This window comes from Zosterops lateralis (genome assembly GCF_965231275.1).
Source record: "Zosterops lateralis genome assembly, chromosome: 10".
Lineage (NCBI taxonomy): Eukaryota > Metazoa > Chordata > Aves > Passeriformes > Zosteropidae > Zosterops > Zosterops lateralis.
In genome coordinates, this window is record NC_139770.1 from 10198253 (window position 1) to 10269024 (window position 70772).

At 48.6% G+C, this 70772-nt stretch overlaps 2 protein-coding genes across 2 annotated transcripts; both read right to left on the minus strand.

The window, feature by feature from the left end:
- Positions 1 to 14674: 14674 nt before the first annotated feature.
- On the minus strand, positions 14675 to 16076 carry SST (somatostatin; the record flags this gene model as incomplete). Its single annotated transcript, XM_083868250.1, has 2 exons — positions 14675 to 15076; positions 15939 to 16076. 2 exons carry the CDS (start codon positions 16074 to 16076, stop codon positions 14864 to 14866), a joined length of 351 nt encoding a protein of 116 aa, XP_083724376.1. The 3' UTR covers positions 14675 to 14863.
- Positions 16077 to 24854: 8778 nt separating this feature from the next.
- BCL6 (BCL6 transcription repressor) lies at positions 24855 to 43223 on the minus strand. The gene is made up of 10 exons (XM_083868384.1): positions 43131 to 43223; positions 34449 to 34487; positions 33275 to 33442; positions 31955 to 32176; positions 30833 to 31816; positions 30072 to 30253; positions 28819 to 28986; positions 27623 to 27753; positions 27070 to 27207; positions 24855 to 26181 (listed from the first exon to the last, which is right to left on the minus strand). Exons 3-10 carry the CDS (start codon positions 33433 to 33435, stop codon positions 26038 to 26040), a joined length of 2130 nt encoding a protein of 709 aa, XP_083724510.1. The 5' UTR covers positions 33436 to 33442; positions 34449 to 34487; positions 43131 to 43223; the 3' UTR covers positions 24855 to 26037.
- Between the last annotated feature and the right edge of the window lie 27549 nt (positions 43224 to 70772).

Consider the following 70772-nt stretch of genomic DNA (forward strand, 5'->3'; position numbering starts at 1 on the left):
CTTATTTAATGCATTTTCTTCTCTGAGTCTGCGTCTCAGAGGCTTTCATGTGGCTTTTCCAATACAGCCTGTGGGACATTCTGTGTATGCCAAAGTGCCCTGGCTGAGGGGATTGAGGTCTCCCTATAGGCTGTTCTGAATTGTAGCTGAAATTGCAGCAGCACCAGGACATTTCAGGTTTGCAGGTATTCAACAGCCTGAACACTGATGGGAAACCTTCCTGAAAATATATGGTCCATTTAATCAGGAGTGCTCATTGGATATCTGGGTGGAGCTTTCTAAACTCTGTAGTCCACAATGTCAACAGAAAGGGTCAGATTATTATTTTTAAACTTAAGATTTTACTAAAATCCACTGCTTCTCTGTTGTTTGGCTTTCCCTAACCACAGACCAACAGGCAACCAGATTTTCTACTACCTTTAATCTTCCTGGAACTCAAAGAAATAGAATCCCAGGGGCTGACTTTCACCTTTTCCTTAGTAAATACTCAAGCCACCATTTTTCTTGGGATCTGTGAGGATGCTTACTCTGGTAACAGGTTTCCAGCCTGGGCCAGATAGGAAAATGAATAACCAAAAGGAGGTAAATGACACCCAATGAAATATACTGCTAGCCTTTACCTTTCCAATGAAACAGACAATTCTGTGCCTGGTGACAGGCGACCCCCAGCCAGTTTCCCTGTGTGATGGGCTCAGGGGTCTGGAGAGGGGGTATTCCTCAGATGTGTGATCACAGTCAGGACACCCCTCGTGTGCCCGGTTTGCAGTTCTGTTTTCATCACTGCTGAGTGCTGGCAGAGTGGCAGCAACACTGAGGGGAGTGTCTGGGGATTCCTGTCCTCAGTCATCAGCACTTGGCATTGTCCTGCAGAGTGGCCTCTCAGCGTGAGGCACGTACCTGTGGCTGAAGCATTTTGAAGCAAGCTGAGGTTCTCATTATTTTCTGAGTCTGGCCACAACTCTGTTGCTTCATATGAGACTGTTTCTTCTGCTTCTGAGGAGCTGGCAGGAGCCCACTCATTCCCAGCTGGCAGGGACAGCTTCTGAATAAGCACCCTGAAGTTGTGTCAGTGCTCAGGGCCCAGCCTTGCAGACCGGGACTGTGCTCACACCACTAACAGGCAGCCAGGTAAGGAGAATCGGAAGAATATCCTGTATATCCTGGCTAGATCTGTGCCAAAAACAAGCTCACAGCCCACAGCCCACAGCAGCATCTCTGTCCCAGGCAGCCTTTTCTAAATGGATACTGGGAGGCAAATAGAGATGGCAGAGAGTGCTCTCAGATCTGCGCACTGAAGTTTCCCAGAGATGAATTACCACGTTGGAAGCATGGAGAGATCTCAGCTATAAGAGCAGAGCTGTCTTGGTAATTCTTTTAGATATGGAAATTGTAATTAAACTTTTCTATTTGTCCCTTAGTGGGTTTTGATTCAAGCCCTGCAGGTCACTGATGAAGAGCCAGTGAATTATAGACACTCAGAAAGCAACAGATACACAGACCTCAGAGAGTAAATGGTGTCTCTGATGGGCTATTTGCTGTGGTGGTGTTTAGCCACATTTCTCTCACTGTCAGAGCCAACAGGGAACCCATTGTGAAGAACATCACCACACAAATCCTGTAAACCCCACTGGTTCCAGCAATGGGGCTTGCAGGGATGAGGCTGTGTTATGGGAAGGCAGAGTTTGAGGAAGGTTCTGGAAGCCAGGCTGCAGGCTGTTGGTGTCCTGAAGTCCCAGTACTGAAACTTTTGCCTGAGTTTCTTGGGCATAATGGCACATTTCCCAGTCATGATCCCTTTTTTTCATGGGCTCCCAGAGTTTTGAGCCATGCCAGATATGTCAAATGCTCTCAGATCTGCGCGCTGAAGTTTCCCAGAGATGAATTACCACGTGTAATTGCTGTGATGGATAACACAGCAATGTATTGAACGGGGCCCTGGAGTCATTCAGGACCTACATTTGCCCCTTTTGTTCAGATGGAAAATTAAATGATTCTTAAAATAATAAATGTGCACCCTGGAGAGAAATACTCAGCTGCTCCCTCAAGAGGTGCTGTGCTGTTGTGTTGAGCAAGGCATAACGAAGGTAATTGAAAAGTTATTACTTTGGGGGCAAATTTGTCTTGGCTTGTACTGCCTTGCAAATAGATTTAGTTGTGAAGCAACCCATGCACTGCAATGGGGGCACAGATGTGCTTCAGGAAACCAGGCCACCAGATCTGGGGCCAGATTCTGCACCTCCCTCTTCTTTGTGTGGTCTTGCTTCCTCTTGCTGGAACCAGCCTTTCTGTGTCTTCCATGTAGTTTTGTCTTCTCTGTGGCTGTAGTCAAACGGTGACTGTGAGAATCTCTGTCTTTAGAGATATTAAAAACTCAGCATAAAGAGACCAGAGCAACACAATCTAACTTTAAAGCTGGACCCTTTGTTCAGGAGGGAGGACCAGAGACCTCCAGAGGTCTCGTCCTCCTCAGTTGTGCTGCTGCTTTGGTGCTGGTTTGAAAAGAGGAATTAAACCTTGCTAATTCTGCAGAGGCAAGGGAGCTGTGGGAGATGCACTCTGCCTCACCAGGGAGTTGTGTCCCAGACTAAGGTACAGCTGATAAATACCTGGTTGGTTGTGCTAAATGTCTTGAAGGGTTTTTTTCTGTCTCTTAGATGAGGCAATGACAGTGACTTTGTCCCCTGCAGCTCAGAGAGGGGTGGGACAATGCATCTTCACCTGCAAGAAGGTACATAGATTCCTTGAGATGTTTTCAGTGATTCTGCAGGACTGGTTGTGTGAGGACCCAGGGTGCAACTGGTCATCCCTGTCCTGCACACTCTGAAGAGAGAAAAGCTAGAGAAAAACAAAAGGGAAAACTTGCTCCTCAGTGTCAGCCTGGGACTTGACCTGGCTGCAGGGAATTGAAAAGAAACATTTTAAAAAACAGGTTGTGGAGGTTTTTTTTATTTGTTTGGTTTTTACAGCTTCCTTTTAAAAATTAATTCAAGTGAAATTACTGTTTTCACATGTCAGTTTTCTGTTTTTAAAAAAGCTCTCAAATAATTAGAGTACTCAAAGTAAACAGTCTGTTATGCTTTATTACCTGATGTGTGCTATGATTCCATTAAAGCCCTGTTGCAATTCTGCCATTTTTCTGTATTTCAAAATGCTTTAAAGATGGGACTCAAATCATCAACATTAATTGCCAACCAAACAGAAATGAACCTTTTAAAAGGGAAATAATTTTATAGCTCTAATTTGATTAAGTAGCAAAGCATGTTGTTTCCATTTTAGGTGGACAGTATAAACACAAGTAAAGTTAATATTTATTAATCTTAATGTACATGCCAGGTAATTGCAGTGCCTGCCACAGCAGTGAGGGCTGTGTGACTCTTGCTCTCTCGCTGTGTGTTTGCACACCCTTCGGGTAAACAGGAAGGAGAGGAAGATTTGGTGCTAATGAGATGAAATTCTCTTTCCAAAGGGCTCCTGATTTTAATCATGTGCTCAGGAGTAGGGGTGCAGGTAGGTAATGGTGTTTGGTGACCATGGCCAGAATCCAGGAGTGGGTGAGCAGCTCTGGGAGAAGCTGTGACTTACACATGCAGAGATGGAGGATGACAAGTGTCATCCACACACACAGAGTGACACATCTGCTCTCCTGCATGGTAGTCATTTCCCACTCAGAAAATACTTTCCATAGTTCCAAAATTGCTTATTTCAAACTCTTGTCCCTTTTCTTGCAGTCTTGAAGCAAATACAACTGAGGTATGAAACATCTATGAGCAGGATCAGCAGTGTGCTGTCACCAAGATGAGTTGTGGGACATTGCTGGAAGCTGAGTCTTGAGTTCAGGAACTTTTGGGTCAGTTTCTGGCTTGCTGTGACTCCTCCTGTGCAGAGGATGACAGAGGGACAGGATGAAGGCAGGGTCATGGCAGAGCTGCACTTGCTGGCTGGCAGCAGCAGGGGTTGCAGATCAGCAGAGCTTTAGCAGGCACTGGAGAATTATCTCAGGACAGCCATGTCTGAAAGGATTTTCCTCCAACAGTTTTACTTGTCATGTGTCTGTAATTCTGCTCACTTCCACCACTGCAGTGAGTTCCTCAGCATCTTGTCTGGTAGACACAGGGCTTTCTGTAGGAAAGGTGCATTAACAGGGGTGGTGCAGATCCAAGTGTGGGAGAAAGGCCATGACACTTGCCCAGGCAGATCAGACCCATTATGTTCCTAAGTCAGAACCACACCAGGGGCAGAATTTTTCTGTCTCTGACTTTCCTGTGCCTGAGTCGAGCCCACTGTAACCACATGGGCTTCACATGGCAAGCTGAGTGTTGCCTTCATCACACCTTGGCTGTTTGAATCCCTAGCCTGGCTGGGACCTGCCAGGCCAAGGCAAGGTTGGCCCCACAGACCTGCAGATGGGGCCAGTTGGTGTGAAACCTGTGGCCTCTGGATCGACTCAGATTAACACAAGCTATTTCCAAAACCATTTGTGCTGGGCAGGAGCAGATGTAGAAATTTTCTAACCTCCTCTCAAATGACTTGGTTGAGAAGAAAAGAGCACCAGAGCATCAGAGGTCCAACATTTGATTTCCCCATCAGGCCTGCTCAGCATCTTGCAGGATTTGCCCTCCTGCATCCTGCCTTTTAATTGCTGACTGATTGTAATATAGGATTTTATTTTCCCTATAATGACTCTTGGGGCCCCCAGATGTTCTCCTCAAGTGTGGTTGCGTCAGCACTAGAGATTGAATGACTGATACCAGCAATTTTTACAGCTTGAAAGAAGAGAAATATGTGAAGGGGATTTAATTTAGCTCCAATATTGTGTCTTCATCTTCAAGACTCTACAAGAAAATGACACCAAAAGGTTATTTTACAATGAGAGGAGGGAGAATTAGCCCGAGAGAGGGAGAGATCACCAGGCTGGCTTTCTAATATCAGTTCATTACAGAGAACACATTTGCACAGCCGCTTCACTGCTGCTGTTAATTTAAACCTGGATGATTAAAAGCTGTAATTGCACCATTTAAAATAAATGTCCACTATCTGGATTATTATATTTTTAATTAGTGTGTCTCTGTCGAATGTTTTTATCCCTCTGATTGATTTGTTTATGCTGTATTTATTTGTAATTCCTTGATCTCCCCGACCCTGCCACCTCCTGAGAACACAGTTTGATTGTGATTCCAGCAAATGGAAGAAGACTGAACCAGGAAAGAGCAAAAGGTACCAGGTCAGCTTTCCCTTATGAGATCTTTGCAGCTCTCCTTCTTTGTCTCATGACCCAGGTGCTCCTCTGCTCTTTTTTCTTCCCTAGGGCTGTGGGGGAAGATCAACAGCCTGGAGGACTGTCTGGCTGGGAGGCAGGAGAGAGGAAAATTGCTGCCTGTGGAGCTGGCAAGAGCATCATCCTGTGTGTAAGGACCCATTCCCTAACCATTGTTTCACAGGCAGGAACTTGCTCCTCTGGTGCAAGATCCAAAATAAGCACTTAGACCCACGATATCCCATTGCATGTTGTTGTGTGCCAGGGGCAAGGAGCTGCAGGCAAGGATGACCTGTAGAGATCATGATGTGGATGCTCAGGGCACTTCTGAGTGCAACTCTGGGGTTGTGCTGTGGGGCACCTGAGAGAACACACTGAGAATATTCCAGAGGCTGCTTGCTTGCTCCTGTAGGATTCAGGGCATCTCTGCTGATGCATTTATCTCCTATCACATGCAAGATGCATTTATCTCCTATCACATGCAATGTCTGCAGGACAAGGACTGTCACTTGCTCTGAGTTTGTTCTGCACCCACTACAGGAGATTTCTTATGGCTGGCAAAGACTCTGAGGCACTCTGATAGCATGAATGTATAGTTTGCCTGCCAGACAAATATTGCAAAGCTCCCAAACACTTGACTCTCCCTACAATCTCTGGAACCCTTAAGGAATGGATCAGGCCTCCAGCATAATAGAAAAGGAGTCTGCATGTGTCCCCTGGCTACAATATAGTGTGTGGCCTCACTGTAACAGCTCTGTCAGCTTTTAAATGGCTTTTCCTCTAGCAATGAGCCAGATGCAGCACTGCAGCTGCTGTGTGGAGCAGGAGGAAGTCTGGTGAAAGCCCATGCCCAGGGAGGCTTTTCCAAAGGGAATATTCTTACTGGGCAAATTTCAGTGCGGCCTGAGTGACACTGGATGTCACTCAGTGGATGGACAGACTTATCAGGCAACTATACTGGAATGGTGTCCAGGCATCTGTAAAGAGCATTTCCAGGAATGGCTGCTCATGGGGCACTTGCTACTAGGAAAAAGGGAGCACGGCACTGAAGGAAGCCTCCTGGAACAGCACATCCAGTTACCTGACCCCAGAGTTCAACGCGGATATGAATTTGCTCTTAGAAGGTCACATACAGGGCAGCCAATTATGTTGCATGCAAGTGACACAGCTCCACTCCAGGTATGTCTTTCAGCACAAAAAACAGAGGGTGTCACAAGGACAGAGCAGGAAGGAATGGAAAAACAGAACCTCTGCAGGCATCAGCCATGTTCTCATTGTGAATCCTCCAGCTACACAGCCACAAAATTAGGCAGAAACCACACATGAGCACCAGAACACGATTTCATGAGCACTTGAGCAGCCCCTGGGCAGGTACAGCACTGGATGAATGGGATAGGTAAGAGGGTGGCCATGATTTTGTAGCAGCATTAGAGAGAATTATAGTCTGTAGCAAACCAGTCATTTTGGTCATTCAGAAAGGGTAATTACACTTTGAGATCTCTGGGAGGTAATTTTCTTGTTGGCTGGTAATCAGCCTGTGTGTCCCTTTCTTCCTATTTTAATTAAAAATATTGGTTTGCCATGTTCACCAGGCACCTAGCTCACTCTGCCTGAGCACAAATGCTTAATAGCATTTTGTAATTGACTGAATTGTGTATTAGTAAAAAAGCCTTGTAATTTAGGGAGCATCATTGAAGTCTTTACTGTTTTACCTGACACAAAGATAAGGACTCCCACCTTAAGAACTTAGAGACAAGAGGGGTGTTAAAGACAAATTAAGGCGATTTTACATGAGAATAGCAGCGCGCTAGGAAAAGTGGAGCTGATGGATGGGCCAGGGTGAGGCATTGGCATTCTGCAGTCGTCCATAGCAACTCTGCTCTCTCAAACTCTTTCAGTCTGATAAGTGAAAGTAGGATCGAAAATCTATGTATTGATTTTACCTAAGAGAAACCCGCAACTTTTACAAATCTCTTTCTCCTGTGAATTTCCTCTAGCAACCTTTATCTTTGGCAGGCTCCCTGGGCGACTGGTGGTGAACGTTCAGGCAGGTAGAGATGCTGTTTTTCTGCCCTGATATCTCTCTGCCGGGAACCAGGGCACGGTTGGTCTGATAGTTTGCTAGCTATGGATGTTAGAATGCTGGAAATTCCCATGGCAGGACTCCTGTGAAGGCAGTCCAGAAAGGGTCAGCACACAGCTGGTTCTCTGCCCTGGCCAGATCTGTGTCTCTGTGCTCAGTTTTGACCCAAGGCATTGGTGTTACCCACCTTACCTTTTTTTAAAGGGCAAAAAGAGATAACTCATATAGTGATTCATGCTGGAGTTTATTCTTTATTGGTTTGTGGTTCTCACCATCTGCCTGCTGATGTGTGTGTGGAGGAGACCTGGATAATTGTGAAGACCCAGTACTTTTTCTGCTGGTGGTTCTTCCTGCCCACAGGGACATCACCCCAGGGAGAAACATGATATTGGCATCCTTTGAGGGGACCTGCCTGGCAGGGAATCTGTTGTGAGCTGTTCAGCTTGCAAGGTTTTGTTGCTTCTGCAGGGTAATGGCTGTTGCTGGAGTCTTCCAGGTGGCAGAATGGCATCAACTCCTTTCCCTTCATGGACCTTCCTGTGATCTCTATGGATCTAAGAGATGTTTCCACCTCAGGGTATTCCCCAAGGGAGGAGGAGGAGGAGGAAGGAGCTTCTCTGATGTCCTGTTCTGTCTGGATGATGGCCAGGCTTTGCTTCACACAGCTCTGCAAGAAGAGGGAGAGGTTTTCTATGAAAAACTCCAACTTTCCCCAGGCCATTTTTTCCTATATTCATGTATACAACTCCTTCAACCTCTATGTGAAGAAAAAAATCTAGAAAATGATTTCTAAAGTATCAGCTGCTCTGTGCTTTGCAATCCTGTGAGCTGTCCTGGGCACCTCCCATCCTGCTCCTAAAGTTGTTTCACTTGCCCTGTGCTTGGCGGTAGGACTGACTGTCTTATGGAGGGAAGCTCCCAGCTCAGAGCCAGTTGCATTCTGAATCAGGATAAAGTGGTCCAGCAAGCTCACTTTTTTTAGCTTGCACAAGTTACGCAACAGTTTTCAGGGTCTGCAGTGGGAGTTTGTTTGCGTGCCTCAGTGTTTCCTTTGGAAAGTCTTCATGAGTGTGTGGGCATCCAGCAGGGCTGCATCCAGGTTGCTGCTGATGGTGCCTGGCAGAAGCCGTGTGATCCTTCACAGGCACTTGGCCAGCAGCTTGGAAAACTTATCTGGCTTGCCCTCAGCAGTCAGACTGCCTTGGAGCACAAACAATCAGCATGTGGTCAGATTTTTCTGACACCCTCTTCGTGAGGACATTAATGGCTGTACAAGTTTCTGATTTTCCTCTATGTCTCCATTCAGGAATTCTAGCATCAAGGTAAAGAGATTGTTCATTACATCCTTAAGCATTTCCAGTGAGGCCTCCTGAGCCAGTTTCTTCTTCTGGAAGAGAGGGTTGCAGAATGACACAATTACATCACAGAATGATTTGTTCCTTCCCTCATTTCTTATCTTCTTCCTGCCGCTGGTTGATAAACTTGATTGATTGAAAGCTGGCTACAAGGAACTCATTAAAGTGCCCAGACATGGCTTCTACTTTGTTCCTCTGTCTCAGGATCTTCTCAATTTCTTTCTTTGCCTTGTTGCTGGTGTCAGTATCACCACTGCTAAGGTGACAAATAAGGGAATTGATGGCGGAGGTGATGTTATGACATGTGTCATCACTGTCTGAAGAGATAAGCAGGGTTTGGAATTCAGAGTTCATATCTAACTGGATTATATCTTTCAGTCTAAAGAGATTGTGTTTTCTGCAGACCAGCCTGCTCACTTGCTTATTTGCATGTGGAGGCAGTGTCTGGAGAGCAATATCCATCACTGAAATTTCCTCCTTGAGAGCAGGTGGGCTCTCCCTTCAAGGGTTCATCTCTGCATGAAGACAAGAGACTTCACATCTTGTGTTTGAACCATGCTGAGGTTTCTCATTGAAACACATTGTTGAGGAAACTCTTGACCTGCCAGGTTCCTGTTTTGCAGTATGACCCAGCATCCTCATATGTTCTTCAGGAAGATCCCCAACTGTTTTGAACAGGCCAATTCCTTCCTCTGCCCCTGCCACTGCTGCTTAGACTGCGAAGTTTTAGAAGATCTGAGTGAATAAGGAAAGGATGAAAAACAAATGCCAAGGGAAGAAGATTTACATGGAAGCAGTTTCTTGAAAGCTGCCATTAGGACAAAGCCCACTGCATTTTACCCCAGGTAGAACACTTAACTTATTATCATGTTATTTAACTTTATTCTGACGTTAAAAACTGGCAACTGTGACATGAGAAATGCCCTGCAGAAATGAGAAGCAGGCACTTAGTTTGGAAAAAAAAAAAAAAAAATCCTTGTCAGTGCAACAGCAGTCTGCATCCTGACACAGCTCTGCCCGCCAAAACTGCTGCCTCCTCTTTGAAGGGCCTCTGACTGCAGCCCATCTCCCTGTGGTGAGGTCGTAGCCAGAGGTGGAGCAGCTCCTGGCTCAGAAGACCCCCATCCTCAGCGTCTGCTCGGGTACACAGGGAGCTGGAGCGGGGCTCTCTGTGCTCTTTGGCTCTCTCTGCTGGCTGCAGAGCACCCCAACCCTGGGCTTGTGCTCGGCACTGTCCCCCCACCCTCTGGGGAACACGCTGCTGCGGGGGACAGACACACACAGGGTGAGGAATATTGTGTTTGAGACTCTAGGAGGAATCACAGACCCTGACAGGAGCAAGAAGTAAAGCAGGAGAAAAGAGCTGCAAGAAAAGATTTACAAAAGAGCTTTGCAAATGTGACAGCCAATTTCCAGAGGGATCCTTTTTCTTCCTAAGCCTCAGTCATGAGCAAAAGGAGAGATTTTCCTTGAAGGCAGAGTGCAGAGCTCTGTGTAAGGGAGCAAATGATCTACCTTGGGGCAGAGCAGCACCGGGCTTGTTGCCGGGCTGGGAGGGAATCACTGACTTTGGCTCTGTGCCTGGGATGTCTCCTAACAGCGGCTGTGGGATGAGTATGGAGGGCCCAGAGCATCTCCCAGTTCATCTCCTGGGAATGCTTTTCCAGGGCTGGAGGCCAGAAGCGCTTCATCCTTCTGCACCACAGAGCACAGCAGGCTGCTGTCTGCAAGAGCCAGCTGCAAGGGAGGAGGAGGAGGCAAGCGGTGGAGAGCATCAGGAGGGATGCTCTGTTGCTGTATGTGAGAGCAAGTCACTCTGTCTTGTCCAGCAGCCAGTCTAGGTGATAAACAAAGCCTGGGTTTGCATTATTTAATGTTTTCTCAGGGAATATCTTTGTAGAAAATAATAAGGACCTTTGTTAAAATAATTTGTTAATTGAAGGACCAGGTGTGTTTCTTTATCAGGTGATGCTGGAAGTAATAGTTCATGGCTCAAACTGGTATTTTTGCTATACATATGAAGAAAATTGAGCTTTTTTTTTTTTTTTTTTTTTTTTTTTTTTTTTTTTTTTTTGTGACTTTATTAATTTTTTCTTGTGTTCTACAAGTTGTTTATGGGATAAGTTTCCTAAGAGTAGGATACAAAAAGTTTTCTGAATTACCCACAGTATCTGGCCAAACAGCTGTTCTCAAAAGTGGAACTGAGTGTTGGGAAAAGATAACAAGTAATTCCCTAATAAAAATGAAGACAAAGGTGAAGAAAAAAAAAAGGAATAAAAGTGTTTTTAATTGCCTTATTCTGGTGAGAAGCTGACAAAGAAACAGAAGCTGTTCAGTGAGCAAAGAGTACAGTCTGTTCCTTTATCATAATAACTTTTATTGCTTAGGTGTATCTTCTCCTACCCTGCTCAATAAACATCCTGCTGCTTTGCTTGCTGAGAATTAGGACTCTGTTGCAGCAGTGAATGCTTCTCTTCAAGCAGATCTGGTGCTCCCCAGAGATGCTGGGCATTGGGTGGGATGGAAGGGAACTTTCCTGTGGTGCAAGCAGAGGTCTGGGACCCAGAGATGCTTCTGGTGGCTGCAATCAGCTGGTGCTTGTGAGGAGCCCCAGGGGCAGAGTAAAGGCAAAGACACCACAGGGCATCTTATGGGCTCTTCTAGGGGGAGGTAACTTGTGCCCTTGGGCCCAGGTTCAGGTTCTTGGTCTTTTCTGCAGAGTCAAAAGGAGTTAGATGGTGCCAGAGTAGACTCAGGATATGAAATCTGGGTTCCACAGGTACTTCCAGCACAGCTGGGATCACTTCAAGCTATTTGTCCCCAACAAGCCTTCTGGACCAAGGAAGACTTCCCTTTTTTACCAATTAGAACTGCAACTAAAATATTCTTGGCCTGCTTGCAGGGTCAAGATACACCCCCTGGCATCATTGGAGACTTTGCCTTTGGGGATGGCTGAGAAGCTCCTCACTGACTTCCCATAGGGGATGTGTGTTTTATACAACTTCTTCTGGTTTCCCTTAAGGGAAACTCTTCAGATAGCAGCTTCAAGCCCTTTTATGTGTTCCTCATGGACATTTCCCTGCATTGCCTCAGATGAATCACTTGCTGATGAAGGCACCTGCTGCAAGGGGATTACTCGGGTCTGCTCGTGGCACCCAGTGCAAGAGGGAAGATGAATCATATGAGTGTGGATCATCACAGCCCCTAACCTCCCCCAGACCCATGCTGAGGCTGTCCCTCCACAAAGCCTCCTCTCTGACCTGCAGAGAATGTGGCTTTAGAACCTCTCCCAGAAACTGCTCTGCCCTTGGGCAGCTCTGGCCTGTGTGCTGTGCCTGTGTGCTCATCCAGGCTCAGCCTTGCCCAGCAGGAGGGTTCCCAGCCTGGAATACTGTTCCATGACTCTGTGTCCAAGGATTGAATATAGATATTTAATCTCTTTAGCCCATAACTTTCATATATCAAAGGGAAAAAAGACATCTTTCTTTCTCTTTCTAGTCTTTTTAGCTTGGCATGGCAAGACAGTCTCCTGCATCGTGTTTGTACAGCTCCCAGCAGCTGGGATTGCTGGTGCTGCCACAGGCAATTACATGTGGTGATACACCATTTAATGCCTTGGAAGCCAGCTCCCCAGACTCCAGGAGCTCCTGAGCTGACACAAGGAGCAGTTTGTCTTTCTGTCTCTGAATGATGACGTCTTCACCAGTACATCTTCATTAGGTTTCCCAGAAGCTGCCATAACGAGCCACCAGCTGTACTGAAACAGGCTGGTGTAGCTTGTGAATCACTGTCTTTAATTCCTGCTTGTGACTGAGGATCATCCTCATCCCTATTTGGGGTGAGTTTCACTCCAGCAATTGGCAGGATTAAACTCCCTTCAGAAGTGCGGGTTGAGCATTATGAACAAGGGGAAAAGCCTCAGGCGAGTAGTGGTCTATTTATATCCCATGAAAGATGGGCTCTGCACATAAGAATATTCAAACCCCTGGCCCCTCCACCCCCCTCCTGTTCCTCTAGCTGCTCTCTTGAGGCTGTCTCAGCACTGAAAAATTAGCTTCTTTTTGAAAGCTAAAAGGAACCTCAGTCAACATAAGAGTGAGCAGCCAGGGATGGGGAGGTCTCTGCTTTACTGAATCCCCTAAAATCTGCTCTGTTGATGCTACACAGCAGTGAAGGAATCAGATGTGAGCTGGGACAATTACTCTCTCCTCACAGGGTCTGTCTCCACATTTTTAAACAATCCTATTCTTACCCTGCCTGTTTTTTGAGTCTTATTACTGATCTGTATTACCTGCACTTTTTAAATATCTTTTTGGAGGCTTTTCCCTGCAGTGCAGCCCTGACCATTCCCCAACAGTGAGTTAATCCTGCACCCTCCACAGCTGCACCAGCCACAGAAATCCAGGGGTCAAAGAGGGTAAGGCTCTCCCCCTGTCCCCACAAAGTGCTATGAGGACCACTGAGTCCTGCCCAGTATGCACTGCACCCAGCTGTGGTAAAGAGGACAGAGCCCCTAACCCCAAGGCACTGCATGTGGAGCAGGCATTTCCCCAGGCCACACCACAAAACCTATCCCAGTTCCAAGGAAGGAGGAGAGGAAGCTCCCAGGAGCTTTGGAGACACAGGATCATGTCACAGCAAGGCTTCTCCCACAGGTGCAGGATCCAACTGGCCCAGCAGCAGTCCTTAGCAGCACAACTAAGCCACGACTGCCCTGCTCAGAGAGGGAGGACAGAATCCAGCCCTGCCTCTGGCCCCCTCGGAGGGGCTGATACCAGCAGCTCCCCTCCCTGGGCATGTCCCTGCTGCCTTTGCCTGTTGCCAAGTGGCTGTGGAAGAGTCCAGTGAGCCCTGCAGCAGGGCTGGGATTTCACACTGGCATGATGAGGGATTCACCTTCCCCCGAGCTGTTTCCAACAGCCCCCTGCCTACAGAGAAAGGAGGTTGCAGACCAAGAATGAAAACAATGGTCCATGAGCCACCAAGATTGACTCCCCACAGAGAGCTACATTCAGCACAGACCAGAGGCCACTTACCAAGCCTTCAGCTGGGGAATCCACCTCCACTGGAGTCATGCTGAGCCCTCCACCCATGAACATCTCTAAATTCCCCCATTTATCACCCTTCTTTCACACGTCATGGCTAAAATAATTGTTTTTCTATATTTATATATTTGTGAGTGCGTGGCACAAACCAGCACAGCCAGAAAGCTGAGACTCTGCAAAAGCATGAAAAATTTGTCTTCCATTGAGAAAAGAATGTTTTTCTCACAGTGCTATCTCCTACCCTGCTGAACCCTTCAATATTGCCTTTCAAGAGGTGGGTAGAAAAACTGCTGTGACTATTTCATTAGATGGAGAGGTGCTGGTGTCGTGGGGTTAACATCTCAGCTTTACAGGGATGCGAAAGCCTCCCCTGCACAGCAGAACAAAGGAAAACTTTCTGAAGGAATCCCAGAAACAGTGTTTATTAGGAATGCTGCAAGGAGTGAAACATGCCAGGTAAGAAAACCTTTTAGTGCTTGTGGCTGAAGAGACATGTGGTGTAAACTTGTACCATGAACTACTTTTATTATCTCCATCACTTTGAAATACACAGCTGAGATTTTTACTGATCCCTCTGGTGATGGGTGTAAATCCTTGAAGTGCCAGGCACTGTGGATTTGATTCAGCCACAACTGCAGGGATTTGATATCTAAAATATCACTGTGGCTCTAGTTCTTTAGTAAGACCACAGGAAAAAATATCATATTATGGTACAATGTGTGTTCATACGTGTGGATGTGGATGGTGTTTGATGCCCTGAGACAGGCAGCGTTCCGAAGATGAGCAGCCTGAGAGGAAACTTCAGTTTTCTCATTGACCACCAAGCCTCAGCATCACCGTTTGAAACATAAATTTTATTGCAACAGAGAATTAAAAATAGTACATTTGAAAGAGTTGCAGAGTGCATGTCATCAAAGAACTAGTCAGAAATCACAACTCAAGCAAATCATGTACAATTGGAACAGAAAGTTTTATTAAAACGAGTGGAAATCAAACTCAAATTTTCCTTGTTTGTTTAATTTCACCATAACTGTGGATTGTGTATTTACAGTCTTCGCCTCTTGTGGTGAAGGTTCTGCTCAGGGCAGGGCAGGGATGGATGGGGAGGAGAGGTGGGTTTCAAAAGCTAACAGGATGTGAAAGTTTTCCAGAAGAAGTTCTTGCAGCCTGCTTTGCGTTCCCGGGGTGCCAGAGCGGGGTTTGAGTTGGCCGAGCGCTCCAGCTCCAGTCTCACTTCGTCCTGCTCAGCCCCTCGGGACAAGTCCTCAGACTCCAGGGCTTCATTTTCTGTCTGACTTGGCTCTGAAAGCAGTTCTGCCAAAAAGTACTTGGCCAGTTCCTTGGGGACAAGAGACAGAAAGGGAGAAAGAGATAGAGAGATCACAATTACTCCATGATTTTTGGTGGCTCACCATTCTGTTCTTCTAAGACGCCTCCGTGGCCAGATTAGAGATATTCAGGATGCAGGAGGAGAAGAGGAGCCCTGGCTTTCCAAAGAGCCCAGCCTGACAGCTGCTATGCAGCAGTTGTGTCTATGGCATCTACCTGGTGTGGGGAACAGAGCCCTGTCCTGCCTGTGACAGGGAATGAACTCGTCTTTACCTTCTCTTCCCACGGCTCCAGCACTCACCACCATCCTCAGCAAGGATGGCAGAGCCTGCTGCTGAAGTGACACGGGAAAGGTCTTTGGGGGAGCTGGCAGGGGAGGTTTAATTGGTCACCATCTCACTGGGACGTATTTTCCTTCTAGTCCCTCCAAGCCTCGGCTGTCACATAGCACGTATAAGGCCATTGTTCCACGCTCTGGGGAAGCTGCCTTCGTTCTGTGACCCGGAGAAACCCTTGGGAGCCTCACCAGGGGCTCTGCCCTGTGCCCCAGCAGCGCCTGCTCCTCACCGATCACCAACACCCAGCTGGACTGTCTCACCTCCCAGCACCAGCTGCCCAACCTGCCGATGGCTCAGCCCGGCGGGGAACCAGGGGGTCTGCGGGGGAAGGGGCTCTGCAGCAAGGAACCGGGCTGGGACAGGGACATCGGGGCAGCCTGGAGGGCTCTGCAGCAGGGGCCAGGGGCTCTGTCAGGGAGCGGAGGTTCTGCAGAGGGGAAGGGGGTCTCGGTAGAAGCGGGAGCCCGCAGCGCGGCCGCCGGGACGCCCTCGGGGTCCCCGCCGTGCCCGCCCCGTCGCGGGGCTCTCTCTCACCTGCTTCCCGGCGGCGGCGGCCAGGGACTTCTGCAGGAACTGCCGGAGCCGCGGGTCCGAGGGGGCGGCCGAGACGGTGCCGACGGCCAGGGCGATGGAGAGCAGGGCCAGGGCGCACTGGAGGCGGCACGACAGCATCTCGCCGGCGGGTCGGGCGCGGCAGGCGGCGGCGGGAGGCGCTGGCGGCTCCGCTGCGGCTCGGCTCCGGCGTTGGGGATCTCCTCGCCGCCCGCCGCCTTTATAAACCCTTCTCCTGACGTCAAGGCGGGGGCGCCCCCCTCGCCCCACGCCGCCGGGGGTGGGTCTCTGGGACGGGGGGGGGAACGGGACCGGGGATGCTCCGCTCTGCCCGGCGCCGGCCGAGCCTCCGCCGTTCCCCCCTCTCCCCTCCCCGCCGGCCGCCCCCAACCCCCGTCCCCAAATCACGGCCCTTCCAGAGCTCCCGCCGCTCTGCCAAAGCCCCTCGCCCTGGAACACGGTCCTGCCCCGTCGGGTGAGAAACGGCTCCAGAATCCGGGGAGCGACAAAGGGTCCCCTTAAGGGCGATTGCCTCCGGCTCCTGCAGGGGGTGGGGGGTGCTGAGGTGTCCCTGGGGTTCCTTTTTGCCTCTCCTGCCCCCGTGGGTCCCTCCGGCACCGGTCCCTTCCCAGACCCCTCCCGCGGGCAGCTCCGGGGCAGCGGGAGCATCCCGGGAGAGCAGCCCGGCTCCTGCCTGACTCTGGAGCTCCGGGGAGCAATGATAGATTGCTGCTCGGGTCGGAGCGTGCTGGTCCCTGCCTGAGCCTGCGGGGACCATTGGCTCCATCCCAGGGTCGCTGGATGTGCACCTGTCCCACTGGGATGGGCAGGCTCCCCCATCCCTCCAGCCTCTGGCTGGTACCTACAAAGAGAAAGGCTGCTTCAAACCCCCCGAAGGCTCAGCCTCCTCAGCTGTCTCCCAGCCGGCAGGAGCAGAGCAGGATGTGTCAGAAAGGGCCTCTGTTGTCAAAAAAGGAGTATCAGAATCTCTCCCATCTCAATTTCCACCTGGGGAAAGTCAAAGACTTGAGAGGGCAAGAATTCGAGTACTGTGAAAAGGTCTCCAGAAACCTTCAAAATGACATTTAGTTTTGTGATGAATTGATCTGCCCCACTTTCAACCCTGGTGCTGCTGGCTGGGTTTGCTGTGGCTGACCTGGGAGTATGAAGCCCGAAACAAAGTGTTCCTGCTCTGTTTCACAGTCCCACAAGATGAATTGGTGCTGGTTGCTGGTTCCAGACCAGGCAGAACTTTGGGCTGCACTGTGACTGCCCTCCCTGGACGGTGCCTCCCTTCCTTTGTGCAGCGTGGCTCTGCAGCCTTGCATAGCTTTCGTCCTCTTCATCCTTCCCAAACTGTGGAGCAAAATTAATGAAAATCATGAGAGAATAAGCCTTCATTTGTAGCCCATGGGATCCTGAGGGCTGGGTTTACTTGTGCTGCATTTATAGCCAGTTTTTCCCCATCTGCCTGACGTGATCAAGGCCAAGCTCTCTGCTCCTGGGGCCCTGTCTGTCTTCTAGCACTGATCTCGCTCTGGGGAAACCGATGGAGAAGAATCAGCCCCTGCTCTGGTTTAGACAATTTCCCTTGCTTTGGGCACAGGACACAGCCCCCTATCAAGGCTAAAGGAAGTGATTGGACCCAAAAAAGCAGATTGTCTCTAAGGGCCATGACTGTCAGAGCTTTTCTCTCCACCAAGACCCTGTGTTAGCAGCTGGACCAGCATCTCTCTCCTCCTGTGGGCAAAGAAGCAGAGCCAGTCTAGGCATGGCAAAAGGCCAAGGCAGCAGATGCCAGGGCTTCATACCTATCCTGGACCTCTTGCCTGCCTTCAAGAGAGATTTCCTAGGAAAGGATTCTCTCAGCAACAATAATTTCACCACTTTTCTAGATGTGCCAGTAGCAGCAAGCTAGGCTCTCCCCTTCTATTTGCACTGAGAATAGACTTGTTTTACAGCCCCTAGGCTCTCCTACTTGGCACAGTCCAGCCCAGCTGTGCCATGCTGCAGTGCAAGCCTGGGCCAGCTTTGCAGAAGGCTCCAACTCCTCACCAGTTCATCCCACAGCCCAGGGCAGTGCAGCCTGCTTGGGTTCCACACTGGAGAGCAGCAGAGATGGAAATGGGAGACAGCACTGTTTTATTTCAGACTCCCCTGTGGCTTACTGGAAGCTGTTACCTAACATCCCCTGCCACTGTGTGCACACAGCAGGCAACTCTCCAGCTGGCACCCCTTCTGTCACTCAGTGTGTCACCCCAAGGGGATGGGACACTGATGGGGACACTCCAGAGCTACCATCCTCCTTTGGCTTCCACAGAGATGGCTCTGCCCTGAAGTGCCAGAGGGATCAGTTCAGCACCTGTATTTCTTTGAGCATGGCAATGAGCTGGAGTGCAGCCTTGGACTGCTGCATAGGATGGAGAGCTGTGCTGCATTTTATCACCCTTGGGACCCACCTGGACACCAGCATAGAGATGAGAGCTGTAGGAGCTGGCACAGTGCAGGAACAACCTCCTTGATGAGTTCCCCTCTTTCTCGTTTCCTGGTAAATTCCTGTGGGACCAGAAGGACTTAGACACGCCTAATGGGATTTTGCAGACTTTCATGGCTCAGTCAGAGATGGATGGGTTCCAGGTGGGCTGGCAGGGATGATTTTAGGAAGTTGGTATGGCCATACTGCCATCAAATGGAGGAAGATACCTACCAAGATACCAGACTTGATTCCTAAGGGGTTTTGAGAGGCCATTCTTGATGTCCTGCCCAAATCCAGGCTACTCAGTACCTTATTTTCCCCAGCTACCCACAGCACCTCTGTGTGCATGAGCCCAGCTCTATTAAAGATGAAGGATAAGGACCAGAACTGTTCCTTCCTAGCCTCTGTCTCCACTCACACTTTGTTTTTCATTTTTGCATCTACCCAGCCCAGCCCAGCCCTGCCCAGCCAACCCTTCCTGGCCACCTGGCAGTGCAGGGCATTCAGCCACAGGGCAGTAATGCCCAATGAGACTTTGGGTTAGAAGAAATGTTCTTGGAATTGTTGTGCTCCCTACAGTCCAGTTCCAGGCAAGCAGACCCTCAGACACATTGGGAATTCCTGGATATGATGTTCACTGGCTGCTATGGCTTTTCCAGGCACATGGGGACAAGGCTTGGAAGACCAGCTTGGCTCTGACTCCCTCTCTCAGTGCAGCACTGGAGCTGGGTGGCTGTCCCTCTGTTCCTCCCTCTCCCTCAGGGAGGCTGGAGGAATTACATCAGTGTCCCCCAGCAACAGGGGAACTGTGACTGCATGGAAATGTTTTGGATTTGCCCCACTGAATTTGAAAAGTTCACCTGAGGAAAGCAAAAGTGTGGTGGGTTTCTTCTCTCTGGTCACGTGCCCCATCAGGACATGACTTGACTCTTGAGCCAGAGCAGCCTCAGAAAGGCTCTGACATCCATCTTGGCCATTTTTACCTTCTTGGGGTTCAGCTGAGGTTGTGAGGCTGGTGAGGCAGGACCAGAGACAAGGCTTTGATGGCACTGTTCCCCTAGAAATGTCTCAGTCTGTTTAAAGGAGAGAAACTGAACTCCCGTCGGGTCTGAGCCTGGTTGACAGATACAGTGTTGAATGGACCCAAGTTTGTAGGTAATGTTTGTGAGAATCCCTCTGATGTTCTCCTCGTGAAAAATTTTATGTTTCTTTTCAAGGAAAATCTAAAGGAAAAATACCACGTGCTTTGGTTCAGAAACCACACTGTGCTAACCTGAAGGAACCAGCAATGAGGGAGTGGAAAAAGGAGGTCCATCTGTCCTATACAAGTCTGGACTCTCCTACAGAGGACTCCTGGGGAAGGGGTAAGGGCAGACCTCCAGACGTCCTCACCACTCTGGTGCAGGCTTGGAGCAGCGAGTGAGCTGCAGATTGATTTACCAGTTCCCCCTCCCCCAGCTCCTCTATGGGATCAGTGTGCTCTGAATTTTTTTGCACTCATTCTCCAGCCAGATAAATCCATCATCCGCTCGGCTGTGGCAAAGGCAATTCTGTTCCTTTCCTTCTGCCGCAGCGCTGCGGGGCATGTGGCTTTGCCGACGATTGAATTGCATTGAATTCCTGTGTCTGCTTCCTTACCCCCACGCTTCCATCTCGCTCCATGGACCCAGAGCAGCCCAGCAAAGGCCGGTGTGTGTGCCCAGGCTGTGCGCTCTGCAGCGCAGTGTGCCCTCTGCTGTCCCCGCAGCCGCCAGCCCGGCTCCATCGCACCTGCTCTCCCTCGCTGTCACCTGCGGCACACTCTCCACACTCTGTTCTGCTTTCACAGGCAGGACAGCTTTGTCCTGGATCACTGCCTCGCCAGCAGGGAATATACCGCTTTTCTTTTTATTCTAGCGCTCAAGGCGGTGGGGCTGAGCCGTGATCGGGGAGCCAGGGCGGTGACATTCCCCGCTCTGCCTCTGGACGTGCAGCTGGTGCTGTGGGGCAGCGAGGAACCTGCGACAGCCCCACAGCTCCAGCAGCCTGCTGCAAATCTAATAGAACAGGTTCCTGCCCCGGGAGACCCACATGAGTGGGGAAAGAGTAGTCAGTCATGCCTGAGTGATAATAAAAAACAAGAGCTCAATAAGGCAGAGAGCCTGTGGCTGAATGGTACCGTGTATCCCTGGAATGGGGCACAGAGACAACAGCAGTGTTGGGGTTGTACACAGATTTATAACAGCCCTGAGAGGTTTCTGTTTTTATAGGAAAACTTGGGCACAGATCCAAAAGAATTTGCCTCTCCATTAATTACAAGCCTCTGGGATTTCTGCTCCAGGAGCAGAGAGGGAAGGCAGTCAGGCTGTGGAGGTTCACAGAGGTGGAATACTAGTGCCTAATTTTTGAAATGTCTCCGTCTAAGAGCCCAAGCTGTGTTTAGGATTTCTGATGCTGCCACCTGAGATTTATTCCCAATCTCAGCCACCTAGGATAATACCATGGCATCCATAGGGCTGATAGCAGCTGCCATGAAGAGAAAACGGAAAGGGAGAGGAAAGAGAAGGAGAAAGGAAAGACATTGGAAAGACAAGGGAAATATCAGCACAAACACGTGCAGAAACAAAGCTGAACAGGCTGAGCTAAGAGTTATATACCAGGTCTAATATGAGAGTTAAATACCAGGGTATTTACCTGTACTACTGCAGTGCCTGCCAGGAGTCAGGGCTGTGTTTGGGACCATACAGAGGGATGCTGCCCTGAGCTGTGAGGAATTACCAGCATAAGGAAAGAGATGATGGGTACAAATGGATGAGCACACAAAATCAGGAAATAATACACGACTCTGCTTTATCTCTGTATGTAACTCTTCTCTATTAACACCATCTCTGTTCAGCATGGAAAAGGCTCTGGGGGGGACCTTATAGCACCTTCCAGTACCTAAACGGGATTACAGAAAGCCAGTGATGAACTTTTTTACAGGGATATGCAGGGACAGCACAAAGGAGAATGTATTTAAACTGATATAGGATCAATTAGGTTAAATACAAGGAAGTAATTCTTTACTGTGAGGGTGGTGAGGAACAGGTAACCTGGAGAAGCTGCGGTTACTCCACACCTGGAAGGGCAGGCTGGATGAGGCTTTGAGCAACCCGATCTTGTGGAAAATATCCCTGTCCACGGTTGGAGCTGGATGATCTTTAAAGTCCCTTCCAACCCAAACAATTCCACAATTCCAGGACGGCGGGCTTAAACTCCGTCTTCCACTGCCCTCTAGTGGAGACTCGGCAGAATGCAGGGGAGCGCTCCGGCCCCGTCCATCAACGCTGCCAAAGGAAATAAAACATCCTCTCCCCTCGGCCTGCTCACTGCCCTGGAGTCTGAATGCCCATTGCCATGCCGGGCCTTCCCGGTAATCAGACATTTCATAGGCTTGGTGGTGACCTTCCCTCTGAATGCCTTTCTCTGGAACTGGATTTTCCACGGCCAACAGCCCAGCAGTACCAGCACAGGCAGGGCTGAGCAGCTCTGAGTGTTTGTGGGTATAAAGCAGGTGTAGGGCAGCTCTGTGTGTGACGGCTCCCTTGCCTCTCCAAACACCACCCGTGCCAGACGCCTGCAGGCCTTTGACCACGGTTTGCTATCGCTTCAGCTGAACTGCCTGGAAAAGCCATGACATCACTGTTTAAAAAAAATAAAATTAAATCCGTCAGGAGGAGGAAACCGTGCTCCAGGAAATTCAGTATTTATTTTGCAAGTGCAGCTGAGCAAGTCAATGGGAAATAGAGGTCGTGGCTACACAGCTGCTTATCTGGGGCAAGTGGAGCTGTCAGCCCTGCCCAGCTGCTTCCAAAAGTGACAACTGCAGTAACCAGAGAGGCGGTGAGCTCAAAGGCAAGCAGGTCCTGACAGGGAGGGGAGAAACCTAAACGTGCATGTCAAATGAGAGCAGTATGTGTGTCAAAACCCTGTTGTGAGGACAGCAGGCTATACTAAACATTAAAAACTCACCAGAGAAAGGTGGAAAGCTAAAGCAAGTGAGGAAATATGGTGGGAAAGCAAGATTTTGCTATTGTCAACACTCAGGCAATGCTCCATTTGTGGTCCTTTTTCCACCACTGTGTCTAACGCAAGTGAGTTGGTGAGGGCTCATGCTGGCCACAGTCTTTGGGGTGAAAAACAGGCTCTTGCCCAGAAGGATCCTTGGGAAGGTCTCACTTCATGAAATGTCTGCCCCACAGCAGGCAGGCACTTGCTGCAGGCTGCCAGGCAGCCATGGCAGCAAAGCCAAATCAAACAGGAGGAGAGAGAGGCTGGCTCCAGCTCACTGCTCAGCCCTTGCTTTTTTGTGGGGTTTCTTCACATGCCAGCAGATCTGGTCTGCTGGGGGACAAGCCAGAGGAGCTGGGGGTCAGAAAAATCATAGAATGGCTTGTGTTGGACAGGATGTTAAAGATCATCTTGTTACAACCTCCTGCCATGGCCAGAGACACCTTCTACTAATTACAGTTTCTCAAGACCTCATCCAGCCTGGCCTTGAATACTTCCATGGATTTAACATCCTTTCATGGATTTAACATATGCACCTTTTCTGGCCAATCTGTTCCAGTGCCTCACCACCACTATGGGTAAGAATGTTTTCCTAACAGCTAATCTAAATCTACCTTCCTTCAGCTTAAGGCCATTCCCCCTTGTGCTATCACTAAATGTCCTGGTGAAAAGTCCCTCTCCAACTCTCTTGTGGGCTCCCTTTAGGTACTGTAAGGTGCTCTAAGGTCTCCCTGGAGTCTTCTCCAAACTGAACAGCCCCAATTCTCTCAGCCTGTCCTCACTGAAGACGTGTTCCAGCCCAGCAAACAGCTCAGTGGCTCTCCTCTGGACTCATTCCAGCAGGTCTTCCCTGTGCTGGGGTCCACAGAGCTCAACACAGTACTTGAGGTAGGGGTCTCACAAGAGAAGTAAAAAAGTTTAACTTTCAGCCTCAAATGATGTGTTTATTGAGAAGTAAACAGGAAAAGCCAACTGCATTGCCTTTAGATGAGCACATAAAGCAAATGCTCAAAGATGTCATAAGGAAGAACAGCAGACCTAAAAGCCACAAGCTCACAAATATGAGGACCAGCCACTCTATCCAGGTCAGCAGCCTGTCCCAATCCAGAGGCTATGCTAAGCAAAACAATTCCTCAGGAGAAACTTCTCTGAAAATAGTATTGCTGTTATTGGTCATCATGATCCCACTTATGGGGCCCAAAAGCATCTTCATAGTTCCTGGTCCTAAAAACGTTCAGATAATGTCAGCAATAGTTGTCTCAGCCTGCTGTGACTGTCAGAAGGCCAAGTCAGAGCAGCAAGGATGCTGCAAAACAGCAAATTGGCTCCCCCTCTTCTTGGCATTTTCCTCCCATGCAAGTCTGCTTTGGTTGTCTCACATCCATCTCTGTCCCGTGGTGTGTTGAAAAACACATCCTTCTCTTCATCTCAGCTCCTCCTAAGTGCAGCTCCTCCTGACCCTGCAAACAGCCAGGCCCTCCCCTTCCTGCTGGTGCTTCCAAGTCCCCCCACTGTGAATCATCTGGCAAGTCCTAAGACAAAGTTATCCATGAATTACCTAAACTCAAAATGAAACTCAGACCCCACCCTGGGCTGTGCTGAGCTGTGGCCAGGCTCCACATCAGGGCTGGTTCCAGCCAATCCTGTCTGTGCAATCCAGAGAAACTTTTGCGTGAGGTTTTCTTGGGTTTTCTGAAACCAGCAGAGCAGCACAGAGCTCAGGGCATGGGCACTCAGGGCTTCTCCCAGCACACCACAGCCACTCAAACAGAGCAAAGCAGCTCCTCTCCTCACCAGGGCAAGCCCAGGGACTCCCTCAGGCTGGTCTGTCTCAGCTCTGGCCCAAAGCCAGCGTGCAATGGCAGGAAACAGAGATGCTCTCGGCCAGTGAGGTCCTGGATGGAGTTGCAGACCCTGCTCCCCTGAATCATCCCACAAGGCAGAATAGCAGCCCCCCCCAATCCCAGGCTTTGAAAAGAGAGGAGCAGAAGGCAGTCATCTCTTCCCTGAGCAATTCTGGCAAGTGCACTGGATTCCAGGAAATATAAATAACTACTCAGCCATCTGGAACTGTCCCTGGGCTGGTCAGCAGAAGTCTCTCCCAGGCTCTGCCCTGTTCCCACTGGCTGCTCAGTGCCAATGCAGAAAGTACCAAGGGAGTGGCACAACCCCCACCAGGATCCAGAGCAAACTTGGGTCTTGCTCAGACCCCCTGCCAGGGGCCATCTTCACTTGAGGCTGAAAGAGGCCCCTGCCTTCAACACAGGGCCAGAGGCAGATGAAGCCCAGAGTTCCCACAGGGCTCAGGATGCTCAGCTCCCTCCTCAGGCACCAGCCAGGGTTTAGAGTGCTTAAGGGGAAGGACAGGCAAGAACAGACCTCTCACTCCATCATACATCACTTTTCTTCATTTTATTCTTTTATTTGTACAGCTATATTTTACAGAACGCATTAATGCAGTTTAGACACAGCCCAAACCCTGTCTCCCGAGATTGTTTATAACACAAGCATGTAAAATAAGACAAAAAAAAAAAAATCCAAAACAAAAAAAAATAAAACATTCCCTCACTAGAAAGTTCCACCAAAACTCCTTTTGCAACATCAGGCTGTACCTTGAAGAAACTGAGCTCAATATAGTCCATACACTGAAAACTTCCATTGAAAAGAAAGGCACCGTGCGAAACCACATTTTACATATATACAGACTGAGAACTAGAACAAAAAAATTACACTTTATTATTATTTTAAATTCCTTCTGCAGCTTTGTTGGTTTAATACACACTTTTTTGTAAATTGTAAACCTTCACTTGCAAAAAAATACAAATACACTGATGCATTTAGACAAAATATTTTCTTACTTGTACAGATGCAATACTTTAAAATATCTCCTTAAGTGCTCTATCATAATAAAGATTCTCAGAGTGGCTTCTGCCTGCAGAGTCCAACTGAGCCTTTAATGCATTTTATATATTTTTAATATAGCTTTTTTAAAGGTCTATATATATTTATTTTATATATATATTTATATATTTATATCTATATATATTTACAACTCTGCCATAGATTCCTTCACCTTTGGTTAAAAAAGTTAAAGCCCTCTCTTTAATAGCATACTTTCTCTTTAAAAGAACACACATTTTGCATACAAAAGAAAAAAATCTGTTCCCATAAGTCAACATTACATTCCTCATCTTCAAACGGCAAAGGCTGTGAAGGTTAGACTCCAGAGTTTATCAACACTCCACTGCACAGACATTTAAAATGACTATTTTAAATTTTTTAAATGTTTTATATACAGTAAGATCTGAATAATTTTATTTTTTATTTTTGTTTCACATAACTGGGAAAAATAAAACCCGTGTATTTGTAATTTTATGGTTTTTTTTAATTTCTAATGGTTTTCCACCTATCTGTACTAAGGGTTTAGAGGCACTCCATCATGTGATGAATATTTTTTGTTTTTCTCTCTCTCTTTTTTTTTTTTTTTTTTCTTTTTAAAGTGTTGCAAGTATCCTTTGGACAGCTTCTCCCCTCCATGCCCCCCAAGACGACCTCCTCCTGGGAAATCCTGTGCCTTCAGCAGGCCTTGGGGAGCTCGGGAGGCACCTCGCTGGCCGAGATGCGGTACTGCACCTTGGTGTTGGTGATGGCCCCGTGCTTCTGCCGCAGGTGGAGCCGCAGCTGGCTTTTGTGGCGGAAATGCAGGTTACACTTCTCACACTGTGGGGAGACAGGCAAAGAGACAGGGTGTGAAACGCCGTGCCAGGGGACACGTCCTCCCCTCGCTGGCCACCAGAGGCCCCAGGACACTGCACCCACTATACAGGTGTGCGAGGGGAAAAGTGGGAACATGGTGGGAGGAGCAGCACCTGGGACACCCCATCTCAGCTTTCAGCAGCATATATTGGTTTATGGGATGCACAAAGGGCAAAGTCCCTCAGGAGATGACTCTGGCTCTGACAGATATGGCACCAAGCTCCATATCTAGGTGATCAAACCAGCTACAGGGCTATTTCTGGAGCTGCTTTTGACCTCTGCCAAGCTGGATGGCTCCAGGATACTTGGATGTCAAGCCCTGCTTGGATTCCCTTTCTAGCAGATGGTGAAAGCCAGGAAAGCCCCAGGAAAGAGCTGGGAGCCCACAGGGCTGCAAGCAAGGCAGGTAAGACTGCTTGCTGGGTGCGATTATCACCATCAGAGGGGAGCTCAGGCCAGGCTGTCTGCTCCTTTCCCCCATCCCCACACACCACAGGCAGCTGTAATTTAAGCCATAGCTATTTGAAGAAGTGTGACCTTCCTCCAGATGGGGTGGAAGAAAAGAGCAACTAAGATGTACCCAGCCTGGGCTGCGTGTCAGTGTTTCCAACACAGCCACGCCTGAAAAAATACCACATCAGCATCAGCTAATGCCCAAGAGGGAAATGGGGCACGAGAAGCAGGGATGTGACCTTGGTGCAGAGCCTCAATGAGGCTGGCAAAGGGCATCGGGATGCTGCAACCAGCCTGTGCAAATGCCCTGGTGTCTTGCCAGTCCCCGAGGCTTGGCAGCATTGTCCCCCAGCCCAAGCTGAGATTCCCCACCACCAAAAAAAAAGCAGGGTCACTCACATGATACGGTTTCTCTCCTGTGTGGATTCGAAGGTGACTTTTGAGGGTCTGCAGGTGCCGGAAGCGTGTGCCGCAGATCTCACAGGGGTACGGCTTCTCCCCGGTGTGAATGAGCACGTGAGCACGGAGGTGGGCCACCTGCAGAGGGCAGATCTGGGTCAGGACAGCTCCAGGGAGGACGGCATCTCACTGGGAGCAAGGGTATCCATGTGGGAATGGGGTTTTTCCCAGACATCTTTTTTAGTCTGCTGGGTTATAGCTGGGAGTCAGGGCCATGTGTCTGAGCTCTGATATCTCCAGTCCTTAAGAGCAGAATGGCTACAAGCAGCAGCCAGGCCTCCTTACCAAGCCAAATTGTCCCTCTTGGACCTTAAGGTCCGTATTTATCCCACAACACCATGGGAAGAGATCCCAAGGTAGCAAGCTGGGCCATCATGAGCCTCCTCCCTACCATGAGGCATCCCCAGTCTTCGTGGTGAAGATCTGCCAGTCTTGGCCAGAAGATCCATATCCCACCACCCCAGGCACCATGGGTTCCAGAAGTTACACTCACCTGGACAAATCTGGCCCCACATGTCTCACACTTGTAGGGTTTCTCCCCAGAGTGGATGCGTGTGTGGGTTTTCAGGTTGGCTGGTCGGTTGAACTGTGCCCCGCAGATGTTGCAGCGGTACGGCTTCTCTCCTGTAGAGCCCAAAAGAAAGGGTGAGGGATTAGCTACAGGTGTGCTCAGCACCCAGGATCCACAGTGCTCCCCAGAGTTAAGTCACTTCAGGTGCCAGGTCCCAGGGCATGAAGCACTGGCCCTGGCTCCTGTCCCTTTTGGAGATGGCTGTGGACAAGCAGCATTGAGTGGGTATCTACAGAGCAGGGTGAGCTCAGGAGGCAGCTTTTCTCTTTTGGATCAGGAGCTGCAGCCTGCAGGGCAAGAGAGGAAATCAGGCAGCTCTGCCAGCAAGGATTAACAGCATCATTTCTCCTGACCCTGTGACAGCAGCTGGCACCTACATCTCCCTACAGCTCTCAGTAAGCACCCTTGAACACTGCCCTGGTACTTGTGTTGTCTCAGTCCCCTGCACAGCTCTCCTGGAGCTCAGCTAAGACTGTGGGAATTTGGATCTATTTCAGTGCAGCAGCACAGAGTCCTCAGCCCAGACTTCCCTTCCACAACTTGTGAACTGGCTGTTGACATGTTAAACATTAAAAGCCTGAAATAAAATAAGCCCTAGGTTTGTCAGCAAATGACTAAACCCTTAATATCCTCTTCCTTTCTCAGCTTTCATTGTGCTGATTCACAGAGTCCATCCATTCACAGATTTTCCCATCAGCAGAGTTTATGCCAAGCTAGATGTGACCTGGATTTTTAGGATGTAAAAATAAATCTCAGACTTCTCCCTACTTTTTTTTATGTTTTTTTTTTTTTTTGCTTAAGTCTACCACAAAGTTACTGGAGGCCATGCATTTGCTCCCAGTTACACATTTTACATGACACCTTTAAGAACAGTGCTTTACAGCAAAGGAGCTTGAGTTCCACCCCTGCTGCAAGGGCAGGTATCTCCCCCATTCCCAGGTTTGGTGCTCTGTCCAACGACTCCCTGGCAGTGCCAAGTAAAGCACCTTGCTCTTCCCATCAGGGATAGCTTGTGACACAGAGTAGAGGATGCTGCACCAGGCACAAACCCAGCCATGAGCACCCACATGCTCACCAACCCACAGCCTCCAAGGCTGTCCCCAGAGCCAACACTGTACCTGTGTGGACGGTTTTGTGGCTGGCGAGGTTCCCCTTGTAGCGAAAGGAGGCCTGGCAGCGGTCACACTTGTAGGGCTTGTCACTGTGGACTTGCAGAGAATGTCTCTTGAGAGAGGCCTCCTCCGAGAACCGGCAGTCGCACTCGTTGCAGAAGAAGGCTCCGTTCTCTGGGAGGGCAGAGAGAGGAGCAATCAGATAGACAGCACATGGGTCACCTTCTTGATAGGCTGCAGGATGGATTTGGGATGGAGGAGAGGGGCAGCCAGAGCAAGTGCTGGAACAAGCAGCCAAGTGCAGATGTTCACATTCAGTTGTGCTTGCACCGTGCTGTTACCTCCTGGCCTTGGACACACAGGAACAACATGCATGGTTTGAGAGCAAACTCATCACGAGCTCTCGTTGAGAGCTCGCTCCTTTAATGACATACAGGCTACTACAGCCAGCATGTCACCTGAACATCTTTCAGGGAGGTCCACAAAAGCACTCTAGATATCAGGCATCCTCTCTAAAGGATGCTCAGCTCTGGAGCAACTCGTGCACCTTTAGAGGTCTTTAATCTTTACAGGTACAGAGGTCTGCCTTGAGCTTAGGAAGGTGATCATCACCCAAATCATGAGGCAGGTTCCCCCAGTAGGAGGATGTCCAACTCTTAAGTGTTGTGTTGAGTGTTACCACAGTGAGGTTCCCTCCTTGGATCTCTGCCCATACTACAGGTGGCAATGCTGCATTCCCCCTCCCTGAGCTACATGCAGATGAGTGCACAGATACCTGTTTTTGGGCTTGTGGGGTTTTGCAACAAGATTGCATTATCATTATCTGCATTTCCCCAGATGTGCACACTGATATAAAGATATCATGACGGATGCATGAGACATGCCAGCTTGCCCAATCCCCATTACAGGTCATTACATCTGTCAGGCTTGTTCTCCTGTGGTTCTGGTGGGGTGGGGTACACTTGTTTCCTGTCCTTACCTGCCAGGTTTGCAGCAGGTGACTAACCCCCTGCACAATGTATCTGGATGGTGCTGGGGAAGGGGAGGAAGACAGCAATTCTTATGTGCATGTGTCCCTCATATGCATGCACATAGCTGGGCAGGCATTTAAGAGGGGGCTGTAAAGCACTGTGGGATCCACCAGCATCTGGGACAGGTCTGACTGTGTGTTTGATCATAGGGCACACAGTGGTGGGTCCCTACATTGCACAGCCCCCCAGCTGCTGGTTGAAAAAGACGACCAAGGATGCAAGACTCACCACAGCTGGAATCAGAGTATTCAGACTGGGTTTCCCCCATCTCTTCTCCAAAGTTTGAGCCAGGGGTATGAAGGCACATCTCAGTATGTTGTGGGGACTGGCAGCCACAGGAGCTGCACTTCGATGAATGCATGTACAGTGGGGACTGCCCTTCGCTGCTCCGAGGGGACCCGTCCCGGGACCTGTGGAAGGAGAGCAATGGACACAGCTGTGAGAAGGCTCCTGCTGTGCTCAAGGCACCAGACCCTTCTTTGCACCCCTCCTGACACAAGGGACACAAGGGACATCTTTGTGGTGAGCTGCACAGCATAGCCCTGATCAACAACAGGTCCTTAAGCCTCAAACCTTCAGATGCCCATCACCAAATGGCCTCAAATGTCTTTAGGAACATCCAGGTCCAGAGGATAGCATATTGTTCTCTGATATTTTGGCCATTCCAATGCTTACAGCCAACAAAAACCTTGAGCTATAGGGAGTCTGGTGGAAACATAGGCTAGGCAAATCCAGAGTCCAGAAATCATCCAGAACTGCCCAAATTACCCAGTGTTCCCAGCTCCTTTGCCAGTCCGTGCTGGCACCACTACCTTGGGGACACTCAATGCCACTGGCAGCCCTCCGCCAAATGCAGGGGCTTCCACCTGCTCATGACTGGACCTCCCAGGCTAATGCTACAGATATTTCACACTTACAAACCCTCACCAACAATGCAGGAAGTCCTGTTTCTCAGGGGGGAGGGGCACAGGGGGTGGAAGTCTTCTCACCTGTTAACAATATTGTTGAGTCTGCTGGCTTGTGGGATAGTAGAGTCTTCACCATTCACACTTATCTTGGTGGGGGATTGCACATTGAGATGCTCTGGCTCCATGGACTGCTGGCAAGTGGACATGGGCACGTAGGTGCGAGGAGAGAGGGTTCCCATCTCGTTCTGGTCAGTGCTGTCTTGCTTGGTGTTCTGGTTGAGAGAGTTGAGGACAATGAACTTGTACTTCTTCCAGTTGCAGGCTTTGGGGTCTGTGGGGCTCTTGGTGAAGAGGGAGCTGGAGTTCTGACCGATACGAGCATTCTTGCTGCTGCTGGACTCAGTTGGAGAGTTGGGCTGACAGTCTGACTTCTGTGGGCTCTGAGGGCTGATGAGTCCCTTACGGTCCAGGGGTGTGTTGGTGGGCTCAAAGTGCTGGCTGATCTCATCCTCTGAAGAGGTCCTCTCCTCCTCTTTGGCCACTTTATCACAAGGGAAATAGGGATTGTTCCGGACTGAAGGGATGACAGGTTTGGGCCCAGAGGCCACGCTGTAGTGCATGTCACTCCTGGGTTCTTCAGCAGCACCTTCTTTTGGAGCATAGATGGTGGCGTGGCACATGTTGGCAGAGATGTCGGTAATGGTTCTCACGTACTCAGTGGGGATTGTCCTGGAGCTGTCGCACGGCAGGATCCTCTCCTTGGGGAAGGCACCTGCCCTTGAGAGTTCAGAGAGAGGCATCCTCATCTCCCGCAACTCATCATCCACGAGGAAGCTATTTAGAGGGAGAGGGCTGTATCCATGGTAGGAAATGGGGGATCCAGACAAACTGTTGATCAAGCCAGGTGCAAAGGCCCTCCCATTGCAGAGGGACCCGTTTTGAAGAGGCATGCCGTTCTCTGAGACGTCTCTGCTCCGATAGGCCATCACCTCTGGGTGGCCCAGCATCCTTCCAGCCAAAAACTCTTCCCTTGGGGTCTTCACAGCAGACACCATCTCTGCTTCACTGGAATGAGGGAAAACAGAAGTGAGACAAAGTAATTTTCACCCCCTAAAGATACATTTGCAGATACTTTGTCAGTTCTTCCCCTGCCCACCCAAACACACAGTCCCAGGCTCTTCCAAGTTCACCAACTGCACTCACCTAGACTTGACAAACCTTCGGCAGGTGTCAACCACGTGCTCCATCTGCAGGTAGAGTGCTGTGGCCATCACAGCCATGATATTGTTCTCCCTCAGGTTCAGACGGGAGGTGTACATGAAGTCCAAGAGGATGCAAAACCCCTCAGGGTTAACTTCAGGATCCAGATTGATGACATTCAAGTTGCACTTGAGCTGGTCAGTGAAGATGCTGTAGAAGAGGCCACTGCAGAGGGGTGACAGTAGAGAGGATAAGTGTTATGACAATTCAAAGGCAAAAAGGAGAATTTGTATGAAATCCCTGAGTACAGAGGGGTTTGTGAATGAGAAGGGAGGAGGAGAAGGCAATTACAGAATTCCCTGAGCTTCCCCCTTATTATCAAGCTTGGTTTCTCAGCTTAGTAAGCGTCTTCTGCACTGCACTTTTCCTAACTGGAACAGCCTGCTTTTAGATCTCACCTGCTCAACAACTCCCCACTGCCTCTGTTTAGTAATTCCCCAGCTTTTTTGGTTTTTTTCCATTGTTGTTCTTACCACCATCCCCTGCCCACTATGACTCATTTCTTTCAGAAGCCTCTCAGGGTATCCACACAGTCTTAAACCAAAAAAAAAAAAAAAAAAAAAAAAAAAAAAAAAAAAAAAAAGGGAGAAAACATTGGCAAAACATTTTTCAGACACTTTAATAGTCAAAGCTTGGCTTTTTGAAATCTTTACATCATGTCAGCAAGAGAACCTGGAAGGCATTTGCTGTAATTCAACTGGGCAATGGTGAGATATTATTTAGCATTCATTGCAAAGCAATTCCAGCAATCTTAGAGGCTGGAAAAGGGATTTCAGACCCCATCAGGCTTAAAAAAAAAAAAAAAAAGGAAAAAAAATGATCAACTAAGGTGGGTACAGCCAGCAGTCTGGGAGTCAGGGAGGAATAGCTCTAAAAATAGCAGTGGCAGGGGACACCTTGGTCACAGAGGACTCAGTATAGTGAACATCCAGCCCTCCCTCTCCTCTCCTATCCCTGTGGCACATTTGTGCTTTGCCTTCAGGGATGTGCCTCACATCTGCAGTGCTCCTGTTGAGCTCCATGGGCTGTATGTGGGCAGATGTGGGTACACAAGGAGAGAGGTGAGAGCAGCACACTGGAGTGAAGCAGTCTCAGCTCTAATCCCATTACGGGTACAAATTTCTTGGCAGCCCCTTTCAGTTCTGCTTCTCTGCCTCTGATTCCCCGTGAATCCCTCGAGCCCCTCACAGGTCTGCAGCAGTGCTTCTGGAGGCCAAAGGCTGAAGGAACAAGGAGGCAGCCAGGGAAGGACCCAGTTCTCACCTGCAGGCCATCAAGACTGTTTTGTGGGCTCTGAACTGCTCCCGGTTCACAATGATGACAACATCGGTCAAGATATCCCGGCTCCTAAGGCGGTTGAGGTTGAGGAGGACGTCGCTGGCGTGGCGGGTGAACTGGATGCAGCTGTCTGCCGGCGAGGCCATCGTGAGTCTGTGAGACAGGAGCATCAGAGGAGGATGAGAATAGAGAACAGCCAGGCCAGCACCCTAAACCCAGGGAAGAGATGGCTGCTGCTCTGGGACATGCTCAGATGGCCAACTGCTCCTGCTATGGGAGCAAGCAGCTCCTTGCTCCCAAGGCAAACAGTTCTGCACCACACCAGGCTCTTGCCAAGCTGCCTAGTGAGGTCCCGATAACGAGACCTGGCACGTCTCATCCCACCCATCAAGCTGGTGGGTGAAGGCAATCAGACCCTCCTGAGGATTAGCCAACCATCTCCTCTTTCTCCCTGCCTCACCCATGGCAGCCACACCCCAGTCCACTCCGCCCACTCAGGCACATCTCCACAATGCTTCCAACATAGCTTCTAGCTTTCCTATCTTCCTCAGGAGCCATCCCCCTCACTTGCGTGATATCTGGCTGTAAATCCAGCCACAGGAATCAAAACAAGCCTTAAGGTCCCAATTGAAGGTGAATGATTTCAACATCTGGAGAATCCAGCCCACAGTGGAATACCAGCCCTCAACCCAGGAAATTACTTTCCTACTCCCAAGTGGTGGTCACTCTGGAGAAGACCTGTCCACCGTTTCCCAATTAACTGGTAAGGAGTAGAACTCATCTAACCTGCTGGGCTGCTACCCACACCATGGCCCAATCCCTCCCCATGAGCAAGGTTTGGGTTAGTCGAGGAACATGAAGCCTTCCCCCAACACAATGTGATCCATTCCAGAGGTGTCTTCCCAACCAGCACCCAGGATGGCCCATGTCTCCCTGAGATTTGGGCTGGAGTGCACATCTTTGGTGTCAAATTCTTCCATGATCAACTCCCTCCCATAATCCTGACTTCTGCTTCCCCAGTGGCACGTGAACACACAGCAGTTTTTTACAGAGCAGCTGCTCTCCCGAAAACAAATTCCAGCTGGGTCTAATGAAACATTGCATTAAGGAAAGGGGGAGAGAGATTAGGAGAGAAAGCACAAAATTTAAATTTACATACCCAATGCCTCAATTCACAGTCCAAAAGTTTCTTTCAAACCTACAAATAAATCACAAGAAAACAAACACCACATTAGCTGGTAGTTATGAATTGGCTGTAGCAGGTCACAAGGCTGCTATTTCGCTCAAGTATCAGTTGGATAAAAGCTAGAGATGACAAACCTTCTACTCTCCAGTAAGGTTAACATTTGTTTCTTCCGGTACAGTACGTTCTTATCACAATCACAGGCTTTGAGAATCCAATCATAGCTTCTTCCACACCCTCTAGCCCAAACCATGGGCGTATGCCAAGGAGATTTTCATTTCCATGACTCAGGAACTTAAAGGCAGGTGGGGAAGGGAAGTCAAGCGAGAATTTTCTCACCACTTCTTGTGGAGATAACTCTTCCCCTGCCAAGACTGAATTCCTGTCCGGTGCCACATTCAAGACCCATGCCATACTCCTAGCACCCTGTTAACAGGTATAACAGCCACACAAACATTTGCTGCCACTCTGCTCAGAAGCTCACATGCTCCAGCCACTGGTGAAAACTCCCTGGGATGGGATTGCTGAACAGATTTGGGAGGATACAGGCATCAAGTACCAAAGTGACTTGGCCAGGACTGCATAGGAAGCCAGTGGTGGAGACAATGATGATGAAGAACAAATGTCCCTTCCCCCTGCTGCTGCCAAAGCCTTCCCTTAAACCACAGGCTGTGTCTCCAGGCACTGGAGGCACTCCAGACAATGTAGCTGGGACAGAACAGCAAGGAAACCCAGGAGTTAATTGCCTTCCAGAACTCATACTAATCCTCCAAACTTTACTTAAAACCAAAACCAACTGACTTGGCACCAATGCAGGAAGAAGGTCTTCAAGCAGTTGCCTCAGGCAGGTAGAAGCACAATAAATAAACGAGCCAACAAACCCCAAGACCTTCATCACACTATTTTGAGGACCAACTTCTGGACTATAAAGATTGCCAGGCAATTTCAGGAAGCCAAATAATCCTTGTGAAACAAGGGATTGTCAAGTGTTGCCTTCCCTCTCCCTTGCTGTGCAGATCTGGAGCCCAAGCTCCCCTCCCATCCCCAGAGCCACTGGGATGAAGAGATGAGATTTAAGGCAAGGTATCACGTGCGAAAGCCAGAGGGTGTCTTACAGCTTTATTCCAGCCATCAAACACAAATCTTCAGAGCTGCTCTGAGCCTGGCCAGCTTAAAACTTTATGCACATACAAAAAGTGACTCATTTCCCAAATACTGCAGACTCTGACCTTTCTGTACATGTTCACTGCCAGCCACTCACTACTGTCAATTGCAAGCCAAAGGACTCACAGCATTCTGCAAGGAGCCCAGCACATACCCCTGTGCCCACATGGAGCAGATGCGTGTGCTTGGAGCAGCAGGCTGGCACCCCAACCTCAGCCACAGTGGCAGACATACTCTGCCAGGCTCCAGGGTGTCACCTCAGTGTCATAGAAGTGAGGAGGTGACCCACTTGTAAACCGACAAAGTTACAAACAACCAGATGAACTGTGTACCCATGAGCATCATGTGAGAAGCTGCTACTGTCACCAAATCCTCTTACTCGCAGTGAGGGCACAGCACTGCTGGGAAACACCCAGCTTCTCTCCCAGAGCTGGACCCCAGCACAGCCCCCTCCTCACCCTTCCAAATTATCCCTCCCAGCACAGTGCTGCTGCAATGTCCACAGCCCCAAGAGGTGGGCAGATGCATCCCAAGCAGTTCCTGGCTGCAGGATGTGGGCATGAAAAGGGAAAGGGACTTTCCTTCCCCTTGCTGTGCTGAGTTGGGTTAACCCTGCCCCTTCCAGCCCCTGCACACAGCACTAGCTCTACACCCCAGCACGGCAGGATACACAGACCAGAGACAACAGGATTGCAACAAGGACCAGCAACTAGTGATGGGGAGCAGAAAGAAACACTGCAGCCAAGCACGGTCTTTGCCATCTAAACCCCCCTCAGGCTCCTCCAGGCTCAGCTGGGGCCAGAGCATCATCCCACACCCTCGCCTGTAGTTTTCCTGTCCTGTACCTTGCAGGTTTGGGCTCTCCAGCAGTGCTCGAGGCTGTCTGCCAGGGTTGGTTGTGCCCATAGAGGACAGTCTTGAGTGGGTGCAGGTCCCATTTTGGGGGTGGCCACACAGTACAGTCACTGCTGTTGCCTTCCAGGAAGGCAATGGGTCTTACCCCAGCGGTTCAGGGAACAGCCCTTCCCTGCCGGCACCTCCCCGAGAAAACCCATTCCTGGAAAGGAACCCGGAGCTGGCTCTGCCTTCCCTGCAGCTCTGTGAGCACAGGGAGGGTGTACCTTCATGTGGAGGAATCTCTTTCAGCTCAGCCCCATGCAAAGGGAGACCCTCTTTGCTCACTTACCCTAGAGCAGAGGGGAGAACCAGGGACTTCCAATCCATTTTTCTGCCATGCCTCTCCATTGATCTACTCTCCCAGATAGTTTTCATCCATCCTCCTCCCACTCTGTGCACAGGTGAGAACTTCTTGCTCCCCTCTCCTTCTTTGTACAGGGGATACCGTGTGGTTTTAACCCTTCTCCCACCCCCAGTCCCATAGGCAGGGAGGAGGGTGTCAAACACTCCCCCTCCCTGGGCCCCAGTCTCCTACCCCTCCAGAGCCTGCAGCGCCGACTCACTCACTCACATCACCTTAGAGGGGTGGCTGGGTGAAGTCTTCCTTCCCCACAGCCTCATCCCACACAGAGTTCTGAAACTGCCCGCCCAGGGGAAGCTCCATCCTGCCCTCCTCCTCCCCAGTCCCTGCACCCTCCAGGGTCCCAGCCCCATGGGAACATCCCTGCTTGCCTAACAGGGCATGCTGCCAACTACCTCTCCACCCTGCCAAGGAATGCCTGGTTTCTCCTGAACAGGGATCAGGGGGACAACCAAGAAAATGAGGTGGGGTATGGGTGGCTCCCCCAGCACAGCCATGGGTGCTACATGCCACTGTGAAGAAGATGCTTTTGGCTGTGGGTGTGTGAGTGGCCAGCTCAGCTTTCTGATACCATGCAATCTAGGGACACTAAGCGTCCTTCAGTTGTCACAGCAGACTTTTATTAGTTCAGTAGCTTCTGGTTAGTGTCTAGGCCAAAACGTGTCTGGGTTAATAATAACCCATGAAGAGACTGAGAGAAGTCCACAGCGTCAGCACAGATCAAAAGCAGCATCACTAGTGCAAGCCCTGTCGTATTTTCCACCGTACCCTTCCGTGAGCGGATTGCACTCACTCTATCGAGCGGTCTCAATCTGATCCAATTTCCTGCCAGCAAACAAATGTTTCTAGGAAATGCAATACATTATCTGGATGGGTTTATTATCAGCATTTGGAACCAGGAAAACTGCATATTTTCTCGAGCGCCGCAGGGAACTTTATAGTTCATACTTCAAAAGAGGGTTTAAAGGATTGCCCTTGAAAGCTGGCCCAGCTCAAGTCTCCACATTGTTTTGGTCTTTGCAGAAGAAAATGCAGAGGAGGGAGGGGGTAAGCACACTAAAACTGCCTCCAATGTTTTCCTACTAAAGAGGACTCCCCTGCTCTCTACGGAGCCAAGCTCTGGCTGTGAGGCAGAGGCAGCGCGTGCCCTTGGGAAGCAAGGAGTTGAGCCTTCCTCAGCATTTCAAACGACCCCAAGCAATCTGGCACATTAATTTTTCAAGGGAAGGCAGGAACCATGTGTTCTGGCTGAAATCTAGGGAGCTACTCCAGAGAACAGAAGACGGAGTCCGTGCCCTGCCAACACTGAGCCCTGCACCGAGATGCTGACCCGAGAGCAGGGTGCAGCCAGAGCCGGGTGTCCCCAGCAGCTGAGCTGGGTCCCTGGCCCTGCTGGGCTCCAAGGAGGTGTCTGATCATCCCTACTTCACACTGGGACAAAAAATTACCAGCTGGCACCTGACCCTCCCTGCCTCTGAACTCCTGGGGCTGAGGGTGGCACAGCTCCTTCTGGCAGAAAGGAGCTGCTCTGGCATCCCGCCTGGATGGGATGAGACACATGCACAGCTTGGGGTGCCTTGGCCAGGGCAGAGACACCCCCTTGCCCCTATATTTAGCCAAATGGATTTAAGGACACATATTTCAAAGAGTTTCTAGTCCTACAGGACACCTTCTTCAAGACCCATTTAGAGCCCCCTGTCCCTGCAGTGTGCTTGGCTCAAGCTCTCTCCTCCATAAACAGGGGTCCAGTATCCCCCATGGGCACCTGGCACACAGCCCCAAGGCAGCAACTGACCAAGAGAAAGAGGGGAAGGAAAACCATACAGATCAAAAATTTCCTGCCCCTCTCCCAAATGCCCCTAGTTCTCTCTCTGGTTTAGATGGGAATCTAAATTAAAAGCCCACTGACATTACTGGGGTTTTGAAGCAGTCCTGAAGACTACACACTTGCTCCAATTTAGGGGTCTTTTGGCTGCCAGCATACAGTAATCCTAACACATAAGATCTAGCTTGGATTTTAAAAAGAGGAAAAAAAAAAAAGAAAAAGGAGGACTACATTTGCAGTCTAAATTTGCAGTCTGAAGGAGCTTACTGGTCAGATGCTGACTTTTGGATACTGATCTAACCAAACTGCAAACTGTGAACTCCTGAGGTTTGCCAATGCCTGCTGTAAACATGGAAACCAAGTGTCACTTTTTGCCAAACAGAAGAATGGTTTAAAAATAGATCTAGAGAAGAATACAGGCACTCGGCATACAAGGCTCCCGTTTATAGACTCCCATGCCACTATAAAATGGAGCAAGAGGTTATGAGCACACAAGCAACTTTCCACCAAATTTAGATTTTACCAACTTCTCAGAAACGTGAAAACAACATTTCAGGCTCCAGCTGAACCAGTAAAAGCTCTTTGAGTGAAGTCCTGAGCCCAGGTATTACAGCATACGGACTAAAACAGGCATGTAACAATTCTTCAACCTTAACATCATAAATATATGAAGGTACCTAAGTTGCACACTTAGAAATGCACCTATTGATTAGAGCATAATTTTATTCATCTGTGGACTTTGTAAAAAGGTTTTATTTTTCATGGAGAATCCAAATAAAATGAGAGGACAGTCCAGTCCTACCACAGAGGACTGGCACGCAAAGTTTTACCACCTGTATTTGTATGGGGTTTGGAGGATAATGTTACTGTTTACTAAGAAAAAAAAAAGTGCTCCAAACCCAAACACTATTCCTACAAATTATTATTGGGCTACTGCAGTTGGAAGCTGAACGCTTTCCCTGTTCAAGGGAAAAAAAAAAAAAAAAAAGGAAAAAAAAAAAAAAAAAAAAAAAAAGAAAAGCATAGCTTTACAATATATCCTAAATTAGGCAAAAAATCAAGGGCAGATTAGCACCACAACTTGGAAAGATTTTCACATGTGATTTCATGACCAGACCCAGAGAGAACTCCATATGGAAATGTCAGTGACTTTAATAAGCACTCGGTTGTTTCCAATTAGGCTCCTTAAGTAAGTTCAGTGGCATCCAGAGTTTCCTCTGCCACCTTCCTCCAAGCTGGCAAGCATTTTTTTTTTTTCTTTTTTTAACGAGCAGTTAATAAACATGTTCCCACTCTCCCGAGGCTGCCGGCCCCGCCAGCCCCGCGCGGAGCGGCGGGAGGTGACACTAGATGGCACCAGTTCGCTTTGCTGCAGGAGCAATTTTTCCCCTTGGAAAATAAAACACCCCAACCAAACCTGGAAAACATATAATTTTGTCGATGTAATTCTGTTTCTCTTAAAACGCGTCTGAGCAACATTATTTTTATGAGCTTTTCCAGCCTTGTTTTGAAAAACTTAATGTTTCTGCTGGGTTTATTTTTGTACCATCCAACAGCCGGCTGAATCCTCCCTGCACTGCAAACAGGGATGTCTAAAAAGTGTCACAGAGACTTTTGACGGATTTTTTTTGTTGTTGTTGTTTTGTTTTTGGGGTGGGATTTGTAAGAATCACTTCTCATTCCAACTTCTTCCTTCGCAATAATAACTAACCAGTTAACCTCCACTTCCTCTCCCAATATTGACTCAGACAGTCAGAACTGAGGGGGATTGGAAATTGGAATTGAAATGCATCTCGAGAGATCTTTGATCTGTTTTGCCAATCAAAATTGAACACCGAGAGATGAACTCTTTTCTTACTGGAACAATGTAATAATCCATTATTCTGGAAAATTTCTAGACGCCCTTTGAATATTTTAATGGTTTGGTGATACGTTTATGGGGCACATGTTTGCCATCTGTAATGCAAGTTTTTAAACTTGGTATCCTACCCTTAGGAGAAAATAACAGAATCTTTGGTTCTGCCTCTCTATGCATATATAAAGAGAGGATTCCTTTAAAATATTTTTAGACCAATTTTTGAACTGTAACCCCCTCAAGGACTGGAGGAAGGAGCCTGCATTTGCTCCTAAAGTTCTTCTCTTTTAAATCCTTTAAACAGTATGGCAAATTATTATTTTTAAAGCATTCAATATCTCAGGAGAGGAATCAGTAAGATTTCCAGATTGAATAAGGGCCTGATCCCAAACCTGGCCCTGCTGACACTTCCACTAACACAAGGAGGAATCTGGCCCAAGACAGATGTCAGACCGATGTAGCAGCTTCTCCCTGAGCCTCATCCGCCTGTCCCCAGCCTCCCTTCACACTGATCCTCTGCCTACCGAAGTCAGTGGAAAAAACTAACCGGGGAAGGGTTTGTTTTTGTTGATTTTGATTCATGATTTTAAGCCCACATTTGCCTCTTCCCTGGAAATACAACAGGGGGGTCAAAGGCAGCTTTTTAGGCACATCTGAGAGGCTGCCGCGGATTTTTCTAAACAAACGCCTTCCCTTCTGTTTCCCTCCTTCCCAAGAGGCGATTTCATAACATTTCATACTGTGACTTTGCAAACTCCAGGCGGGGGGACGGCGCGGGGGGGCCCGGGGGCGGCCGGGAGAGGTCGCTGCCGTCCGACCACGAAAGTTTTCATAACAAAGTTGGGCTTTTTCGGTTTTGTTTTGCCTTTTATTTTTTTTTTTTTTTCAAGGGTGGGGGGAGGGGGAGCTTTAAAAAAAAAATTAAAAAAAATATGCGCACATAAGATCAAGCACCTAATAAAAACAATAATAAAAAAAATACCAAGAAACCAAAACAAACAGCGCTCTCTCTTCCCTTCCTTTCCCTGCCCGCTCTCGGCGGAGCGGCGCGGGGTTTGCGCGGCTCCAGGAATAGCGTGTGGCCGGGGGCCAGCCCCGCGCCCGCCGCGGCAGATTTACGAGCGCCTGTCCCCGCGCCAAGAGCGCCGCGGTAGTAAACACAGGGGCAAGGCTGCGCGGGGGGCAGCGGGGGCTCCGCACGCAGCGTCCCCTGCATCCCCCGCATCCCCCGCCCGGCGGGGGCCGCCCGCTCCTCCCTGCGGGCGTTGTTGTTGTTATTATTATTATTATTATTTTAAGCCCTACGCTGATATTCAGAGTGGCTTCACACACTTTGCCCCTTCCCGAGTCCGGCCCCGCGGTGGGTTCCCGGCCCCGCCCGCCCCGTCGAGGGGAGCGCGGTCCCGCCGCCCCGGGCCGGAACCCGCGGTGCTCCGGGGCCGGCGGCGGCCGAGCCTCCCGCGGGCTCCCCCCTCCCCGGGCAGGGAAATGCCGCAAGTCTCCTCCATCCCCGCCCGCTCCGAGCCCGGGCCGTGACAGATCGCGCCGCGGCCCCGCCACAGGTTGCAAAACGCACCGGCCCTTTCGCGGTTGCGCCGGGGACGGAATAACAATAATAATAATAATAATAATAATAATAATAATAATAATAATAATAACGCTTTAATAACAGAAACGGAAAGAAACGGGGGCTGAGGCGGGAAGGCCGGGGCCGCCGAGCCCCCGCCAGCCCCGCTCCGCGGCGGCGAAGCGACAACGGCGACACAACAACGCAAACACCGGAAAAAAATTAAAAAAAAAAAAAAAGGGAGAAAAAAAAATTTAAAAAAAAAAAAAAAAAGAAAAAAAAATAAAGGGAAAATAAAATAAGACAGCCCGACGGAAGGCTCCAGCCATGGAGCGCGGAGCCCGAGTCACGCCACAAGCCCGCGGCCGGCAGCGCTCCCGCCGTCCTGCGCCCGCCGAGCGCTGCAGGTGCAGGGAGAGCAGAGAGAGCAGCAGCCGCCGCCGGCCCCCCGTCCCCACCCGGCCACCACGCGTGCGGGAAAGCCAATAATCCCAGATAACCGATAATCCCCGGGAGAGGACAACCAGGGGAGACACCCCCACCCACCCCGCTCCCCTCCCCTTAGACACGCTCCCAGCCTTAAAGACACGCAGGGACCCCTATTTCCCAATTTTTTTTTTTTTTTCTCGCCTGACAGAGGGCAAGGAAAAAAAAGGGGAGGATGTGTATGTGAATTAAATAAATAAATAAATAAGGCAGAGAAAAAAATTAAAATTGAGATGATAATAATAATAGTAATAAAAAAAAAAAAAAAAGGGCACCTGCAGCGGGAAAAGGGGGGGGAAGGAAAGAGGAGGGAGAGAAAAAAAAATGGGTAGAAATATATAGAGGCGGCTCCGCGCCAAGCGTCGGAGCGCGGCAGGGAGGGAAAGAGGAGGGAAAAAAAATGGAGAGGAAAAAAAAAAAAAAAAAAAAAAAAAAAAAAAAAAAAAAAGCGAGCGAGAGAATTAAAGGGTAAAATCGGCCGCGGCAATAGAAGCAGCAATCACCTGGTCTCCGGGCTTTCCTAGAAACTCCTTGCATCACCACTTCTAAGAACCCCAGTTCTAAGAATCAACAGAGCCCAATTCTCGGAATTTGAGCTGCGGACTCTACCATCGCGCCGGCCATGGGGAGGGCCACGGACCTCCCCCCTCCGTGCCCTCCCCGCCGCCGCGCCCCTCCCGCTGTGCGCGGCCCCCCGGAGCGGCCTCCGGCGGGCTCAGCGAGGGGGGCCCGCACAGCCCGGGGGGGTCTCGGCGGCGGCGGGGGTCCCGCCGTGCCGCCCCCCGTTGATGGCGGTCCCCGTTCCCCCCCTCCGGCAGTGGTCGCGCCCGGCCGCCGGGTCACGTGGCGGCGGGTGCTGTCGGTGACGTGGGGCGCGCGCGGGCGCGGAGCAGCGCGCGCGGCGGGGACCGAGCAGCGGCGGCGGCGGCGGGAGAGGAAAACGGGGGGTCCCGGGCTCGGCTCCGGGCGGTGCAAACACACATCACACCCCCGCCACCACCACCACCACCACCACCGGCGGCCTCCGCTTCTAATTTTTTTTTTTTTTTTCTTCTTCCCAAACCTCTCCGAAAACGAGCGAAGAGATCTTGGGGAAAAAATGCTTTTATTTTTTATATACATATATATATATATATTTATATATATATATATATGTATGTTAATTATTATTTACCATTATATATTTTTATTTATTTATTTTGGGGGCTGGGGGGGGGGTCACTTTTGGGTTTCTGAAACACCCCCCGCTAAAAAATACCCCAAACTAACCAAACAACCCAGCGAGCAGAGCCAAGAACCAGCTGCATTGTTCTGGATTTTCACTTTTTTTCTTTAATTATTTTTTTCCCTCATTCAGCTTTTTTTTCTTTTTTTTTTTTTTTTTGCAAACAGCCACACTCGGCTCAGGGCCTCCAGTGGGATTTACTCTTGGGGAAAGAAGCTTTTTTCTTAAAGACGGCTCCCCATGAACTCCCCATATTCGCTTTTGGTTTTATTTTTTCCTTTTCTTTTTTTTTTTTATTTCTTTACCAGAATACTCCAGACTAAAAAAAAAAAGAAAATAGATTTTGATGATTTTCTCTTCTTTTATATTTTTCCATCCGTGTTCTCTTTTACTTTCCAGGACACTCGAGTGGTGGGTTAATTCTGTGTAGCTGTTTTGTTATTGTTGCAAAATAACCTGTAAGTCTGTAAATATTCTGCTTGTCTGGAATTGTCGGACTGTGCTGGGGATGCAAAATCGCTTTGGCTTTTCTGGAAAGGGATTTTATTTCTGCACTTTCTGGCTCTTGCTGTGCAAAGGCCTTTGCTGGGAGGTGGGAGGGGGGGTCCTGCAAAGCCTTGGCATTCGGTGTCTCGGGCGGGTTTCGGGGGGTGCACAGGGAGGGGACCTGTCACCCCAACCTTCCCCCTGCTCTGTGCAAACGCAACTCCCTCAATGTAAGTCTCTGGGGATTTCTCGCCTCTGTCCCCCAGCCCCGCGGGTTTATTTCCTGGGGCCCTGCACTAAGGCTTGTGTTTGGGGCTGGTTCAGATCTCTCATTTGGCTTTCCCGGTGGGTTTTTGGGCTGTGAGCTGTCCCTCGGTGTGGTGGGGAGCGGGGCAAGGCGCGCTCCGGGCTGTGAAGGCATTCCCGGGCCCTGGTGATGAATAGAAATTTGTTTACGAGAATCACCACCGCAGGTCACGGTGCCCTCGCTCCGCCGGGGCAGCCGCTCGGAGCTGCTGATTCCAGCCCTGCCGAGCCCTCGGAGCGGCCACGCAAAGTCCCCGGCGCTGCCTTTATTTTGATTTCTCAGCTGAGCTCTTGAACCGAAACGTTTTAAAGCAAGGAGGGTTGAGGGGTGATGGTGGTGGTAATAAATTAGGAAGAAAGCCTTTCTGCTAATACGAGTCGTCATTAAAAATAGCCCGGTGGCAAGTCAGGGATGGCACTCCCGGACACCTGAGGTGGTACAGATGTGCTGGAGAGGCGGCTGCCCTGTAGTTAAATTGCAATATGGGATTCCCAGGGATGAGTGTGGCTGGAGCTCTGTGACTTGTGCGGCCCCGGCCCCGGGCAGGGAAGGGAAGGGGCTCCCGGCAAGTGACCGAGGGAGGGACGGACCCAGGAGCTGCAACTCTGTTCCGGGATTTGATTTGGGTTTTTTTTTTTTTCTTTTTCCCCAGCAATGAAACTCAAAAGAAAGGGGTTGTCGGAGGCGATAGATGTGTTGTTTGTCCTTTCTCTGCAGTGTGTGTGACGCTTTCGCTTTAGCCGGAGCGCAGCGCCCGCGGGACGCTCGGGAGCGGCGGCGGGAGGAGGGAGGGCTCTGCCGCTTGGGGGATTTTTGGTGGAGACCCGAGGTCGAGCACGGCTTCCGTTCAAGTAGCACTCTTACGGGGGTGATTTCTCACTCTGCCTGGCCACAGCCAAGCCGGGCTTACATCAGAGTTTCCATCCTAACCCGCCTCGTTGCGGGGACATAGGGAGCAGCCAGCAGCATCCCTTTCGGACTGGGAACTGAGCGGCCTGGGCGCCTTTGCTGAGCTTTTGGCCTTTCTGCTCTGCTGTCATACCTTCTCCTACTCCCTCCCTGTCACTCTGGGCCCGGCTGCAGACACCCATGGGCTCTTGCCACTCGCCTCTGCTCCCCACTGCTTCCTGCTGCCCCAAAGCCGCAGTGGTCCCTGTGGTGCCTTGTTGGGGACTTCAGGGAGCTGGGGATGGAGTCATTTCCCTGGGAGCCCTCTTGCACCATCGGCCAGAGGGATTGTTGCTGAGTGAGGCCTTGCCACCCTCTTCCTCTGCCTGTTCCAGCTCTGGGGAGCAGCACGGCAGGCGCTGGCAGTGGTGGTGGCTCCCAGGGCAGCCGTGTCCTGGTGGGACAGCTTCCCCTGCCTGCACAAACCGACAGCAAGTGTCTTCTCTTTGGGGGAGAACTGTGGCCCCGTGGTGGGGAGGGTTGCTGGCTGGGAGTGTGCAAAGCCACCAGCAGCCCCATTTTGGCTGTGGGATATTTCTCAGTGGCCCCGGGTTTGGTGTGGCTCCTGCACACCCACGAGGTGCCTGTGTGGGACGTGGAGGAGCAGCAGCAGCTCAGCTCTGCCTGTGGGAGGCTGTGGCAATCCCGCTGACACCCCTCTCTCAAAAACACCCTCTACGCTGCACAGAGCTCCTCACCCAGGGAAGGGGTTGAACCCTCAAGTGCTGCCCCTCAAAGTGGTGGCAACGCTGGAACAGGGGCAGTGCTGCTGGGAAATGGTCCCCCTTGGAGTTGGCAGAGGTATTTCTGGTCATGCTGGAGCAGCTCCAAGGAGCAGGAGCAGAGGCAGGAGCAGTGCTGGGCGTCGCCACAGGTGCCTCACACCCTCCCATGGATTGTCCCTCTCCAACTTCTTCACGGCCTCCCCTGGCAAAGCTACTGGGATGAAGAGCAACCCCTCTGCCTGTGTGCTGGCGTGCAGGGTGCAGAGAGTGTGAAATTTTTCAGCCGTCCCTGGGAGCTGCCGTTGGATGTTGAAGGGCCTCGGAGCTGGAGGTGCTGCTTGGCAGTGTGGGGAGTCCCTGGGCTTGGGTTGTTTCCCTCCAGGGGACACAGGGCAGGTTTTTATGGTAGATCGAGGCCAGTGCGTAGTTTTCCCAGGTGAACCGCACTCCTGGAAAGAAGTGCCTTGTCTTCTACAAAACACTGCTTAAATAAACAGTACCCCACTATAATTTTTTCTTTTGAAATTAACTCCTTCAGGCCATAAGGCTTCCCCATCCTCACACAAAAATAACTGTCAGGACTTTTAAAGAGGAAAAAAAAATACGTCCAAGAGAGAAAAGTTTAGTCTGACAGAAGAGAGGCTGTGAACCTCTCCCCTTCCCCGTGGCCCTCGAGGATGGGTTTCAGGAACAGCCTGCCCATTTTGGAGCTGGGTGCTGCCGCATGAACGTTACTTAAAAGGAGTTTTGCGCATATTAATGCGAATGCAGCGAGGCCAGGCAGCACAGGGACAGCCGAGTCCCTGCCTGAATTCAACTATCTTGTTTTCTAATCTAACCTACTTTTTTCTTTTGCTATTTTTTTTTTTTTTTTTTTTGGTCAGAGACCGGTGCTTTGTAGGAACCTGTTCTCAGTGCAATCTCAGAGCTTTTTGTGGGTGTCTGATTTCTGTAACACGTTTTGGTTTCCAGTATGAATGTAATGTACAGGGAACATCATGACACTGCTCTAGGTGTATGTGATCTTATCTACCTGACATTTAAGTTTTTTTTAAACCGTCCAATTGGTATGATTTGCATAAAAATCACATGATTTTACTTTTTTTCCTCCTTTTTTTTTTCATGCATCATCATAACAAGCTGCTAAGGTTTACCAGGCTGTTTTGTGCCTGTCAGCATGAACACGGGGCCCGTTTCTCTCATCTTCATTCCTTCCTGGTGGAGGCTGGGGATGTGAGAGGTGGCACTTGGAGGGGACTTGTGATCTTAGCCAGCTACTGAAATCCTTAATAAGCAAACGTGTACAGTTTAACTTCCCAGAAGACAAAGCAGCTGAGTGTGCATGCCATGCAGTTGTTGTTAATTTAAATAGTGGAGACTTCTTTTTATTGATAAGGAAACTCCTCTGGAACAGCCCCCCGGATCCCAGCAGGCTCCCCCTGCCGCAGCCGTCCTCATTACAAAACAAGGCCGCAATTAAAATAAACTCCAAGAGCTAAACAAACTGCTGCCTCTCGCTGGTCATGTGTTAGCTTTAGCCTTTAACGCAGAACAAAATGTTTTCCTGGGTATCGGAAGAGGCATGGGCTCCGACTGTGAGGAGAAGAGGGAGCAGCAGCTGGGTGTATGGGAATGGCAGGGAGTGGGGTGCTGCAATGCTCATCGGGGCTCCTTTCTCTTGCTTTCTTTTTATTTTTTCTTGTTTTAAATTTGAGTGTTTGTGATCTAATTCGGTCTTCACTGCAAGGCAGAGGGCTGGAAGTGGAAAAACTTGAATGTCGTGGTAAAAGCTGGCTGTCCCAGCACGCCCTGGGCACACCTGACCGTACCTCACCCTGGCCCAGCCCGGGTCCCACTGAGCCCACCAGCCACAAGCCCCTGGCCCAATCCATGTTACTCCCTTCACGTCTCATGCAGAGGCTTTAGGTGGCTGCAGATACCCCTCGGCATCTGCCAGCATCTGGATGGGTGTTGGGAAGGGAAGCACAGGGTGCCCTGGAGGACAGGACCAGAGGGATGAGGAGATGGATGGAGGGAGGGACAGCCAGGGGCTGTGGAGTGGCTGGCTGGCCTGCAGTGCCTCCTTGCCATGCCATGACTCCCCACTCAGCCTGAGAACACATTTTAACCCCCGTGCCACGTCCAGAAGTCCTGTTTCTGGTAATGAATCGTACTCAGATGAATACTGTGCAAGAAGAGCTGCTCTGATGATGGAGGGGTGTGCATCCATGCTGTGTGCACATCAACCCCCAGGATAATATTCTGGCAAAATTGCCCAAATAACTGGCATATCTGCTTGGTGCTTACTGCCAGGAGACAGCATAGACTTGCCTGTCAAAAACTGCTTTCTTGCCACATAGGAGCACGATGTCTGCCTGTCTCCTGCCTGATCTCCCAAACTGGCTGGGCATAAACAGCAGTTCTCGGAAAGTGGGTAAGGACTGTCCCCATTCTACTGGCCACACACAGCCTCTTATAAATTCTGCCCCATCTTTGATTTAAAAGGAAAACTTCCAGAAGTTTTCAAGCTGTAGATAATTACCTCCCACTCCCCCCCACCCCCCAGACCCAGTCGATTTTTAACCAGTTATGGACCAAAGCCTGTCTGTGCCTCAGTGAGGCTGTGCTGGGCAAGAAGCCTCCTGGCAGGGGACATGGTGGGGGAGCCTTCACCTGATCAGCATCCCCAGGCAATTCCTTACTTATCCCCAAATCTTGTCATCCTGGCACCCACCAAACTGAAGTGTGTGACCAGTGGAAGCTGAAAATCCCTGGCCCGTGGCAGAGCAGCACTACTGACCTCTTTTCTTTTCAGCAGATCTGTCAGCGTTCAGATGTTACGATGAAAAAAACCTCAGTAACCCCTACAGATACTTCTCTGATTAGGAGTTGTGCTGAGGTAGTTCAAACCCAATGTGTAAGTTGCTTTGTTGGGGAAAAAAGTAATAAAAAGAAAAAAAGGCAGTGCTTGCTTTGGATGGTTTATAGTATTATTTATTACTCCTATGCCTCAGAGAATCTTGCAGATATCTGATATTAAAAATCAGCAGAGAGCCGGAGAAGAAGGACAACACTTCAAACTTTTACAGGCACAAGCACATTGTAATTAAAAGAAGGATTTGCATTGACCCTGATTGTTTTGAAACGGGCTTTTAAAGTTCAGGCTAAACTAGCCTGGGTTATTTCTGTTTTTTCTCAAATAACTCCCCGGACGTCTCAGCCAGTAGAGTACTGTGTGAATTTCAATTTCTCTCTTCAAATAAAACATCGACGTAATTTTTATATTCTTTGAAATGATCTGTGCAATTTTGTTCACGGAAACTCTTTGATTTAGACTTAAAGGATTTAGTGACTGGATAGGAGGGTATCTGGAAGTAATGGTGAAAATGGTAATTATTTGTTTTACTGCCTTCTGGAATTCTTTTATTTCTCCGTACTATCTCTAAAAGCATGTCTGGCAATAACAAGCTGTCTCTAAAAAGAATTCAATTAAATGTATTGCCAACAGAATATTTTATAATTTTATATACCAGTAGTTAGAGTGTTAAATAATATATTAGTAGATTTATAGACTACATTTAGGTATGACTATGAATAGCTACAGTAAAAATATTAATGTAAAAACGGAGAGGAGGAAGTTTGGTTTCTGGGGTTTAAGATTTTTTTCTCCTCATCCTTTTTTGAGTTTCAGTTTTAGGACTTAAAAAGAATTAGATTTTCACATCTTTTTTCTGTTATTCTCGAATGACAAGAAAAAGTCAGCTATTTTCTGAGACAAAAATTCCCGTGAGATTTCTTCTTGTTTTAAATAATTAAATATTAAAGGAGTAAGAAAGAAGCAGGCAGATCCTACGATATGGACATGAATCAAATGAGATATTTATTTGCATAGGTACATGGCAAATAGGAAAAAATCGATCCCGAAGCTGTATGAAATTGCCAGTTACTCCATTACAGTGTTACGAATAGATTATTACCCATAAGAATGTAACTCTTAATGTCCTAAAAATAATTTAATGCTAGGATTATTTTTATTTAATTTGATAAATGCCAAATATATTTTTGATTCCTATAAAGCAGATAAACTGTCTCTCAAGAATTGGGAACTAAACCAAACTGCTCCCCCCATCCCTCCTATTTTTTTATTGATATTTTTTCCCTTTTTTTTTTTTTTCCTTGTTTTCCTTTTTCTTTCCAAAGTCTCATCGGCTCTTCTGAATTTTGCAGTTCATTTCTCATTCCTTCTCCCTCAATAAAAACACTTTTCATCAGAAAACTTGATACTTTTTTCCTTCTAAGCCTCCCTGCGAGTTGTCTCTCTCCCTCCAGACAAGTTTCGAGGATCAACAAGTTAACCTTCAGAAAGATTACAAAGGTACAAGTGGGCTGCTTAAGAGGTGAATCATTAAACGTAAGGTGAAATATACGACTGCAGAAGGTTTCAATTAAAGTGACAGTCGAGGCAGCCTTTGCCTGCCCGGGAAAGTTTGCTTTTATCGTCAGAGCCGTGCTGGGAGCTGCGTCCATCCCAGCCAGGGAGGTTGGGTTCTCACTGCATTCTGCATTCCCAGGTCTGCTGCTGCCCCAGTCCTCACTCCTGAAACAACTCCACCGGTTTTCAGCATGATAAATTCGACTGTGACAACACTAAAATATGGGAAAGGAGCCAGATCTCCTTTATGTCCCATTCAGGCTGGAATCAAGGAGCCTGCCTTGGAATTGCCTTCACCCAGTGCTCCTCGTTACCATGTCCTGAGGAAGGGCAGGATCAGGCCCACGACCTTCCCCATTACTTCCCCAAATCCTGCTCTCTCTTACTTATTTTCATGTTTTTAAAGTAGCTTTCTTTTAAAATCACAGTATATTTAATGAGCAGCCCCAGGGTGGAGGAAGAAATGCGAGATCCTTGCTGGATGGTGGAAATCCTGCCCTGCTGCTGCCTTGTCCCCACATCCCTGTGTCTGCTCAGCATGGGGCACCCCCAGTCCCCCTACCAAATGTCTCATGGGTGCTCAGGGACTGTTTGCCCTGACACAGAGCCCATGTCCATGCACAGAGGGTAATGCACAGACAACCAGTCCACGGGCAACTGTCCCGCATGGAGGTCCCGTGTGCTTGGAAGGACTATGTGCAACGTTGGGCTTTTTTTTCCTGGCTTTTTGGAGTACAGGCAGCACGGTGGTGAGGCAGGAGGTAGAAAAGGCTCAGGCTAGATATTTCCCTGACATGGAGCAATGCATTTTTTGGCACTTTGCTGATTTAAATTTTAAGTATTTTTGTGTTTTACATTTTGCTCTGATATTTTCCCATGTGGCAGCCCCAAGTGTGGATGACATCCTCTCCACAAGGACACTCCAGCGATTGGGTTAATTCCCTCCTACTAATTCCTTACATAATCATGTGGGCTCAGATCCTCAAAAGTATTTGTGTGCCTGCCTCCCTTGGAAATCAGAGAGTTTAATTGTCTGCTAAAATTATTGTGTTTTGTTTTGAAAGCAGAGCAGGAAATTACAAACTTGGATTTTATGAGATTTGTTTGCCTCTCTGTGGTCACAGAGCACTTTTTTACACTTCGCAATAAATTTCCTGTTAAATAATGTAGTACCCAGATTACAGATGGGTTTTTAGACAGTGACCAACAGGAACTTGGGTGCCAGCATAGATTAGGGAAGTTGGGTCTTGGCCTCTTGGTGCTTCTGGTCCCGGTTAGTGAAATGTGTGTAGGACAATGGCACAGTCCTGAAGAGATGCTGGAGGGAGGAATCCATTAAAGCCTGTGAGATGCTGAGATAGGAGGATAATAGAGATCACATCAGTGAGAGATGCCATCTATTACAGATAACGACTACACAGCTGACTGCATCTCCCCCTCTGGAAATGGCTCCTTTCTTAGTTTCATTTTTGGTTGTACAACCTAAAAGAATTCTTCTCACTCCTTGGCATTTGTCCCCTTCAGATATTTCATGCAATACGGAAGAGGGAGGAATCAAAATACCATGACATTGAAGTTCATTGCCGATTCTGCTCACGTCAGTTGAAATCAGTCACTAAAACCTCAGCCTGCAGGACCCCGTGCTCTGTATTTTTCTAGTCTAGGTAATTGCAATGGCAGTAGGGGGAGGTAAGTAAAAGGAAAAAAGAACTGATTTCATTAGGTGTTAGGAGAGCTTATTAGAAAACAGGAGGAAAAAAAAAAGCAACAGAATTATGGAGACGGGAATTAAAACAAGTGATGAAATACGGTCTCTGCTGACTGCAAGGGGACACTTCTCACGCACCCTTTCTTGGTTTGGAAGATGCCCAGGCATTGATAAACATTTTACGAGAATTCGACTCCACAGCAGCAAGCGGCGGCGAATACCAAGAGAAAATATACTCGTGTGCCAGGATCAGCCCAGCAGCTTCAGAGGCAGCATTTAACCTGCTGCCTCGCAGCCTCTGGGCCCTGTTTGGGTTTGTTGTCAGCCAGCAATCTGGATCTGCACTATACCTGGGTTATATTTAGGACAATTAAATTAATTGCTGGAACAGACAACCCTTTTTAGACCTAAGGCACTTTGCCCCCCTTCTTGATACCGTAGGGCTGATGTAGTGATTCTAGGGCTTTGGCTTGGCAGTCAGGGCATGTGTGTGTTTTATGTAAGAAGCAGCAGTGGGGATGGATGCTGCTAGACAAATATTTGGTTAATTTTTGTAATTATTAGTAATAACAATACTCTGCTTTCTCAAGCACCTTTCATGTCTGGGTGCTTTTGAAACACTGGTAAAGCCAAGTGATGCAGCTCCATTCTAGGGGCTGTAATTAGCTTTAGCTCCACTTTGTAGATGTGGAAAGTGAGGTGGAGGGAGGTGAGAGGATTGGAGGTACAGCAGAGCTGGGGGGCGGTGTCCTGAGCAGCAGCCAGCAAAAGCTGCCAGAAATAAAGCTCAGGGTTCTGCCAGCCTCTTGGTTAACCTGTCCTGAGAGACAAGCTCATCTCACCCTGCTGTGCTGATATTTGGGCCAGCTCCTGAGGTGGGCGACTGAACTTTTTCTCCGAGGACGTTCAAATATGCCCTGTCCAGGATGAGATCCCTTGGCCCCCTGCCCCACTTGCCCATGTCATCTCCCCTCATTGGCAGAAGTGATGGGACGAGATGGTTTCATGTGGCTCCTCTTCCCAACCCTCCTCCTGACTGGGCTCCACGTGCCCATGGGGTGAGAAGGGTCCCTCAGTGACCGAGAACAGGATGTACCTGCTGGGCTTTGGAGCCTGGTCCCCACAGGCCTGGGTTACCACATCCTCTTTGGCCAGGTTGGCTTTTTTCCTCTGCCTGCCTGTCACAAGACCTCTTTCCCCACATGATTAGGGTGTTTCTTCCAGTGCTGCTTAACAGACCATTGGTCCCCCATCATCACCATGCTCAGGTCAGCTCTGTACCATCTCTGCCCTTTTGCACCAGTCTGCTCTAGATCTCTTGGACATCTGTGTCCAGGCTGTGTTTGTCTTGTGAACAAATGGGTAGCAAACTCAAGAATTTGGGATTATCCCTTAGGATGCTAAGGGATAGGAAACTCACTGTGATCTGAATGAACTCTCTGAGATTTCAAGGCATGGATTGTGATTTACATGGGGTCTCCCAGTCTGCACCTTCCTCTAGTAGGATCATGTCATGTTAGCTGGGATTTAGGCCTAAAACAAGGATGGGTAATTTCTAAATCTAATCTTGGGTAAAAAACCCAAACAAAACCAAACAACAAAGAATGAATAATCTATCATTTCTATTATATTTTTTTTCCCTTGTATTCCATTCTAATCCACCCTGAATGTGTCTTCCCAGCAAGTTCCCTGGTTTAGGCCCTCAGTGCCAGCACAGAGATTTTGGCTGTAATGCTGAAATTAGTTGAGCCCAGCAGATCGTCAAAGCTTCAACCCAACACAAGGATTCAATCACCTAAGTATATTTCAGCTCCCAATTGACCTGGTGCTTCTCTCTGTTATTATCCGTGCACAATCTCTCCCGCTGTGCCAAGATTCCTGTGTTCTTCATTTCTCTTCCGTCTCTGATGCCACAAAGTCAAGTGAATGTCTTCAAGGAAATCTCGGTAATAAAACCTATTTCCTCTTCCCAGCTGCAAAGAGAAAGCATAGTAATAGTTTCTTTATCCATCAGGGACCGGTTAATGCCTCACTCCTCATCATCACCAAATGCAACTAATAAAGGAGTAAAGGAGATTTGGCAGTTTAATGCAGCAGCTAATTTTGTGCCTGCTGCCCTGCCAGAAAGTATTTTCACTTTTGGGTGATGCCAGAACAGCAGAGCTGATTAATTAGCCTTCTCTTGAGCAGGAAGAGCTCAGCTAAGATGCCTGAAGCCCCCAAACATCCCAGGCATTGGCCAACCCTGTTAGTAGCCAGCATTCCCAGTATCTCAAGGGTTCATCGGTCTGTCTGTCTGGGTAAGGCAAAGAGACAACTGTGGGGGTGCTGGACAACAGTGCAGAGCTTTCCCTTTGGAGGGAGCAGGTCTGTTACACAGATCAGGTCTGGCTCTGAGAGTGAGAGAACTGGCTGGAGAATGCTCAGAGCATGAAGGCTCTGGCACAGCACCACTGACGTGGTGGCTCACAGCAGGTCACTGCAGAGCCCAGCACTGCCTTGGGGGGAGGCCGTGCACGGAATTCCAAGTCCCTCTGCAGAAGTGGCTTTGGAGGGGCCAGCACTGCAGCTGTTGCACACAGGCGTGGAGTTCCATGGAAAACAATGCTCAAGAAGATTAAATATGTTTGTGAAATGAGCAGAAATGCAAAACAAGGAAACTCCAGCCTTGATAGGGAGTCTCTCAGCAGAGATATTCAAACTCGTTTATCGACTGAGAACAATCAAATACACAGAAAACACAAGCCACACATGGGGACAGCCTCCCAGAGCAGCATGTGCTCCACAAGGCTGCAACAAGCAGAGCTCCTGTGCCAGCTAAGTAGTGCTCTCCATGGGTCATTAACACCTCCTGAGCTCTCCCTGTCCTGCCTTCATCTTCCACAAGGTGTTTCAGAACAGCTTAAGCCAATGGACAGATTAATTAAACTTGAGGACAAGAACAGGCAGTTTCTTCAGGGCCTGGTCATTTCCCTTTCCATGTAATTTCTCAGAGGTTTTATGGTAATGCCTGTAAGAGTTTCCAAGACCAGGAACTCGGTGAGTGTGTTCACAGGCAGAAAAAAAAATTCCTTCAAGCATACATGAGATGTGTAGGATCCAGCAAAACAAGTCCTTTGTTCTTGGTTAGGTCCTCTTTAGATGCTATGACAGTAATGATAATACTGAGAATTTCAGTCTGGAGACTTGGACAGCCTCTGCTGTCTGAGACCTAGTGAGTGGATGAGTGGATGAGTGGCTGCAAAGAGGGAGGCAGGTGGATGGTGTGGAGTGCTTCTCCTCTGGACCTGCCACTGGACTGCAGTGTGAACCTGGGCAGGTTCACCAGTGAGGGCATCTTCACAGGGGTTCGATAACTCTGCTGCTTTTGTAATGGTTACAGAAAAAGAGATGCTCCAAAGAGGCCCTTCAACTAATGGAGCAGTCCATGGTAGCCTGGTTGTGCCTTGCGAGTACCTTTACAGACCATCCAGATGACTGCCTCAGCTGTGAGCAGCAGCCTTGCAGGTGTTCATACACAACCCCTCTTTGAGGTTCCTCTGGCTATTCCTGCTTCCTTGGGCTTTCAGAGGATCACTTCTGCCAGCCCCATGTGTCAGGCTGAGTTTCCCCACTTGGATGCCCATTCAGGGAGACGAAGGCTTGAACAGCTTGAACACATTCTTAGAAGGAAGCAAGGGCTTATCCCCTGCTGCAGGTAGGTGAGGTTTAAGCCAGCCTGTAAAGAAATCCTGTTGGAGGGAAGCATGGTGTGTCTTAGACAGGGACACAGAACAGCTGGTGATAGCTGAAACTTGCCATTTCTACGTGCCAGGCTGCTAAACTGCAACACACACAGAAGAGACCTTGATCCAGCAAAGGAGATAAGGTGTTTCAACTGGTACAAAGTAGCCAGTACAGAACTAGATTCAAAACGCAGAGAAAATTGAAACTATGAGGTGGTGGTGCAGCCTGGTGATGGGGTGCAGCCTTCAGGCACAGCATGCTGTGATGTATTATGAAGATAAGGGACAAGAAGAACACAGCTGGAGAATGGAAGAAGTATCAGTTTTGCATTTTTCTGGAGTGAAACACTTTTCCTTATAAAATGTGTAGTGCTAGTGTTTCCTTCTCATTGTAACCAATTGCATGGTGAGGGGAAATAAGTTGCTTTTCTTGCACAGTCCAGCTTTGATATGGTTAATCCACTTGGTATAAGACCCTTGGGGTTTCTTATAGGATGCAATGACCACACTATTAGGAAGGGTGGCCTTGGTGCTTCCCAGGCATGGTGGTGTGTGTGCAGCATGAGAGCTTGGTGAGACTGAAGGCTCCCCTGACCTTGCAGGGCAGCCCCCGTGCCCAGGTGGGGCTGCACAGGGTTGGGTGGGCTCAGCACAGATGGAGCTGCAGGGGCCATGCACTGGCTGCATGCTTTGCAGAGATTGACAAATCAACTCACCTGGATTTATCTTGCTTTCCCAGATGGTATCGTGAAATGTCTCAATCTTATTGCACCAGCCTAGGCTGGCAGATAAGAGGCAGCTTGTGCCTAGCTGGGGCACGGTTTAGGCAGCGAGTCCAGCTGGCAGGAAGCACATTGCCTGACTGAGGGGATGGAGTCTGTTTCTGCTGTGGCAGTCATGAGACCAAGAAATGCTTTTTCTTCAGAAGAACTTGTTGATTTTAAAAATAAAGCAGCCATGGCCTATGCTCCAAGGAATGTCTGGGATCAGGAAAAATGGAAAGACATTTTTCTGTTCCTAGAGCAATTTGCACTGTAAAACCTAAACAATGTTTGTTCCTCTGGACCTCCCCAGCTCCACACTTCTGTGGTATTTATCAACACAGTGTTTTAGTGAATGACCTTCCTCCAGTTAACTAGCATGACTTAAGTAGCATGGTGATATTGCCAAATTCCTGATATCTGACAGCTTCCCTCTTCCTACCCACAGCAGCCAAGTGGATCCAGGGAGTGTTCCATTCATGGAGCTAACAGCCTGACCTGAAAGTATCTTTGGACCAAGCCAAATCTGTAAAAACTTATGCACTTGCTGAGATTTTAGAGCATGAGTAATCTCAGAGACTGAACATATTGCTATCATTTTTTCATACCTATCTCTATGCCTCTCTCCCTCTATTATCTCAGTGCCTTGTAAACATTAATGAATGATTCTCAGGTCCCAGCTTCAATGTTTGGGCAGCAGGTCACTGGGAATAATTAAAGTGATGGGAAAAAATGGCAGGTTGGATTTAAAAATGTCCAGTTTATTAAAGTTCCTTTGCCTATATTCTGGAACATAGGAAATTCAAGCTAGCCTAATGTGGTTTTTGAGACATTTCAGAAAATAGGAACCATTTCCCAAGCTGCTTTGTTCCATTCCCTTTTGAAAGGTTCATGAAAATTATTAGAGGTGTCTCCAAACCTTGCTGCCACTAAAGAGTTAATGGCTACAAACCAGATTTTCAGGTCATTTCGGATGAAAAACCATTTCCTCTTATTTAACTTGCTTCTTAGAAAAATGTTGCTCCTAACCTTGGCTACCTTCTTTTATTGACCACTGCATTTTCAGTGGGACCTCAGAAAGACAGGATTGGCCAAGGTCCAGCCAGGCTGGGACCTGTGACCAGCTGTCTTCATCCCCTGGGATGGTGCTCATCCCCTCCAGCCCAGGGTGCTGGAGCAGGGAAGTGGCCTCTGTGTCCCCCACCAGGAAAGGGAATTTCACCAGGGTGCAAAGCCTGAAGGGTTGGTTTTCTGTAGCCATGCAGGTGAGGTGGGGATCTCATGTTGAGTGTTTGGGAGTGACATTTTTGTCTCTGGACCCATGACCTGGTTGCTGTGGGGTTGGAATGGGTTGTCTCAGTGTGGGATCATGACTTGGGGTGGGTTCCCTGACCTTCCCTAGGGACTGGCCTAATGCCTTCTGCCCTTGTGGGAAGGAGAGTGACCCACGTGAGCTCAGCCAAGAGCTCCACCTGCCCCTTGAGCTCTCTCTCTGCGACACCACACTGGGGGGAAATCTTGCCAAAATGTTAACAGGGCAGAGCTACCCAAATAGAAAATGGAAAGCCTGCACTGGAGATGTATCCTCAGCAGTGAGAGGTTTGGTACAAATGTCCAGTTGAGCTAGTTCACACAATGGCAAAGGGCTGGGAGATATGCTCAATTCCCAGGCTCAGAGCTGGGGATGGGTGCAATTATTTCACCTGAAACTTCCCTTGTGTGAAAAATGCAAATTTGGTGACAAATAGTTTTGAGCATTAGTGCTGGTTGAACTAAATTGTTTGTCCTGAGAAAAAAAAAATTCCAAGAAAGTACATTTGCAATGTTTATTTCAGTTTAAAATTCCCCTCCATTTTACTTGTAAATAGCTCCAAATCAAAGCACAGCATTTTCTCCTCACCTTTCACATTTTCTGTAATTTAAATTAATAGTCCTAGTTGCAATCTGAACTAATTCCCTCCTTCCTGACTTTTCAGAACTGCTCATGAAACAAAACAACTCCAAATTCATTTTTTCAGACATCTCTCCTCAGAATCATTAGACACATTAACATCCACCACATAAATGAAACCACAGGCTATCAATGTTTTGAGACAGCTGTATTTCCCACCAGAAATTTGCATAGCACCTTTGTAGCACTGAATTACTCTACCAATATATATTTTTTGGGAAAAATGCAACTTACTGGTACTGAATCTAGAATTAGAAGACTAAAAGTCCCCAAGCAAAACCCCAGCCATGCTCTTAGCCACCAGTCCCAGGTCTCTCTTCCTGCCTGTGTCTAGCACTGGGCAAACTTCATTCCTTCCCCACCTTCCCTCATTCTGTCTGTCCCTAAGAAAGTGGTGTCATCCTGTTTTCCTTACCCATTTCTCCTCTTGCAAAGCCATCTTGCTGAAAGATCTGGTGCAAAGAAAGGTTTTTAAACTCTTTTTCATCACCAAAGCATGACCTTTCAGAGGGTTCCAGCAGCTATCTCTGCAAAATTTCCATTTTTGCCACCACTTAAGGTTTTCATCAAACTCCCATCTAACAAAGTGTAGTTCTCAGCAACTGGAAGCAGAAGCAATTCAGCCCTCTGGGAAGTGATATTTGTCTGCATCAAGAAAATTCTTGTGATTAGACAGAAAATGGATATTTCTTCCCCTGTAATATATACTTCTAGAGAAATTCCCCAGCTCATTCCCCTCCCCCCTCCAAAAATAATAAGAGCAGAAACAGAAAATAATGCAAAAAAAAGAAAAAAAAAGCTTTTCCTGCAGAAAGCACCATTTCCTGGTGAGCTCTGCCACCAGAGCTCCCACTGTGTCTCTTGGGAGGTATGGGCTGAGGAGGTGCAGGAAGGCAGCAGCTCACCCCGGTAGCTGTGTGCCTCCCACACCCCCAGGAAAGTGCAAGGTTTGGTTTCCCACAGTCAGGTGGAGGACAGTGGTGGGGCTGATGCTTTTCTCTGCTCTCTGGTGAGCTGTATCTTCTCATCAGGGATGCTGAGGGAAACGACCAAGCTCCCTCCACCCAATGCCATGCTGATATGTGCAGTGGGGCAGCTGAGGATTGTGTCCCTGGGTGGAGTGGCTCAGTGTGGACTTCTCAGGCCCCATGCCTCCCACCAGAGTCCCCATGGCTCCCACAGGGTGGAGGAGGCTGCTCTGCATGGCCCTCGGGCTGGCAGTGCTCAGCACAGTGAGCTCACCCCACTGCCTGCACCCAGGTGGAGGTTAGGCAATATTGAAGGAAAAAAACATGGGGGTGGAAAAAAGGGAAATGAGAAAGAAAAAGAAACATGAAGGAGATGATGATGAAATGTTTGCCCTGCCTGGAAAACTGCCCTATCAGGGCAGGGGTGATGTGAGCTGCACTAGCAAAACACGCTCACGCTGCCCCAGAAACAGCCTGTGGAAAGATGTGGGGCAGTTAAGATGGGTGTACTCAGGAGGCCCATGCCCAGAAATGCCAGATGCAGTGGGAGCCCTGCTGGGCAAGAGCCAGGACGCTGTTGTTACATGGCCATTGCAGAGATCTGCTGCCAGTGCTGGAGAAGAGGAGGAGAAGAAGGAGAAGGAAGAGAGAAGGAAGGCTGGAGGAGTTTTTTTCGTGTCATTACTGTGTGGAGCCCAGCTCAACACCTTTTGCCTTGGGAAGTTTGAGTCTTGTCTTGCCAGGTTGCGCTGGAGCAACTGGACTGATTGAGGAAGATCCTGAGCAAGATGATCCAAGACGGGCCCAGGCTCCCTTACTCCATCCCTCCCTCTGGTCCGTGCATTTTGGGGCTGGAGCTGCTCAGCAGTTGAACACTTAACCTCTGACCTGTCTCCCCAGGGCTCCCTGCAGAGTTCAGGCCTTTTTCTGTCTGTGCACTCTGAAGTGTTGCCCAGGAGAGCTGGGTTCTTGCACAGCTCATTTACAAACCCTCATGACAGGTTACTGTGCAGAATAATCCTCCGCAGAGCTCTCTCTTCTGGGACCAAAACTCTTCCTGAGGACAGATCTCCTGAGAGAGGCCTGGAGTTGGTGTTGGGTTGTCAGGCTCCAGCAGGGACTATATTTTGCATGGAAAAACTTCCTCTAAGAGGAAGTGCTGCACACTTTCTCTGTGTGCAGCAGCATCTCCCAAAGGTGTTGGAGGCTCTGGTTTACCACATCTGTGTCATGATGCTTCTCAGGTAGGAGCCTTCATCCAGTCCCATGTGCAGTGCTGTAGCAAATCCAGCACAAATAGCTAGAGAGGATGTTCAGAAAGGTGTGTGTCTCCTACAGCCACAGAGCTGGGAGCTGGCAATGGTTTGGATGGCCCTGCCAGGCACCATTTTCTTCCTCTACAGCTGGCAAAGGCTTTGGCACCTGCAGCTGCTCCCTCAGAGACTCCTAGGAATGAAGGAGCTGATGGCTGCTTGCAGAGCCTAGCAGGGCAGATTTGTGGAACAAATCAGGATGAAAGTGCTGCATGTGAGTAACTAAGTTTGAGAGATGCAGCTAAAGAAACCCACGCTTGGGGACCACCTGTTACTGCTTTCCCTGGGACATTTGTTTGGGCTCCACAGAGATGTGCTGGATACTTAGAAACTCTCAAGTTATGAAACTTTATGCTTGTATCAGGGGAATAATGAAAATCCAACTCTAGTCATCAGGTTCTCAAATTTAATCAGTTTAAAACATGTCAGCATTAATCCCAGCCTCCATGAATACTTTATGACATCAGCCATGTGTTGACACTTCGAAGTCAGGTACTTTTAAAAGGATTGTTCAGATCTTTTATAGCTAAAGGGATTAAAAAATTATTGGAATGTATTAATTTTTCTTCTAGTTTCTTTCTCCTCCTCTTCTGAACAAGCCAATGAAGTAATAAAAAGCAGGTGTAATGGAAAACAAACCCAGAAGTCTCCCTGCTGGGAAATGTTGTCTAGCAATGGAGTTTTTTTGTTTTGTTTTTGGTTTGTTTTTTTTTATTTCAGCAGGAGGAAATGGTGACATCAAAATGATATTGTAACATAGTTGGCACTAAACAGGAATAAAATGTTCTAGATGACAGCACATCATCTCACATGCCTTCTATGCTCTAGGTATTGAAAATAAACCACCTGTCACGTAGACTATAAATGTATTTCAGAGACTGAGTGAGATCCAGGAACACTAGATATTGCAGCTCTCCTCGATGACTGGTTGGCACTCAATTTCCCTCTCCCTGTGAGGCATTTCAGAAGCATCCCAGTGACTCCAGTGGTCCCAATGGTCAAGAAAAACATTGGATGGAGTACCAAGCCTGTGTGTAAAATGTTCCTGGCCTTGTGCTGTCACCTACACCATGGTTTTGTCTTGGCAATCACACTACAGCCAGTCCTCTGGACATCCCCACCAGGAAGCAAAGGACAAGCCTGTGGGCTTGCTGAGCAACTGCATCACTTGTTTGACATGAAAAGGTGTCCCATGTTTTGCTCAGCGCGTCTCCACCTTCCTCTCATCTACAGCTGTGTGCCAGGCTCCCACTCCTGAGCTGTATCTTAGGCTCTGTCCCTTGCTTTCCTGAGCCAGACCCTGGGCAGAACAGTTGCTGTCCTTTGCATCCAGGGCCTGTAGCCTTGGAAGAGTTTGTGAGGTTATACTATGCCCCTGGACTACAGAAAACAAGAGGGAGGAGAAGCATGAGTTGGACTCTGTCTCCTGGAAAAAATTTGGTCAAACATCTCTGAGCTTCTGAGACCCTTCATGTGTTGCCAGCAGCATGGTTCCCAGGGCACAGAACATGTGTCTCTGACCAGCTCCCTGTACCAGCTGGCAGTGGTCACACCAACATTGACATCAGCAGCTTCATCCCTACCCTCAGGTGCTGGTTCTTGCTTCCCCATGTGCACTTTACCCACTGACTCTCTGTGTCCTGTATGTATAAACTGTCCCTGTCAGGGAGTTAATGCAGCCTGGCCAAGTATTCCTCTGACTCCCATAGGACTTCCAGTGAGACCAGCCAAAGGTGGTCAGGCAGTGAAGACAGGGCAGACCCTGTCAGGGCAGCACAGGGAGTAGATTCAGTAGCAGGGGAGGCCAGCTGAGGGATTTGTGTTGTGCCATGACTGGAATCAAGGCTGGAATACCCAGGTGGTTTGGTTTGAGGTTAGCTCTCTCCATTCCTCTTACCCTGACCCTCACCTCATTCCTTCACACGTCAGAGCTCACTCACTTCTTGCCAATCTCATGTTCATCTTTTCACCACTAGTGCCCTGCTCACGCTTGCTATCCCACAGGTCTTCCTCACTCGAATCCTCTGTTTGCGTGATGAAGACAGAGGTTAAACACTTTCCTCCTTCCCTTCTGCCCTTAGAGGATTGGAAGTAACCAATTGAGGAAGAACTGGGAAACTCCTTCTTCTGCCTAGCAGACCCAGCTGACTCCCTGCCATGTCCCTTTTGTTGGAAGGGACAGAGAAGTCATTCTTGGTGTGTTTTGCCAGTTCTTAGGATAATGTACAGTATGATGAAGAGAAAAGAAGCCCAACCATTTATCTGTAGACTCCAGGACCTTCATGACTGACTCAGTTTGGTCTTAGTGTTCAAGTGGAGAATGATTGAGCAAGAACTTGATTTTATCAGAAGGAAGTTGTCCTTTCTCTATTCCAGCAGGGATTTCTTTGGTTATTATCTATTCATGCATTTAATTTCTTTAGAAACAGCATCTGCCCAAAAGCTCTGGGCAGTCTGCCATTCCTCTGATGTACAAAGTGTACTTGTTATTGAACCTGGGAATGCATTAGCTACTGATCAGGCCTTGGTTTTGTAAAGCCTTTTCCATAGACTTAATGCTAAATGTATAGAAGATACAGGAACAAAGTGAAGCTTGCCATTTCTTTTTGCATCGCTGGATTTACAGTGGGTCACATTCTGACCACTTTTAAATGCTATTTCACTTTTCCTAAAATACACAAGGTCCTATCCCACATGGACATGTGGAATGCAGTGATCTTTCCTACTTGTGAAATTGTGTCAAATGACTTGTGTTTTTAACAGGTGTTACTTGCTATTTAATTCTCTAGAAAGGTCTCAAGTAGAGCAGTTCTTCTTAGTTGCAGTCATATGGTCTTGTTGTCACTCTTAAAAGGACTGGATGGGTCCATCAGGTGTCCCAGGTTTGCACCTGGGAACTGATTTAAAACAAACACCTGCTTCTGACTGCTCAAATCACAGGTCAGTGGAGCAACTTAAGCACTTTATGCAGCATCAGTGAAGGGACATACAACATCCTCCTATCATTTCCCGCATAAAAGCAAACATTCACCTTTGCACAAGCATTTCTGAGAACAGAAGTATCCAGAGGAAAGAGAATTCTAGAAGACCCTAAATCTATATAAGGAGAAGTTTCTTGTAAAATATGCACAGATGCCGCTGGAGAAATTTCCAGGTGCAGTAATTACCAATAAAGCCTATTTTACACCTTTGCGACCAACCGATCTTACGCAATCCTTCTGCTCCTTACATAACCTGGCAAAAAGCCACCCCCTCCCTGTTCTGGAAGAACCAAACTGACGTGTTAGAAGAACACGATTGGAAAGGCTGGCCTGGGCCATTACTTTGCTGGAGCACTTAAAGGACATGTGGAATATACTTGAGATGCCATGAAATAATAGCCTATGCCAAACTAGTTCTAGGTCTCCTAACATGCCTTGATCTGGCCACTGAACACACCTGTTCCCAAACTGGGGTGACACGTCGCTCCTTCTTTGGGAGCACATGGGTGGACCCAGACGTGTCCTCCTCTGCCCCACCCAGCTCAAGAGGGTGGGTGAATCCAAGAAGGCACCATGGCAGGAATGAACCACATGGGGAAACCCATGTTGTTCCCATCCTCCACTCACTTACAATCAGTCCCTTATGAGGAGTTGAGCACACACCAGTTCCCTGGGTAGTCCCAATTTCTCCTCCTAAGCAGAAAAGAGCTCCCCACTCCTGGGTTATGATGGGTCAGATGTGGGCTCTTCATTCCATTGCTGCAAGGGGGCTGCTCAAAGTCACTGCTGCTGAGGATGTTCTCCCTCAGCTCATGTGGTTCTGTGAAATTTTGTGGGAAGGGATAGCAGAGCTGCTGATCATGCTTGGGTTTGATGGATGGGGAAGACTGCATTCCTGTGAGCAATGTTCCTTCTATCCCTACTGTGGAAGCATAAAAGAATATTGGAGGTGGAAAAATAAAAGAGAAAGTGCAAAAGCTGCTAAGAACCTTCAGTGAGTTTTTTGGGTATTCAAAATACCCTAACCTTAAACCAGCTTCTGTGACTCCAGAAGCAAAGAGGAACATGCAGCTGGGGACCTCCATTCTTCCCTCTGCACCACAGCTCTTTGCCTTGTGATCACTTGAGTCCAGCACTGGCTGGAAAGGACTGAGTGAGGTCCATGGAAGGACAGGCAGCAGTGAGGGGGTCCAGACCTGCCACTGCCCAAGGGGAGCAGAGTGTGCCGAGGCACACTGGGTGCAGGAGCCATGGCTCAGTTTCAGCCTGTGCTGGAGTGAGCACTCTGGTGTAAACAACGGGGTGGGGAAGGCGTCTGGGCTGGGGCAGGCTCAGACCTGTGCCTCTCCCATCTTCCTCCATGGGGCTGCTGATTTCAGGAGCAGAGGCGTTCAGAGAAAGCGCCCGCGCTGGGCACTGCGGGCCAGCACCACATGCTGCTTACACTCTGCTCTTCTTCAAACCCTTTCTTTGCCTCTCTGAATTGCTCTTCTGTAATACAGGTGGAGTTTTGAGTTTGTGTAAGAAAAAAAAATTAGTGTGTTGTTATTCCCCTTTTAAATTTGCTTATGGAGGGCTACAACAGTCAAGGAAGGAAACAACTGCTGACCTGCAGCTGGGCAGCTTCTGGGAAGGCCCCATCCAAGCCTGGCATTTCACACTTAGTTTTTCAAGGTGCCATCTCATGAAATTTTACAAGCTCAATGTGAGAGGAGTGAAGTGATGCCAGGAGTGGATGCACTGGTTTGGCCAGCAGTGCTCTTTCTCATGCCCACCATGCCATGCTGTGCCATGCTTTGCTATGCTGGCTGATCCAAGCTCTGGACTGGGGCTGTGATTGTTTCAGTAGCTGCAGGTCTTGTGGTGTTGGCTTTCAGTAGCATTCAGGTGGCAGCCGCAGTGGCTAGGCCAGGCTACCAGTGGTGTGGAGACAGAAGGCCATCAAACAGGTTTGAAGGGATGAGGAAACATTTAGGTCATTTTTATCCAGAGCTCATCTGCTGTCTCTAAATCTTGCCAAGTGGGCACAACACCAGGAACAGGAGGTGAAGTTCAAGAAAAAAACAATGCCAGTTTTTTTTATTTCTATTTCCCCCCCCCCCCCACCTCCTTCTCCTCTCCCATCAGTTTCAGTGGGATTACACCAAATGCAACACATCTCAATGCACATGGCATAATGGGCATGCAGGGACTTTTAGCAAGAGGGAGCCAAACTGGCAACCCAGCTAGTTTGGTGGAAATTAAACGTCACTGTTTAGAGATCAGCTTTTCTGCACAAAATGAACAATTCATCCCCATCAGCTCCCTGCACTGGGGATCCCCATCAGCACCCTGCACGAATGGGGAAAACCACAAGGATACAGGAAAGGTCTGGCCTAGTCTTCACAGAGTAAAGCAAGGGCTGCACACAGGGTCTGATGGTAAAGAGATCTAATTAAACTCCTAGATGCTCCAGAACATACTGTTTTTTGAGGACAGAGTGGGGCTATTTATTTTTACCCCTTGTCTTTTCTTCTGCTGGCTGTGTAGCAATGTGGGCTGTACACACAGTGTAGGATGTGAGCACATACTGTACATCTGAGGTGAGATGAAACACAAATATGCTTTTCATAATAGCATTTACACCTGGAAGAGAAGACCGGTTTATTACCTTGGTAAACAAAAGTTAGAATTCAAGCAAAGTACAAACTTTGCCCTGGGCTATTCTGACAGCGCACCTTGTGTTTGTGAAGTGAACTCGGTTGCTGATGTGCGGCGTGAAGCAACGGGGCCATTTCCAACCCTCCCCCACCTCCTCATCCAGGGCCCAAAGTTTAGAAGTTCATTATTTTGGGGGGGAGAGGGTACCTTTAGGTGCTGAGATGCACTCAAGCCACTCTGGCTGAGATGGCCACTGCTGGTGGGGAGAGCTGTGTGTGGCATATCTCTGCTGCGCATCGGGTTTTCTGTCTTTCCAGAGAGGGTGAGGATTACAAGGTGTGTAGATTTAGCAATACGTGTTGTGCCAAAATGAGACTTGTGCTGTGGGGACATGCTAATGGGGGAGAAATACCTAGAGTGCTTCTCTGCACCTGGCAGCAATGCCAAGTTCCAGCCTGGGAGGACCTGAGGACCATGAACCTGACTATACCTGGCAGTGTGGGTCCCAGACCTCCAACACTCCAGTGTCACAAGACCTGGAGAAGGCTCTGGGCCACTTGGAAGCAGTCTTTTATTTGGGACACATGGGTCTAAGCTCAAAAATCTTCATGGAACCAAATTTCACTCTGCAGCAATGAGATTAGTTCCTGTATTGCACAAAAGAGCAAGCTCTGCCCTGTGCCCCAGTTTGCTCTGTTGCAGTCCACACAATCTGCCAGCTGGGCAGGGAGGAAGGGTATCCAGATAGATCTGAGTTGGAGCAGCAGGATGTGTCTGGCACCCTGCTCCCAACCCATCAATCCTCAGCCATTTTTCTCCATGCCAGAAGATGGTTACTGGGCCAGGCATCAGGCTGGATCTGGGCTCCCTGCTCTGTATCCTTATTAGGCAGAGCCATGTGCTAAGGACAGAAAAATGCCAGCTTTGCCTGAAAAATATAGGATGAGCTTGCTGCCTTAAAATTTAAAATTGCCCTGGAATTTCTAGCTCAAGTATTTGACTAAGCAAAAACCCAAAGTTTTTTTTCAAGTCTGAGATGTCCATATAATTTCACTCTGTTTTTGTTGGTGCCTTTATGTAGTTCTGGTAAAAAAGGGTGAGTAACTGCAGACAAACAGTTTCAGAGAGGGATCTGCAGCTCATAGACTGGACTTCTGGTGAGACTGTTCTCTTGAAAAGTTTGCAAAGAATCCCCATTGCCAGGTGGTATTTCCAAAAGTTTGATTTGCCCTCAATGGGCCTCCGTGGAGCTGGTGTTCCCAGGGCTGCAGTGAGGATGGAGGCATGCCAAGACAGCAGAGCTGTGTCTGCTGCCTTGCAGATGATGGTGTCCCCCACAGTGGCATCTGCTGACCCAGCTCTGGAGGTCATTAGCAAGATGAGACATATCTCACAGGCCATGTATTTTACTGCAGGTCACTGCCTGCTCTTTCTGATGACTTAAACACTTTTATCCCTCCATACAGGAGCCATACCACCAAGGGGAGCTGAGCTTTGAAAAAATCTTGCCCTTTGCTAGACCACAGTGTTTTTGCTGGTTGTTTTGTTTAGCTCTGTTGACCCTAGAAACCTCCTGGGTTACTTTAACAAAAAAACATGTCTGTTGATTAGATGCAACTGAGCTAGCAAATACACTGGGTATTTATTCTCAGAGACCCGTGTCTCTGGCTGTAAGAACTCATTCCTTATACTCTGTGTGAGCCCAGCTACAAGAGCATGGCATGCACATTGTAACTTGCTTCTGCTGCAACCTCTTTGAGTTGCTGGGAGGGGACCTTCCTCTTTTATGCTTTCAAGGGAAGAAAACTACGACCCTGGATCATAAAAAATTACTTCCACAATCACATTTTTTTCTGAGTCGTTTGTTTCTCTTTGTTTGTGTGAGGTGGAACATCACCCTTCTGAAAGCAGTCACCACCACCAAAGGGCAGACCCGTGAGAAGACCTTAGAAAACAACACTGAATTCACTTGACAGATGAAAGAGATTTTCAGTGGAGACCAGGAGGGATGTGTTAGGAATTGTGCTTTGCCTAAATGAGGGATTTCTGGATGATGTGCCTTAGGTCAAGGAAGTGGTAAAGGAGATGATGGAAAAGAAATGCTCTCTCAGCTCTCTGATAGCAACTTCTGTTGACCTGCACACTTTACTGGATTACAAGATAAAGTCATGAGGGTTAAATTGAATATGAATATAGCAACCGCATTAATACAAGTATGATTTCAATTTGTTGAATGATGGCTTTGGCTATGTTTATTGCAAGGTCTTAAAAATTCTTGGAAGACGAATACTTACAGAAATTAAATGCATTTCTGCATAGGACTTTTTTTTAACCACATCAAACGTGCTTGATAAGTATAAATCGTACAACTGTGGGACTCAGTTCCGATCAGAGATACAAGATTCCCCAGTGCCCCTGCTGCAGCAATATGACATAACTTTGCCTGGCTGTTCTAGTCTCTTTGCTTGAGTGATTAAAAACAAGATGAGGCAAAGCAATGAATATAGCCTAGGGAAAAATTCTGCCTGGCTCATGAGAGATTGCAAATGGATCTGATAGATCACTTCCATCTCTACCTCCTTTGGATTCTGTCATGGTTCTCTCAGGCATTTTGCAAAGTACGTGTGACTGTACACATGGATTTGCAATGGGTCCAGAGATAAATAGAGCTGTATATAAACCTGTTTGAGAACAGCTCTGTGAACTGTGGGTTCTGGGCAGTTTTATATTCAGAGGCCTTGCCACATCTCTAATTTTCAAGGTTTTAAGCTAGACCAGAACAAATCTTATCAGTTATGAACATCTGTTCCACCTCTTTGCATGTGACATCTACCGTGGCCATGGGATTTACAACTGACTCTCAGGGATCTCAGTGCTTCTGTTTGACCTAAAGTTTGTTTCCACAACATCCCTCCAGAAAATCTCCAACAGGAGACACACAGTGACTGGAAGACAATCTTATCTTTGTTCCCTGTGAGACAACACTGGAGTGGCACAGCTACACCTGTGCTCCAGGCAAGATGGGCCACATATGACTGGTTGTATTGGCACTTACAGCACTTGCACCAGCACTTCACTGCAGCTCCAGCCATCTGCATGTGGCAATGAGACCAGCTCCATATACTTGTATAAATGCTCCACACCTGTGCAACACTGCTAAACAGTTGCCTTTTGCATGGAGCAAGCATGTGCTGGATCATGTGCAAAGAGCTTTGTCCAGTGTTCCCTAAGATGAATCTCTTCCAACATTGGTCCCCCCTGGTACTGGTCAATATAAAACTATCTAGGAAGATCAAAGATGGAATAGTGACCTCCCTTGTTATAGGCAAAGATATGCCCAGGAACAGCTCCCTGTGCACCAGGCTTCCCCTGCACAAGGCTGGCATGAGCTTAGCTGCAGCCCAAATTTGCATCTGAGCCATGTGAGAGGCATCCTCAGCTTACAAAGGACTGGTTGTGGGTTGTCTACCTGCAGACAGAGCCATAACATTTTCCAATATATCTGTCTCTCCTGGAGCAAGAACTTGGCTAACATTATGGCCCCCAAAAGACTGAAGCTCTGAAAGAAGTGGAGAAATCTTCCAGACGTAAGTGAAGCTTGGGTGTGAGGATTTACAACATAAACAGTCCAGAGAGCAGAGCCTGAGATTGCTCAATGGTCAAGGCATGCATATTCCATGAGTCTTTTGGGGACAGTGCTCAGTGGGGGACAGGGATCTGAGTTTTGCCCCTGCAAACCCTGCAACACAGAGGTGTGAGCTTGAAGAGCTGGACTATGGACGAGAACTTAACTGGGGTTTATTTCCCTGTATGCAGGTGCCAGTTTCAGGTGTGTCGGCTGTGCTGTGCTCCTGTGAGTGACTGAGACTCCCTGGGCAACCTGACATGCACCAGGGAAGGGCAGCTTGTGGCACTGAGAGGTGGGAGGAAAAGAGCTCAGTTCAAAGGCTTGAAATGCTTAGTTCAAAGACATTT

Excerpts from the sequence above, each read along its gene's own strand:
- BCL6 (XM_083868384.1), bottom strand. The coding sequence starts at position 33,435 with ATGGCCTCGCCGGCAGACAGCTGCATCCAGTTCACCCGCCACGCCAGC. Across the intron at positions 28,987-30,071 it reads ATACTCTGATTCCAGCTGTG|AGAACGGAGCCTTCTTCTGC; the intron begins GTGAGTCTTGCA and ends CTGCCCTCCCAG. Across the intron at positions 26,182-27,069 it reads CAGGAGAGAAACCGTATCAT|TGTGAGAAGTGTAACCTGCA; the intron begins GTGAGTGACCCT and ends GTCTCCCCACAG.